The 63,772-nt window shown below is 42.4% G+C and overlaps 8 protein-coding genes across 12 annotated transcripts in view; 4 read left to right on the top strand and 4 right to left on the bottom strand.

Moving 5' to 3' along the window:
• LOC106743726 (tumor necrosis factor alpha-induced protein 8-like protein) overlaps positions 1 to 6,110 on the top strand; it is a 21,719-nt gene extending 15,609 nt beyond the window's left edge. For all 3 annotated transcript variants that reach the window (XM_014617852.1, XM_014617854.1, XM_014617853.1), the window contains exons 3-4: positions 1,586 to 1,866; positions 2,092 to 6,110. In XM_014617852.1, coding sequence (XP_014473338.1) covers positions 1,586 to 1,866; positions 2,092 to 2,445 — 635 coding nt within the window. In that variant the 3' untranslated portion in view covers positions 2,446 to 6,110. The remainder of the gene's footprint in view (positions 1 to 1,585; positions 1,867 to 2,091) is intronic.
• Positions 6,111 to 11,787: 5,677 nt separating this feature from the next.
• LOC106743724 (DDB1- and CUL4-associated factor 12) lies at positions 11,788 to 18,904 on the bottom strand. The gene is made up of 7 exons (XM_014617850.1): positions 18,326 to 18,904; positions 16,197 to 17,340; positions 15,650 to 16,105; positions 14,336 to 14,566; positions 12,912 to 13,196; positions 12,244 to 12,409; positions 11,788 to 12,109 (listed from the first exon to the last, which is right to left on the bottom strand). The coding sequence occupies exons 2-7, from the start codon at positions 16,280 to 16,282 to the stop codon at positions 11,954 to 11,956; spliced, it is 1,380 nt and encodes a 459-aa protein (XP_014473336.1). The 5' UTR covers positions 16,283 to 17,340; positions 18,326 to 18,904; the 3' UTR covers positions 11,788 to 11,953.
• A 135-nt stretch (positions 18,905 to 19,039) lies between these two features.
• On the top strand, positions 19,040 to 23,083 carry LOC106743723 (U3 small nucleolar RNA-associated protein 15 homolog). Its single transcript, XM_014617848.1, has 5 exons — positions 19,040 to 19,281; positions 20,454 to 21,036; positions 21,660 to 21,880; positions 22,143 to 22,617; positions 22,708 to 23,083. The coding sequence occupies exons 1-5, from the start codon at positions 19,195 to 19,197 to the stop codon at positions 22,944 to 22,946; spliced, it is 1,605 nt and encodes a 534-aa protein (XP_014473334.1). The 5' UTR covers positions 19,040 to 19,194; the 3' UTR covers positions 22,947 to 23,083.
• A 136-nt stretch (positions 23,084 to 23,219) lies between these two features.
• Positions 23,220 to 25,021, bottom strand: LOC106743725 (U11/U12 small nuclear ribonucleoprotein 59 kDa protein-like). The gene is made up of 3 exons (XM_014617851.1): positions 24,148 to 25,021; positions 23,519 to 23,726; positions 23,220 to 23,445 (listed from the first exon to the last, which is right to left on the bottom strand). The coding sequence occupies exons 1-3, from the start codon at positions 24,998 to 25,000 to the stop codon at positions 23,322 to 23,324; spliced, it is 1,185 nt and encodes a 394-aa protein (XP_014473337.1). The 5' UTR covers positions 25,001 to 25,021; the 3' UTR covers positions 23,220 to 23,321.
• A 165-nt stretch (positions 25,022 to 25,186) lies between these two features.
• On the bottom strand, positions 25,187 to 26,850 carry LOC106743727 (tubulin-specific chaperone A). The gene is made up of 2 exons (XM_014617855.1): positions 26,113 to 26,850; positions 25,187 to 25,424 (listed from the first exon to the last, which is right to left on the bottom strand). The coding sequence occupies exons 1-2, from the start codon at positions 26,240 to 26,242 to the stop codon at positions 25,198 to 25,200; spliced, it is 357 nt and encodes a 118-aa protein (XP_014473341.1). The 5' UTR covers positions 26,243 to 26,850; the 3' UTR covers positions 25,187 to 25,197.
• An 898-nt stretch (positions 26,851 to 27,748) lies between these two features.
• Positions 27,749 to 38,985, top strand: LOC106743739 (translational activator GCN1). Of its 2 annotated transcripts, XM_014617900.1 has the most exons (14): positions 27,756 to 27,956; positions 28,055 to 28,205; positions 28,288 to 28,390; positions 28,594 to 28,789; positions 28,875 to 29,214; positions 29,324 to 33,137; positions 33,220 to 34,705; positions 34,781 to 35,417; positions 35,980 to 36,324; positions 36,739 to 36,932; positions 37,038 to 37,249; positions 37,330 to 37,583; positions 38,260 to 38,481; positions 38,676 to 38,985. In XM_014617900.1, the coding sequence occupies exons 2-14, from the start codon at positions 28,191 to 28,193 to the stop codon at positions 38,802 to 38,804; spliced, it is 7,947 nt and encodes a 2,648-aa protein (XP_014473386.1). In that variant the 5' UTR covers positions 27,756 to 27,956; positions 28,055 to 28,190; the 3' UTR covers positions 38,805 to 38,985. The 2 variants fall into 2 exon arrangements, with proteins under 2 accessions (XP_014473387.1, XP_014473386.1); XM_014617901.1 differs by lacking the exons at positions 35,980 to 36,324; positions 36,739 to 36,932; positions 37,038 to 37,249; ... (1 more) ...; positions 38,260 to 38,481; positions 38,676 to 38,985 and having other exon boundaries at positions 27,749 to 27,956; positions 34,781 to 35,058; positions 35,120 to 35,272.
• Positions 38,986 to 40,785: 1,800 nt separating this feature from the next.
• On the bottom strand, positions 40,786 to 54,180 carry LOC106743704 (T-box transcription factor TBX3-like). Of its 2 annotated transcripts, none has more exons than XM_014617803.1 (4): positions 54,083 to 54,180; positions 45,425 to 45,731; positions 42,506 to 42,652; positions 40,786 to 41,656 (listed from the first exon to the last, which is right to left on the bottom strand). In XM_014617803.1, the coding sequence occupies exons 1-4, from the start codon at positions 54,103 to 54,105 to the stop codon at positions 40,934 to 40,936; spliced, it is 1,200 nt and encodes a 399-aa protein (XP_014473289.1). In that variant the 5' UTR covers positions 54,106 to 54,180; the 3' UTR covers positions 40,786 to 40,933. The 2 variants fall into 2 exon arrangements, with proteins under 2 accessions (XP_014473289.1, XP_014473288.1); XM_014617802.1 differs by having other exon boundaries at positions 45,425 to 45,709; positions 54,083 to 54,163.
• Positions 54,181 to 62,808: 8,628 nt separating this feature from the next.
• Positions 62,809 to 63,772, top strand: part of LOC106743764 (centromere protein I-like) — a 6,286-nt gene continuing 5,322 nt past the window's right edge. The window contains exons 1-3 of the mRNA XM_014617958.1: positions 62,809 to 63,070; positions 63,485 to 63,607; positions 63,715 to 63,763. Coding sequence (XP_014473444.1) covers positions 63,016 to 63,070; positions 63,485 to 63,607; positions 63,715 to 63,763 — 227 coding nt within the window. The 5' untranslated portion in view covers positions 62,809 to 63,015. The remainder of the gene's footprint in view (positions 63,071 to 63,484; positions 63,608 to 63,714; positions 63,764 to 63,772) is intronic.

Consider the following 63,772-nt stretch of genomic DNA (forward strand, 5'->3'; position numbering starts at 1 on the left):
TCGCTCGAAACACAATAAGTCGAGCGCAGAAAACTACATTGGGTTGGTTTTAAGCATTTTTTTTCTAATATGATTCGGAGTGCAGTCGGTGGTCTAATGAGAAATCATGTGTTTGATCAATTCCTAGAAGTTAAATTCTTTCATTGGATAAATTCTTTCATCGGCTGCGTTCCGAAATTGTATCGGGAAAAAATGTTCAGACCAGGGATTGAAATCGGTATCAGAAATATCGTTTTCACACCGATATTTTTTGGTATTGCACAACAGGAAAAAACTAATTTGCGTGAATAAATATATTATAAAAATTTCAATATATAATACTAATATTAAAGCAACATCAACATATACGGGGTGAGTCATTTAAAGCATTACAAGCTGTTTTCTCTGAAAACGTGCATGATAGGAAAAAATATTTTAGATAAAAGTTGTTTGGGTTGAAGAGGGAAAAAGATAAAGATATTAATTAGATCTTAGGTGGACCTTCCAAGGTCATATCAAGGTCATCGTGAATTTTTTAAATGGAATTATGTGATTTTTTAAACATATATCGATTCCCCTAGTCATGTTGTACACGAAATGTCTAGGAGAATCGATATATGGTAAAAAAGCCGTATGATGCGATGACGACGCGCGAGGCTGCCGAGGCAATCGGCAAAAAGGGCAAAAGCATCCATCGCCAAGCGTAATTGCCCGCAAATACCGCGCGCATAATTTTAGTGGTCGATAAACGACAATAACGATAGACAACAGTTGAAAAACGTTCTCGAAATATCCCCGTGAGTTCCACTTTGAATCCGCATCAGCATTTTCTCTTCGCTTCTGTTTGAAGCTTTATTATTGTCGTGCCGAGTCCAAATTTAAATCTTCGTTGGTATTATTGGCGCGCTATTATTGAGCCTTACGTGGAGAAAATGACGGTAAATAAATATTCGTAGTATCGAACGGCAATAGTCTGTATAGCGTCGCACTTTGAGATTCTCCGCTGGTTCCTTTCAAGTTAGATGAAATTTGCGGAGTTAACGCGGAATGAAAATTTTGACTCCGGTATGTATTTACCGTAACTTCGGTTATTCGAACTTCAGCAAGGGGACGATCATCCGTGGAAATCCGGTCCGCGTGTTAAATTTATATTGTCGATAATTTTCGAATTTCCAGCTCTTATTAGCAGCTTATCTCTCTTTTTATCATTTATTTTCATAAAATTTCGAATATTTTCACGTTTGACGGCCCTGCGGCTGCGCACTTTTTCAAAGTAAGAATGCGATATCTTCACGTGGGAATTACTTGTTGAGCTAACAAATACATTTTGAAATTAAAGATGTAAAATTACCGTCAAATTCCAAGTGACGATTACTTATGGCAAAATTACGGTGAATAAGATGGTAATTTAATTTTGATAAAATTCGTTGTTTTTTATAGTTTCATGCGCAAATAAATTGTATTCATGTTTTCCGACTAATGCATAAAATAAAACAACATTCTTTTGGCTTCACGTGGCTTCGTTGAATCGAAACGACTTCCAATCTCTTCTTCGAGTCGCCCTTTGAATCGCGAGGTCATTTACCGCGTGCGAAAATCATTGCAGTGATGCAGTCGGCGAACGGAATCGGAGGTGGCGGCGGCTCTTACACCGCCGGAGGTGGGACCGGAAGTCGCACTCGCGACTTAGGGCTGCGTGCCCAGAAGAAGTTGCTAGGTCGTATAGTGTCCACCGGGGCCGGCCGGTCGCTCTTCATCGACGACGCCACGGCGTCGTTGCTCGACAACCTGTACAAGCTGATGGAGAGCGTCGCTAAGAGCAACCCGCACTTGGACAAGAAAGAGCCCGAGAAGGTTCTAAAGAACATCGTTAAGTTGTCTATTAAGGTAATTAATTAAAAAAAAAAACGCTAGATTCAAGTAAATAATTACTCCAATATTTCTTAGTAAATTTTTATAGCAATTAAAATTATAAAAATCCTTTTCATGGCAATTTTTATAAAAATATATATATTTATATTGTGTAATTTATATAATATAAATATTATTAATTTATATTATATCAATCATATAATATAAGAATTGACAATACTCGTTTCCGACATTCCCCAGATCGGGCTCGTGCAACGCAGCCACCAATTCCGTCCGAGCGACGCGGAGAAGCTGGAAGAAATCCGGGAGGCCTTGGGAGCGATGGCGATGACCGTCGTCTCGTTCTACGAGGTGGACTACAGTTACGACCAGGAATACCTGTCGGGATCCCTGGAGCGCTGCCGGTCACTGATACAGGAACTGATAAAGCCGCACCTCACCGACAAGTCGTCGCAGCGCTGCGACCAAGTGTTCGACTTCCTGTCGTATCCAAAATTCTTGGACTCGGTGTTCAGATACGATTCCGAGCATAGACCCGTCCTCGGTATGCTAGTCAGTGACCTCAACAAGGCGCTGGATGCCAGGCGGCTTTGATTCATCGAGGATGTCGGGACCACGTCGGCTATGGCGGTGGCGACGAATCGTCGTTCGCGAAGCGGGCGCCTCCATCTCCCTCGGCGACGGCTTCGCGGATCGTGATCGATGACGAGTCATGGGGACGAGAAGTCGCGAGGACGAGGACACGGCAACGAGACCACTGTATACACACATGCATACACGAACACACACATACATACGCGTGAGCTTCGTCGAACGTTGTTTCGTACACGCTGTAGTAAACCGGACGTGCCGCATACTCTCGGTGTGACGACCGGGATTGGGAAGCATCACCGTTAGAGAGTCATATATTACAAATTAAAAGTGACAAGTTGCAAATTACAAGCTACAAATTACAGCCCAGTAAACACAAACGAACGGTAACATTGCAATGTTATAATTTCTCACGTAATAATGTAAGTGCGATGTAACGTGCGTTATATGTAACCGTTACGTTGCCGAGTGGGAAATTATAACATTGTTATTTAATTTTATGGTAATTTTTGTTATAATATTTTCTCCGTGAATGGTGACGCGAGTTACTTCGAAAACGCGACTTCCCCAACCCCGGTGACGACGTGTAGTTTGTCGTAGCGGTAGATTATAAACAAAGGTGTTTTTCTTGCTCGCGACCATCCCCCCTCCGAGCTGGGCACCCGGCCAGCACGTGGCCGGACCACGCTCACTGATTTATCGCAATAATCATCTAATACTCCGCTTACTTTAAGAACATCTCTTACCCGGGGCGTTACCTATCGACTGTACGTACGTACGTATGTATGTATATACGAAGTATATGTGTATTATATTTGCGTCGGGTACACGCACACATACAGACGCACGCGCAGGATACCAATTGCCAATCCATACCAAAAGAGGAAATAACGAGCTTACGCCAGGCGCGGGCCGGCAAGGCGAAATGTCGAGATCGCGCGTATTTGACGACACTCCCCGGTTACTCTCTCGTTTTCGCCTTTTTTAGAACTTTATATACACACGCGAAGAGAGGATACATATTTTTCCTAGAGTCTAAATAAATTCTCACGGTCCAACTGTAGAATTTATTCGAGCACACGTGCGACATATCATTATTCTCTATTCTCATTTTGCGTGCCGAGTCAACTGACTCTCTTAAGCGGCGTCTGCAATAAGTGTAGTAAGCTTCTTGCCACTTCAAGAAATTGACCAATGACGGTCGAATGAGGCAAGAATAATCGATTGTGATCGATCAATTCCTTACGGCCTAAAGCTTACTATCCTTATCGTAGACACTCCGTTCTATACGACGAGTTTTATAACTTTTACTAAGTAAGCAAAAATCGTAAAACGATCGTCATATGTGATTCCGAGAAACGATCGTATTAGAAGTATCATTCACGATGATGCGCGTCACACGCGTTCGAGAAGCTGAGGCGCATTGAACGCACGGCCCTTGCGCACACGATCACGGTGTGAAACTGCAACTAAACTCATAAAAGTCATTCCGCACGGAAAGAACGGCAACGCAAACCCAACACGTTTCGTCGAAGGAAATCGAATTTTCGGTTAAAAGAACTGAAATTGATTCATAAAAACCAGAAATTCTATTTCCCTTTAACGCTAAAACGCGCTCGTTTGGTCATCGTCGAGTAAATTCGACCGAACGTTTTTTGTGTAGATCGTGAAATCGGACAGGTACTCGTTTCGGTATAGTCGGCATATAAAAGCTGCAACACTTCTTTTCTCAACGAGTCTCGTAACACACTTCGTACCCAATAGGAAAATGTATTTCTTGGGAATGATTAAAGAGCGAATTCTCCTATTGGACACCGAAAGCGTTGCCACGGACTCATCGAGAAAGAAAGGTGCTGCAACTTTTATCACGCCGACTGTACATACAATTTTCACTTGTGATCGCGATTGAACATGAAGTTACCTACCTTATCTATTCGTTTTAGATTTAATTATAATTTAATTATTGCCATTTTTGCGAATGACGTTCGCGCGTAGCGCGGCTGGTGCGTCGTGGGGAAACGCGGCAAACGGTGGCGGTGCGGAAAGATGCTGAAGCCGGGCTCGGTCAGACCCGATTGCGTTCGACCAGCGAATATCGACGCGTGCCGTGTAGGACGGATTGTCCTTCGTATTTAAAACCGCCCCCGGTGATAGCGTCGCGTGCAACGCTGGCTATCTTTTTTGCGTCAAACCGCCGGCCGACGGTCACGCGACCGGCTGAGTGCTCCGCGTAATTTCCAATTGCTATTTCGCGTTATGGATTATAACGCGACCGCTAGGGGACGAGATCGAAACTCGGACTCCGATAACGAAGCGGTCTTCTCTACGTTCGATCGATCGTCCGGTCTACGTTCGAGAAACACCAACGCGAAATATTTACGAATAATTCTTCGGTGACTTAAATAATCTCGCGGTTTGAAAAGGTGGACGAATGCAAAGGGTGGGGGAGGGGAATCGTAGGACGTCTCTTTTAGAGCACAAGCGCTCTTCCTCGAGCTTCATCGAAGTCAGGAAAATATTGTGATTAAAACCGAGGAGGATGGGAAGTTTCTCGGAGATTTAAGAGCGAGTTTTGTTGAAAATTCGCATCTCGTGAAGTTTTGCGGTGATTTTCGTGATGTCAGAGTTTCTCGCCGAATTTTCGAGTTTTCCGCGAAAAGAGGGGGGATCGAGATTCAAAATACGGTTATTCTACTTGATGAGCTCGCGGCGCATCCTGCGCAGGTGTGACCGTCCGCCGAATAACGGACACAATATATGAATAAAGACAGCGTATATTCGTGATATATTCGTAGTATATGAATGTACGTTCTCTCTGCAATAATTTGTAATATGCGAATAGGCAGCACCGGCCCGGACAGCGAGCGAAGAACTTACACTTATTGGAAAAATCCCGCGATGCGTCGCGTTCCGATCGACATAATTCACTATTATCACAATCTTTCTCTCTCTCTCTCTCTCTGTCTCTCTTTCTTTCTTTCTCCTCCCTTCTCCCTTCCACTTGCATGCACAAGCACATTTATTTACACGATCGAATACGAAGGAACAATTCCTATATATCCCGATTTACACGCGATCAGATATCCCTCGGACGTGCATACAGGTGAGTCAGTTCAAATGTTACAAATTTATATTTCTCGGAAACAAAGCATTTCAGAGAAAAATGTATCGTATAAAAGTTTCGTGACTTCGTTCCGGTCTGATCTTAGATAGTCATTTGAAGATCACACGAAGGTCAAGGTGCCGATTTCTTAAATGAAAATCCCCACTTTTCACTGCGTATTTTTTGTAGCTTAGAGCTCTTCTAAACACTGTAATGAAGTATTTTTTAATTAAATATTTAAGAAGTCATGAAACCTTTATTCGAAACATAAACCTCTAAAGTGCTTTGTTTCCGAGATATAAATTTGTGACACTTTACCGACTCAGCCTGTGTACACATACATAGAGCGAGAGACATATACATACACACACATTCGTATAAGGGGGAAAAAGAGGGGAGCGGGGGGAACGACTTTGTCGACACACTCTATGCGCATTTTGTACGCGATATACACCCACTTTACACGTTATTTGTGACGATTGTCGATATTAAGAGAAATGTTGTATGGACGAGATATATATACACCACGCCATTAATAATAAATTATTATTAATAAACATATCGATCACACAAAAGTCTTTTTTATCGCTTCTCGGTGTGCCGAGCACAGCGGACTTACGAATGTGTTTCGAAGTTAAAGGAAGGAGAAGGGGGAGTCGTCGGTGAACGACGGTAAACTGCGATCTTTTCAGTCTCAAGAGCTTGGTATATTTATTTACATAGACATACGAAGTCGCACATATAAAGTTTACAACGATACAGTTTCCTCCTCATCCGTTCGTCCGCTTGAATCGTCGTGAGCGTGTGCAAAGGTATTTTCTTTCGCATTCATGGTTAAAATCATCAAATCGCCAGCCTTCAAACCTTGCCACCGCGGTAATTACTGTCTTCCTTTTTTTTTTCTTTCTTTTTCTATTTTCTTTGGTTTTACGTTTATGACTGTCGCCAACTATATTGATAACGCGACGCGACACACGGAACGGTTTGACGGGTCGTAATTGTATGTTTATATCAAATGCGTGTTCTCATGTCAGATATAAAAGTATCGAGTAACCGTTTGTCTATTGTTACGTAAGGTGATCTTTAATGGGAGGTAAGACAGAGTAAAAAAAGTGCCCTCCCGGCAGAAGCGTCGAAAACGCGTATTTAATGAGACAAATGTTACAGCAAATTCGCCAAATTACTACCTTTCTTTCTTACAGACGAATACTTCTCTTTCCTTCCTTTTTTTTCTTCTCGTGCAAAGTGCTAATACATTTGTAATATCACTTGCAATGTCGCTTGCAGCTACGACGGCACTCCACAATTTCTCCCATGGTTCTTGAATATATAAGGATTAATTGCTCCGTTCAAATCACAATTAGAATTGGTTCAAAAATTATCCCGGTAAATTGATAAGAATTACCGGTGCCTTTGGCAGTTTTCCTCCAATGACATTGATCTCATCAAATACATCCGTTTCGACACCATGTTTGCAGGACAATTTTACTGTATTTTACGTCCCTTATCACCGTTTAGAAGAGGCGAGTTTCTTTTTTTTTTTCAGAGACGCCCCGCGATACGAATCGAGATGCGAGGCAAGACGAGGAGTGGCAGCAGCTTGAATTCAGGTTTTTGTACACGTTTGTTATCCTGTGAGGGTGTTGTTCCAAATAATTCGGACATGAAGCGATGCCGGGAGAAGATCTCCGGTAGCTACCCGTTAACTATTGCTCGTTTATAAAAATAGGCTATCAGATGCTGTGAATGTGTGTCTGTTTGCAGATGCTGCAGATGCGAATCTGAAGTATATATCTGTGAGCGTAATACTTAGAGATATTTGTATGTCTATATATGCAATATATTTCAACCGGATGAGAGTATTAAACACCTGTGTGCATCACATGGTTCGGAAAGCACAAAGGTGTGTGTGTGTGTATGTGTGTGTATGTGATTACGCTAATAAACGTCTGTCCTCTGCGGTTATGCTAACAACGACGGATCCTCCCTTCGTTCCTTTCCTTTCTCTTCCCTTTTTGGCGAAACGAATGCCCGTGCGGCTCCAGTGAATCGCGCGTAAAAAGCGCGTTCCAGTGAATCACTTTTTATATATATATATGTATATAGTATTTATATCATATATATATGCTATATTATCGGATGGTTTACATAGAGATGAACGTATGTATTTGTGAGAGGGGGGAGGGGGCTACAGAACTATCGGATACAACGCACACATTTACCTATTACGTGTATAGTATCGTGATTCCCGATAATTATACGTTTTAACAACTCATAATCTCATGGTACGCAGGTAGGAAATATGTCTCGACACACACACACACACACACACACACACACACACACACACACACACACACACACACACACACACACGCATCCACGCACGCATGCATGCAAATTTGTTTATACTGAATTTATTATCGCAAGACGGTATAATAACGATTCAACATCGTCGTCGTCGACTGCGAGTGATTTGCCGATTTGGAGGTCGATTGTGTATGTTAAAACATAGCGAGTATTGCGAAAGTGAGCGGATTTACTAGAATATTTGTAATCTCATTCGTCAACACCTAGTGAATTTGCTCACTTTTGTAGATTCTCGCTACGTTTTGAGATACGCAATCGACTCTCTGTGCATACCTATTATAGAACTGTTCGGAATAGATTCCGATCAAAATAATTCTGTTTTTCCTAGAAAACACGATAGATGTTTAGGGAGTAATTGAGCGATTCCGATCGAAAATGATTCCCCCCGTAACAGTCCCGTAACAGGTAGCGTATAAGTTTCTTTTTTGTGATGTGATGTGAACAGAAGCGCCTCAATTTCGCTAGGATATGCCAGAAGAACGCATCCTGAATAGCCGATATCCTGAACTGATGATTCTCGTGATGAACGATTAATTATATATGTCTCGAAGTACTGACCGTAAACATCGACATATACACACGTATACACACATACACAGGGCACACTGAACCGAGGGAAACTTACTTCCTGAATTGAGCTTGTTCGACTAAAATCGAAAATAGTCGGACTCCCTATATCGATTAATTATTATCGTTAAGAGATACTTGGTAAGAAGAAGACGATGGTCGATGGATTTACATGTATGTATGTATATATTTATGCATGTACGCACGTGTATACACACGTATATACACATACATACATATATACGCGATATACATTACGACATATTGTGATAGAAACAAATGCTTCTCGATTGCACACAACAAACGCGCTTGTACGATCACAGACCGAACATACTGACGTATCCCTCTGCTCCATTTGTTTTTCTTCCTTCATTTCTCCCTTTAAATGCACGCGCTTCGTAATCGGTAATATTCTCGAGCGTGCCGCCGCTGTGGCAAAAAGGCGACGCGCTTGGCAACGAGCTTGGTCAAACTTGAACAGTTAGATTATATTTCGCGTTAAACTCGATACTATATAATTACACAATTTAAAACGCCGGGGAAAGATTCGACTAAACTCGCGGTGGAGGCAAATGAATGTCAAATGTGTTCTTGCGAGGAGAGAGACTCGCCCAGAGATGTTCCTCGTCGTCGAGATCGGCGAGGAGAGCTCCGTGCGTTTTCTCATTAGAGAGATGAAATTACTTCTAAGATTATTGCGCTAGCAATTTAGAATTATCTTTCTTTGCTTAAATTATTGTTACTGGATAGCATTCTCGCTCTCTTTCTCTCTCTCTCTTTCGTTCACTCGTTCGCTCTCTCTCCTCTCTCTCTCTCTCTCTCTCTTTCGCTCTACCACACGTTAATTATAATAAAAAATTGATTCCATTAGTTAGGACTTGCGACGTCGTAATACACACGAGATATAGCAATATGTAGTTAAAAATTTTATTGATACTATTAAGCTAAAGTAAGTTTTTTTTCTTTTTTTACGCACTAAAAGTTCATTGCATATTTGTTGTTTCGAGGCCGGTGTTGCAACTTCAACTCGATAGATTGTATCTTGCGAAAACTTAATATTCATTGCTATAGTTCGTTGATAAATATCTTTTCCGAACGTCCATTTGTACAGTTTTGTAAAATCACACGATAGAGCAAACAAATACGTGAAGTGAAGCAACTTTCGTAACAACGGCGAGAACTTTTGCTGTTTCCTTTTTAGTCAATCCGACTCGTGATATCTTCCGGGAGAGATCCGTGCGCGCGTTATGTATCGCTTTAAAATCATTAAATTAGAAATAAATAAATTTTCGCGACGTAGCGTACCTCGGCTAATTCTACCGTAATATTCCGACGATTGTAATAATAATGCATACAATACGCGCGCAATATTTTTGTAACGCGACGGGGAGAATTTTTATCGTTTATTTTCGGTCAACCTGATTTGCGTCATCTTTCGAGGAAGACCCATGCGCGTAGTGTTTTATTTTGTAAAATTAGAATACGGTTAAATAAATTTCCGCGGTCTATATATATCTAGCATACCTCAGCCAATTCTGTTACAAATAACATTCCGACGGCTGTAACAACGCATACAACACACAATATGCATCATATTCGCACATACAGGCTGTTCGATTTAATCTATCCAGGTTAATTTGTGTGGGAGGCTGTCTCAAACGGAGAAATCAAAACAGGAAAATTGATGAGATAGCTCAATTTCGAGTCACGTAAAATTTACGGAAAGGTTATTGAATTCGTCTTTTCAGGCCCCATCGATTGATATTATTCCTGTAGAAGTTGCCATTAAAAGAATTTGACCACCTTCCCCGACAGGAATTTCCGTAAATTTGCGTGACTCGAAATTGACTACGAGTTACCTCCTTAATTTTCCTGTTTTGACTCTTTCATCTTTTGAGGAGAACTCCACTCTACAAAATTAATTCGGACAAATTGAATCGAACACCCTATATATAGAAGTAATGAATCACAATTTCGCTTGTTTAACAACATAAAAGTTTTACATATCGTCTAATATTTACTCTCTTATCGGACACGGACTAGGTAGGAAAGACCGGATGACAACGAACAATTATTGGACTACAAAGGATCGGGCGACACATGTTACGATTATTTTACAAGTAAATTAAAGAAAAAAAAAAACATGTACAGTGGAACTGAAAAGTCACGTTCTTTTAATCTGCAAAGTTTTTCTTAACAATACACGGGTAGTTTCACGTTTCATCGGTGCTTCATCTATCTAGTTCGTTCCTTGGTTTAATGGAAATTAAACGATAAAATACAGGGTGACAAAAGAAGATGCAAGTTCGAGTGAGTGCGTACGAACAGTTCCGATCTAGTTTTCTTTTTTCTCTTCTTGCGCACATTATATTCCACGACTCGTTTTCTAAATCACCCTGTATCACTTGATGTACATTTCCCTTGTCAACCCTTTCGCCACGGCAAGGTCGGACGGAAAAGCGCTACCGCTGTGTGGGGGGGAGCGAGCCACTAGTGCGCATCTTGTTGCGAAGCAGCTGGGTCAACAGTGTCCCTGTGCAACAATGTAATGCCTCAGGCTGGCTCTTTGTGCGTGCGGTCCACCTAACAAACGTCCACGGTCTGTTGTAGCGAAAGGGTTCACGGATTCGGCATTCCACTATCTTTGCGGAAAGCTGAGGAGAGTAACGCTCAAAAACCGATGAATTATTGTCACATCTTTCAACTGAAACACGAGACTCCTTGGTGCCTCTTCGGTGCCTAACAGCATCGCTAGTTCGAAGAGCATCGTAATTTCGCGCTTTTCCTCTTAATAACAGTCAAATCGTCTCGAAAATTCAAATCAATCAAGACTTAAACATATGTTGTGACAGAAATACTTTTCGCAAAGTAAACGTAACCTTTAGACTTTAGTGGAACGCTGAATCATCACGGTTATGTAATATTAAAAGAACAATGCGGAATTACGCTACGACATTCCGATTGAATTGTTCTTCGAAAAGTCAGAGACAACGGAATAATCTTCTTTTTCCACGGATAGAATGAATATCATCGATAACTAAAATTTCAATCGTGTCACGTAGATTGTCATTTTTTTCCTGGTCAGAAAGTGTAGACAATTAATTACCTTTAACCGTGAACGTTGAGAAAACGTTAAGAAAACATAAAGGACAAAAAATAACAAAAATCGAATGGCGCGAGAGCATGCCCCTTTTTTTCCTTTTTTTCTTTTCGAGAAATTTACTGTATTTTGCTCCTCCCCCATTCGAGAATACATATAGATATATAATATATATATATATATACATATATATATATATATATATGTATATGCATGTGTTAAATTAATAAGAAATATTAAATACATACTGGTAGTATCCGAGTCAAATTCTCGGATAACACGGTCAAGCATTTCACAACGTACAGCGCGCGCATACAAGATAATAAATTTAATTTAGCAATTATCATACTATTTCGTTTAGCGGTGAACCTTCATTGCCATAATCCCGCGTAGTTGCCGTAGAGATTCGCGGGCAATGGGCCACCTGCGGTGAATAGTCGGGTACCCGATGCGTCGTAGCAGTGTGTGTAAATAGCGGGGGTGTATTTTACGTTTTGGAAACCATCTATGTACTCCTCGTCCGGAAACTGTTTCGGGACAAACGAACACATGAATTATATCGTAATGTAATACGACAATAGTAACGATGGTATCTAATATAATACAATCAGCTGAACCTGGACGTTTCGGTATTCTTTCAGAATTCCCTCTTATCACTCACCACGTATCCCTTCGAAGCCTTCAACACAACAGTCCTGTTGGAGTTGATCGAGGACTCCAAGTATTTCTGAGCCCTTACATCGTAAAACATAAGCATCCCCAACCCGGTCCCGATGGTTAAAACAGATCCTTGAAAACTGGCGGACCGGATGCCGCAGCCGCTGTATCTGTAACGAGATTGGGCGCGTTAGTGCGCGATGTCGAGGTGTATCAAAGAGAAAGAGAGAGAGAAAAAAGCCTTTACATTTTTAAAAGTTAGAGCCTAGTTTCAGATGTGAGTCGCATGTGTTTAAGCATGTGTTTAAACGACTCTTTCGCATCAACAGTGATTACAATAAAACGGAACATTTCACAATCTCTGTTTTGGGATTGTTTCCTTTGGGCCACCTTTGACCGTAATTTTACAAAACAATAACGGTCAACTGGCCGAGTTAACAAATCTAATCTAACCAAATTTTATTAACTCTGCCGGATGGCCATTATTGTTTCGTAAAATTAGATCGAAGATGACTTAGAATAGGGATTGGAACGTTCAATTTCATTGTATCCACGTTCATGCAGAAGATTTGCGCGTGTGTAACTTTCAAATACATGCAACCTACATCTGCAATTAGGCCCTAACATTCTTTTTTCATTTTTGCACATTTTGTTTCTTGCTTTTCTTTTTACCTGGATGGTATCTTTTTGATTGGCTGCAAAGTACGTGCGTCCAAAAGGAGAGTGTACGACCGGCACCCAATTGCGTAGACGCCATCGTCCTGTACGGCAAGACAGACATTCTCTTGACAGGCTGGCAGTTTTCTAGATATCTTCTGCTTGAACGATTCGGCCGACCAGATATGTATGTAACTATTGAGCGTCAATGCCGCGATCTCCTTGTACGCCTTGTTGAACGCCAATGCCCGCACTTTCTGAGCGGACTTGCACTCCTTCACGCAGACCGGCCGAATCAACCTGCTCGCAAAGAAGCGAAATACGATGCATATTGTGTATTCTTACATAGCCGTCGGGATGTTATTTACAACTGAATTGGCGAAGTTATGCCAGACGCATAGATCGTGAAAATTTACTTAAGGTAGCAGAGTGCCGAATTTTCAGTTCGGCGATATTAAGGGGCCTTTACAAGTTTACTTATTTATTGCAAAATAAATAACTCTATTTAACTAAGTAAAAAATATTAATTCTGAGCGAAATGAGATAAATTAATACACGCTATTATAAACACGGAGATATTATTTATTGTTTATTATTCTTATCAATACTTTATTTATACGTCAGTTGAGCTAGAAATGCACGTATGACAAAAAGTGGCATATAAACATTTCAAGAGTTATGTCGTGAAAGTGTATCTACTTCCGAATTTAATTATTGAAAAACAAAACCTAACAAGCAAAGTTGATCTCTCTCGGAAAACAATATAAATCAGACCGATTGAAAAGAAACGATAAAAGTTCTCTCCCCCCTTAGGAAATACATGTATTGTGTATTGCACTTGTAACAGATACATACAGTAGATGTATGCACGATCCTCGTGACGGGAGAGTTAACCCTTTCGCTTCGAGCGCCGCTTATAAGCGGCGCGCACAGTATGTCCTGTGGGTACCAGTGCCGCTTATAAGCGGCGCGCATAATATGTCTTGTGCGTACGAGCGCCGCTTATAAGCGGCGGCCGCGCGATGTGTCGTCTGCAGTAAGAATGACAAAAGATCCGACTCACGATACGAGTGTAAAGAGTGTGATGTTGGTTTATGCGTAGATCCGTGCTTCAGAATTTATCATACTAACTTATACTACTAATCACTTTATATTAATATATTAACTTGTTTGCGGACAATAATTAATTAAAATTTAAATCTTACTAGTAACTTTTAAGTTGTAAATATTTTCATACCAAAAATGTAAATAATAATCATTATATAGTAACAAAGATTGTTTTATTTAGCAAAATTGTTACTTAAGACCTAGGAAAACGTATATAAAGCAACAACGCATATTGTGCGTATTCGCGGCGCGCGCGCCCGTACAGAGACAGTACTTCGGCGGACTGGACATCCGAAGCGAAAGGGTTAAAAGTGTGTACTCGATTATCATACCTGTGCGTAGGCACATCCGCTTTGTCGGGAGCCTCGGCGAGGTCGCTGTCGATACGCCACAGAGCCATCTTCGTGTCTCTGGAACCTGATACTAGAAACTCGTCGTCCAACCAACACATGTCGAACACCCAGTCCCTGTGACCGGTCTCGCCGACGCAAACCGGATCCAGCGTCGGTAGTCTGTATATTGCTATTTCGTTACTACTCCTCGCACCGGTGGATAAAAGGGTTCTGCAAAGTGGGGAGCAAATTGGCAATTGATATCAAATTATTCCACAGCTGTGACGCGGCACATCAACATCAGAGATTAAACTATTGCAGATTAGAGATTAGAATTCTATGATGAATCGGCTCACCTTGTGCCGATTGGCTAAATTTTAATCCGCAATCCCAAATGCCCAATCTGACAGGGGCTTAGGTCTCGTGTCAAGTTGGGTTAGACGATATTGCAGATTGAGACTGGATCTGCTAATAGGCGCGATAAGTATGTAATCTTTCGCTCTTATATTGTAGCGCAATTTTTGGCGCAAAAAGCGTGTCTAGCGCTGCCAAACGTCGGCATTCCCAAGATTTAAGCGCCATCACGACTCTTGGCAGCACGGGGAACATTTTTTGTCAGAAATTACGTTACATTTTATTGTTCAAAGTGAAGGGCTAAAGGCTTGTCACACTTATCGTTGATCCGGACTAAAGATTGGAATTCAACGAATCAATTAATTTCGATCTCGCATATTTAGATGGGATCTTACAGTCTCTAGTCTGCATGCCTCAATCTCCACTACCTCTAGTGTGGTGTATAATAAAATCCTTATAATAATAGTCTGGGCACCGTCACCGTGGTCACCGTGTTTGGATTAAAACCGGAAGTTCACAGCCGTAATATGTGAAATATTCAAATATTATTAAAATAGGTGCAAATCAAAGTAAATTAATAATTAGTCACAATATGAAGCGCACAAACTCATTTTTCTTTTAACATACTTCGTAGACTTCATAGATGACAAATCTTAGCTCGTGTCGTCACTAAGCTGATAACTTTGGATGCTTTCCAGCAAAAGACACAAGTCGACATAAGTCTGGCTATATCACCACTCATTGTAATCTTATTCTTATTTTACATTTGACAAAAAAAAGGATAATAAGTGATACAACTAGACTTGTGTCGATTTTTCTCTTTTGCTGGGAAGCAACCTTTGACATCACCCCAATCGAAAGCTTACCCGAACATAGCGGAACCGATGAGAAATCAGACATTCAGTGCCCATACTCTCATTACAGGGACTCTAATGTATAGGTTTCAGCGGTGGTTTCTACCTTGAGGGATTGATTTGAACGGAGTGGATGCCGCATTGCTGCTCAGGAACGACACCGCCGCCCGGGCTGAGCTGCCGGCCGTGGAGCGACGGGATCTGGTCGAGCTTCTGCGTCGCCACGTCGTACACCATGAGCTTGTTGCACTTGGTGCCAAACACCACTTGTCTATCACTCAACCACTGCGAGCAGAATACTTTGTTCATGTTGTTCAGGCTGACCGAGTACTCCTTGAATAGGTCGTGCGTCAAGATATGCCGGGAGCCATATTCCTGATTGATCTTCCGCACTTCGCGCGTGTTAGTTTCGCGGGCGCGCACGTAGTCCACGAAGTTGAAGGAAGTTCTCAGAAACTGCTTGCCCTCAGTCACGGTCTCCGCCTCGTCGTCGCTCGACTCGTAACACACGAAGTCGTCCGGCTTGTCCGGCTTCCGATTTCTCTCGTGCCGCAGCGCCAATCTGCAACGAGCAACGGGGGGCAAACGGGGTCACGACGGCGTTCTGGAATCTGCATTTACGTGAAAATCGACGTTGACTGTGCGGTTTTTACCTCTTGGCGCGGCGCTCCTCCAGCCTGCTGCCACTCGCGCACGGAGGATGCCTCCCGTACACCGTCATTCTCTGCGTCTCGGCCATTCTCAAAGAGCTTATTCAACGACGATCCTACGATATTCAGGCAACTTGCAAGGAACAATGAGTATTTGTCTAACAGAGGAGGGGAGTCGTCCCGTGAACGAACGTAAGAACAACGCTGGATGCGATCACTTAGTCTTAAATTGAGGAGAAACGATCGTATATTGGCAATATATAACTCTTGAACAACGTTCGTTCCGTGCTAAGTAAGCCAGTTTCTCACGAGACGTCGGAACTGCCTTCTTAACGCGCGTCTTCCCTTTCTCTCTCCCTCAAACTTCCAACTGCCTATTTCATCTACTTAAATCATTTACGGAACTTCGGCGAACTATGTAGAAACTGATAAATACGGAACCACTATCATACACCATAACACGCCCCGGGATTACGTCAAACTGAATCGGAACTGGAAACGCGCGAATAATAACTTTAATAATAAACTGCTATACGGTCCAACGACGGTTACAACTAGGCTGAGAATGCTGAGCTCTGCTCTGATGAGTCCACTTCTCTCCACGAGGAAGAGTCAGCTTCGATTAATCAGCAATGATAAAGCCGGGAGGCAGGAAAGAATCCAGCTTCGAGTGCTGATGTGGACTTTTGTCGTGTTTCCCCCTCCCTCCAGATTTTGATTTCTGATATTGCTAATTGCTACACCTACCCGTTCCTGTCGGTGAAATTTCTTCGCGTGTAAGCTAATAAAAACTCCACAGAGTCATTTGACAAGTCACACTTTGACAGGTTCATTCATAGAAACGGGACTTTGTACATGGGTTTACTATTTGTAGGACGAAGACAAATCCGTTAATAAATTCTTGCTTCGTTAATTGATCTACCTACTCCTTTACTCTCTTGTTTCGTGCAAGCTCCTAGTTGCCTTTGGATTGCATTCGATTCAACGGACCGTTGTTGTTCCGTTGCTGTGAAAAGTGTAGTATAAACTCTCTCATCACGGTGGTAATTTGTTATATTACGAAGTAGTGTATTCGAAATGTAGTTAAATGGCTAACAGACGGGCTGGCACATTCACCGAGAAGAGTCTTCAATAAGCCGCTCACAAACTGGAATAATCAATGGGGAGTTTAATTTAATCTCTTTAAATTGCTTTTCGGCATTATTATACATTTCAATGTATACATATGTATGTGCACATACATACATATACATACATACATACAATTATGTATACATATGTATGTGCACATACATACATATACATAATATTATAAACTGATAGACAAGGTGTCCCTGAACAAGGAGAACATCTATATATCTCCTTTGTTTCTAATGATACAAGCAATGTTTAGCATAGTTTGAATGCTTTCGAAGGAGGAAGAAAAATTTGTGCGCAAAAATTAAAAAAAATTGTTCTCCATAGACCCCAAAGATATCTCGGTGTTCTGCTTGTGCTGGGACATCCTGTATAAATTGCATGTGAATTTAATTAACATAGAAAAATGTGAAAAAATATATGTACATATGTATATACGCGCATACTCGAAGAACACGTTCTATATTTAAAAGCTTTCGCAATTTAAATTTCCTTCATATCACCAGGTCGCAAACGGGACGGTATAAACAAAGAAACATAACAAGAGGGCATCAATTATGTCGAGGGAACGTTACTCACGAACGTGCCAGTTCAACTGACGTCTTATCGCGAAAATCTTATCTGAACGCGATCTCAACGGCATACACACATTAAGAATGTCAATTACATTCTCCCGCGACTCGAACACAAAAGTTCGAGGCCCTCGAAAGCCGCTTGAGAAAACTCTCTCCCTCTCTCTCGCTCTTTATTAATTTTTACAAGTAACGTTTTCGAACGTTCCCCGAACATCGTTGCGTTGCTATGTAGGCAACGTCGACTCGGTGACATCTCCGTTGACCGAGGGTCGCCTCGCGAATGGGACTCGTCATTAAAATCCCCGACCGGCCGATATAATCGATCATTAATCGCTGATTATCCGGCTCGATACTGCCCTGTGGGGAGACGCGTGCGGCGCAACGGTAGTGTACGGTATATCGCATCGGTCGCTTAGATACCTGAACGATCGCACAAAGGCAGGCGAATCAGCAGCGGTAGTCGTGCGTGTTCGCTCGCTCGTTCGTTCGACTCGTTGCAGAACACGTCTCTCTCTCTCTCTCTCTTCCTCTCGGAATTGTAACCTCGTTCGGCCGCGAAGCGGACGGACAGACGGACACGGTTTGATCACAGGCGTCGTATTTGCGGAACTGCGAATGCCATGGAGCCGTGGAGACGACGAGATCGCGGATAGCCAGGACGGCGCGACTTAGTCATGATGAGCGGAGAAGCACACGGGCCGAATGCACCGACCGCACCGCCATGTTGAAAGCGGTACCACTCGTGTGTATATATATGTATGTACACGTATAATGTGGCGTTATAGCCGAGAGCGCCTAATAACCCAAGACCGTCCGTGAGAAGCACCACCGCATACCTCCGTATCACTGCATCTCGACGAGCGACGGCGTTGGTCGACCGAACGGCATGACCCGTCCACAGCACGTGCGCGAGATGAATCACGAACGTTTTTCGACCACGCGCCTTCTACTAGCTGTCAACATCAGCTTGACATCCCCACCATCCTCCTCCCCTCACCCCGCAACCGAATCATCTGCTCCTCACCGCACGTCGCCAGACGAATGCGGCGCTCGTAGCGCTGCGAACTCGGCCGCGCTCGGCTTGACTCGGTTCGGTTCGGCCGCAATGTCGCTGAACGCCGACCCCGGGCATTCCTCCTTCGTCTCTCTCGGTCGCCGCATCGCGGTGCTCCTTGTTATCGTGTCAACACCAGTCGGAGCAACGTGTGGAGGAAACGCGTCTCGCGCGTTGCTGTTCGCAGCGGTGTGTTGTAAATACAGTTCAAATAGTTCGGAGTAAATCTTGAAGGATGTTCTACAGAAAGATAAGCACCAAGTTGCTCCCAAGACCGGGGCCGGAATTAACGGAGGATAATATATATTGGAGTAAATACGCGGTACGTATTTTTTTCAATGGTTATAATTTTAACTTTCTACAGAAGAAAATGTTTAAGGCGCGCGCAATTCGTTTGGCGGTCGTGACGTGTCGTACATGTGCTCTCGCTGACTTGGTTCGTCAATGAACCGCACGTATTTTGTTGAAATTATAGTTGCTTCGGCAATAACCCTGTCAGATGCATTAATAATTTGTTGTAGCTGGTCAATCGTCTCAGATCAAATAAATAAATGTAATATGAAAGCTGGACATGTGATGGAATCATCAGTAGTTATTGTGTTGATGTTACGACTCATGTGCTCGAGACATAACCTATAAACGCAATACGAACGCGCGTTTCAGCGCTCTATTTGAACGCAATGGTTGTTTCGAGAAATTTTTGCGCGTTACGCAATTTATGCCAAAAAAGGGAAGAAAAACTTTTAGCTTTTAATATTGTTAATATTTAACGTTAAGATAGTTTTAACGAAAACAATATATATTTTCGAGTCAAGTATTTATAACAGCATATTGTGATGTATCATTCTGAAACATGTTAACACTTTGCGGGCCGCGCATTTATCGAAGCGCCGTTACACTGCCGCCGGCGAGATTCACGCAGGTTCTACTGCTCGCCAACGGTGATATTTACGCAATTTTTCGATACATAAGTAGTTGGTATATAATTATTATTAAAGAAGGAATCTTCTTCTGATAACAGATCAGCATATATTTCCTCATCGAAGAGCATTTTGAGGGATATCTAACGTAAGTTTCCTATATCTGAAGGTAGCGAAAGACAATCTCAAACTGACAAAACAAGCGTCCGCGAAAAAAGATTTTAATAATAGACAGTCTGTTGAATTGGGAGAGGAAAACAGTTGAAAACTATGTTTCCTGGTCGTCAAACCATCACGCCAGCGTGATAGCGGCCGAAAGTCGTTGGCGAGCAAAAGTCACGCCAGCGTGACAGCGGCCGATAACCGTTGGCGAGCAAAAGTCACGTCAGCGTGACAGCGGCCCGCAAAGTGTTAAATGCGACTTGTTTTCGCAGCAATTGCAGGATATAACTATTTTTATGGTGAAATTTCTTGCACTGATACTGTATCAAATTTCTCAACATTATTTAGAATAAAGAGGTTTTCATTTTACATGTGAGAAACGATGCACGTTATTTGTGAAAATTGTTCGCAGCCTCCGGTCTTGGTGAAAGAATTCGGTTCGATCGACTACATCGACTTCTCGCCAGTGGAACCGTATAATTTCGCAGTCACGTGCTCGGTTCGACTGCAAGTGTACAATCCCATCACAAAGCTGGTCATGAAGACTTTTAGCAGGTTCAAGGAGACTGCATACGGTGGCAGCTTTCGCAAAGATGGCACGCTGCTGTGCGCCGGTGGGGACGAATCGGTGGTCAGACTTTTCAATATCAATTCAACCAACACAGTGCGTCTCTTCTCGGGACACGAAGCTGCGGTACACAGGGCCTTTTTCACAGCCGACGACGTACACATTGCCTCATTCTCAGACGACAACACCACGAAACTGTGGGACATATCCAGCGAGCAGCAAGTAATAAGCTTCAAGGATCATATAGATTACGTCAGAGCTGGCGCGGTGAGCCCTGTATCTCCTGATGTAATATTGTCTGGTGGCTATGACAAACACATACACATGTATGATACCAGAATGAACAAGAAAATACTCAGTGTTAATAATGACGCGTCCGTAGAAAGTTTGCTGTTCCTGCCAACTGGAGGAATATTCCTGTCCGCAGGTAAAGTATCGATGATCCCTGATTAATCCATGTAATAATTAACAACTGTGCAAAATTAATTTTTATAGTTTTTAAGGCTCGGAAGAACCGGCTTTTCCAATTTTTTATGGATATTTACAATCTCTTTGCGAAAAAGTAAATGTGACAGGAAATCAAAGGAAATCGGACCATTAAAGGCCAAGCACGGATTAATTAATACTATCAAACGAGAGTTAATATTCTTGTTTAAAAAATCAAGATGTAGTCAAATCTTTCAAACACAAGTATTAATTCTCGTTTAATGGTACTAATTAATGGCCTGATTTTCGTAATTTTATTGAGCCTATTATTCTTTCATGCGACAGGTTTTAATGGAACAAATGTGACTTTCAAATGTGACAGGTTTTAGTGGAACACGTGTTTCTCTAAAAATTTGTCTATTCTTAGACAAAAACTAAAAAAACCCGCGGAAAAATTGGGAATAAATTGGTTTTTCCGAGCTTTCAAGACTATATTAATTTTTAATTAATTTGTATAATTGTGTGCGATGTATAAGATTTCACAAGATTATTTTCTCATCTATCTGTTTGCAACTTTTGTTTCTTCGTGTATAAAAACATTCATTGTTTATTTGTGCGTTTTAGGAGGGACAGATATCAAAGTATTTGATGTTTTTGCGGGTGGCAGATTGCTCGCGAAAATCACGCAACATCACAACACGGTGACGTGTTTACAGATAGCCTCAAACGGCCGCAGGATCATGTCCGGCTCATTGGATGGGCACGTGAAAATCTACGACACCGGAACGTACAACACGCTTCATACTTTAAATTATTCCAACGTGATTCTCAGCCTAGGAATTAGCGTAAGTAGAGCAGCGCAGTTTTCACATTAAGACACGCCAGGCACATTCAACATACTTCTATTCTCTACCATACTTATTTGATACTCAATAGTCACAATGATTTTATCAGACATAATTCAAAGAAGAATTTATAAACATAGATCAAACGTGGCGAGCTGTGGTGGGACTTTCATTCGTCACTCATTGCCGCGTTTGAATTCTTTCAGGAGTGTCATATTTGACATTTATTGGATTAACTCAATCATATAACGTGAAATTGCAGGCGAACGATCAGACAATCGTGGCCGGTATGGCGGACGGCTTGTTGTCCGTCCGAACACGCGAGAACGAGAAGGACACGAAAGACGTGAGAGACGCGAAAGACGCGAGAGAGGAGAGAGACAACGGTCTCGTGGAAGACGAGTTGTACAAAAACGCGAGCGATATTTCTCGCGTGCCCAACGTGAGCGGGAGTAAGCGACAGATCAGCAAGGAGGTCTTGTGTAAGCACGACGTTTACCTGCGCAAGTTCCAGTACAGTAAAGCGCTCGACTGTGTCATGATCCCTTTCACGGTCAACAAAAATCCGCAGATAACGATAGCGCTTATGCAGGAGCTGATCAGGCGACAAGGCCTGAAGCGAGCGTTATCAGGTAGGGACGACAAGTCCTTGGTGACCATCATCAGGTTCCTGAACAAGTACATCGGCAGCGTCCGCTACGGCCGAGTATTGGTGCAAGTGGCCAATGCCTTGCTAGGTAAGTCTTACTCGAAGGTCCGAGGACGAATTCCCAGGAGACGTGTGTCACGTTTCTTCAGTCGATAAGATTTCATCCTGTTCTCGACAGACGTATACGGTGACAGCCTGCATAAGCTCGGCGAAGAGCCGCTCAAGATGTTCACCATAATGGAGAAGAAGTTGCAGGAGGAGTGGCAGCTGATGGTGACGTTGGCGCAGATGGACGGTGCGTTGCAAATGATAATGTCCGCCGGCGAGAATACACCCGCGACCGTGAGGAAGACGCAGAGCATGGAGCCGTCGAACGCTGCTCAGACCGAACGCGACTTTGTACTGAATATAACGTAAAGCAAAACCATCGGGCCAAACATGTCGGCCCGACGTTCGCTGTAAATACATTTCGCGTTAGGGTAAGTGTGACAAAAGCGTCGTCTTTCGTGTAAGTTCTACAAAAGCGTGTGAAAATGCAAATATTTTGAGCGGAAGACGAGGACTACTTTTTCTTTTCTTCTCAAATAGACAATTTTGTTGAAGAATCTGATCAACTTGTAGATACGGAAATTGGTTTCCCCGAATGAGTTTCCTCCTGCGGGGTCGAGTTTAGCAAAGAAAACACCGTCGGGATATTTAATTCGCATGTTTTAATTGTCAAAATGGTCGTAGCAAATCTTCCGTTTCCCTTAAGTAAGTTTATGCGTCGACACACGCCATTCACTCGAGAACTCAAGGATTCTCCTTCGCGAGACACCTTTGCCATGCGGCGGAGGATGGTTTCTCAGGCACTATCCACCCAACCGGAATCGTCGTTGCGTCGTCCCCAGAGCTCACGAATTTGTCCCAGGCAGTACTGAAACACGAACGATCGTCACTCTCATTGCCGGGGTGAGAAACAATTACTGTGCGATACCGAGAGTACACACCGAGTCATGATGAAGTAACCCAAGTCCTCGTAACATCGCTCGGTGGCCGATATATTTCTACCAAACAGCACGTTCTCCCAGTCGTCGAATACGTTCCTGCTCTGCTTTTCGATCCTCTTCTCGTTGTTCGTCTTCAGCATGAGTTTCAGGCCCTGCTCCTCAATAGAATACTCGCGATCCAAGGTGGTCCACTGTTCCGTCAGCTTGTCTGAAAGGAATTCACCGAGAATCGATAAGTCGGTTTCTCTTGGTCGAACTAGGTTGTATTTCTTCGTCATGAACGCGAATCACCGAAATAGATTTTTGTAGGGAACCCTCCTTCACCGACCATTTCGTATTTGTTTTTTACGTAAACTTGTAAAACAGACACGGTTTAATGAAATAAAAAAATATTTTCGTATTTGTAGTGTGTATGTCTCAATCGCTTCGCTTCAACAACACTCATTATTAAAGCAGTGAAATACACAGAAACATAATTTTGCTCGATAAATACTAAATATATGAAACCCCTCGAAGATACTCTATCTTAATATGCGATACAATTATCTTAAGGAGGATAGTCCTGTTATTGTTCGATCGTCGTATCGCGTCATGGAACGCCGATAAAAGTGCGGCCGATAAGATACTACCGATGATATTGCGGAATGCTTCGTCAGCCGCCGAGGACAGGTGCTCGCCTCTCGCCCGGGCGATGTTCATCTTGATCCTTCGCAAATTCTGCAGCTCGAGCAACACCCCCAGATACTTGCGCGCGTCGTTTCTCTTGCCACGCACGTCCGACAGGATCATGTCCGCGTCCTTGCGCAGCTTCTCCTCCTGTTTCTCGCGCTCGATCACCGCCTGCTCCTTCCTGATCCACGAGTCGGCCTTCGCGTGCAATTCGGCCCTCCGCTCCTCCCTCATCACCTTCTCCTCCCGCCACTTATCCCGCTTGAACCGTTCCCTCAATCGTTTCTTCCTGCGCTTCTCCAGGCTCTTCTTCACTTCGCTGAAGAAATCCGCGTCCTCCAAGCTGCGCAAGATCTGACAGATCTCGTGTTTCGCGGCGTCGCAGGCGCTGATCTTCTCCCGCCACTGCGCGTTCGGCAGATCGACGTTACTCTTGAGTTCCGTCCAAACAGCCTCGAGCTCCTTGTTCAATTTCGCCACCAGCACCAGCGCGTTTCTCATCGTCGCGATCTTGCACGGCTTTCTCTTACGGCTGGCCTGCTCGGGGGTTTCCAAGTCGGTCTCCCGGAGGAACTGTTCGATCGCCCGTTCGTTCTCTCGCCTCGTTCTCGCCTCATCGATCGACGTTGTCGAGTTATTAACGATACTGTTATCACATGTTAAATGGCTTGGATAAACACTGTAGCGCATATTCTGGCTGTAATTCGCGTCGTATGCGAATGGCTCTTGAGTCATCGGATAATACATGCTGAAGTGCGGATTTTCGTACGTTCGTTGAACGGCACTCCCCTCGCCGGATCGAACGCCGTACATGTTCGCTTAGTTTATTTTAAGCGTTCGGTTAACTATAAGAAATAGAAATGCAATGCTACGCGTATATATTCTTACTGGTGTAAAATTAATCTGCCTCGTCGGTGTTGTGAGTGATCGTTAATTCAATGTGAGTGAGTACGTAACACCGTCGAATAATACTCAAAGGATAATTTAGCGAGAGTCACCGCAAACACTTCTTAACACATTTGCAGGATGTCCCCTTCTTTCGGCAATTGCGCCTCTGCCTCTTGCAGCACCTTCTCTGCTTCGACGTAGTCCTCGAACTCCTTCAAGTCTTGCTCGGTGTCCAGGATCTTCTTCAGTTCCTCGAATGCTTTAACCAGACGTCGCTGGCAATCCGGTACCATCATAAGGGACTCTTGAAGCACCTCTTCTTGCTTCTTTATGTCGTAGCCATCTTTATCTATAAAATGACAAATAATACACTTATATTATGTTAACATTTCACAAACATATCACAAAGAAGACATTTATAATCAGAGATATAAGGATGCATCTGGCAACAGTACTTCAGAGGTGTAACTTGAAAAACGATGTATAAGCAACTGACTTCCTTTGAATTTCATGATCCAAACTCTTCCTTATTATGAACAATGATAGCAAAAACTATAAAAAAAGCAATTAAAGACTAAAAGAAAAGCTTTCAGGGAATGAAACTCATGTTTACACACCAATTCTCAATAAATATTACCTAATGATTTAAAAGTTCATCTCCAAACATTTGCACTGAGGAAAGATGGTAAGCATAGCCATGCTCATTAAATTTCTTTTATTGTTTCAAACAAAATTCTTACTTTCAACGAATTGCTCACAATATTTAAAAAAAAAAATAAAATGATTTGAAGATATTATTTTACAGAGTACTTATGTGTCTTTAGAAGTCTCTGGTATTTCAATAGACAGTTCCTTTACACGATTGTAATACAGATATTTCAAAAGTTGAACAAGGATTTGTGAATTCTATTGACAACCGAGCTTTTGCATATCTTCAGACTCATCACACAATTACACGAGACGAATCATTTCTCACATTTCGCACTTGAGAATCGTGATACCCTGCCCTTTGCTCCTGCGTGAAAAACGATCCTCACCTTGTTCTTTCAATTTTTGTATCCTTTCTCGCTGCTGCGCCGCCTCCTTCTCGTACGTGACCTTTTCCTTCGCGAGACGTTTTACCACGCCGGTTTTGATCTTGAGCGTTCTCACGCGCGGGTCAGACATTATCCTCTTACGATTGAGCAAGTAATTTTTTCGACTCTGCGAAAAGGAACTGGAGAAGCGAGCGATGTACGTTTAAGGTCGACGATGTTTACTTTTTCGTTTTTTATTGCCTTATCTGGTGAGATGAATCGACAGAAGTGAACCCGAAGATGATACCCCACTTCCTTTGTCTCTTTTTGTGTCGACGTCTTCGATCCTGTATGGTTACTGACCTGCTCAAGGTGATATCACCGCGACGTGTAGATTATGTATTGACTTAGCGCGCGCAATATCACGCAATATACTTGAAAATGAAAAGGTCATTCGATTCTCCGTTGAATCACACCACTTGAAAGTAAAAGAAAGCCCGTTCAATCCGTCACCGAGGCGTACTACGAGCTCGAATTGTCGATAAAGACGGTGGCGTATCGGAGATGTTGGAATTAACAAATGTGTGTTCAAAAACACCACACTGAGGGTCGAGTGGAATTTAATTGACCAAATAGGACCAAAAAAACTAAGATTTCTTTCCTCTTGTCCAATTTTGCCTTAAGATGTGTGCAATAATCAAATTGACCAACCACGGTTATTTATTAGAAGATAATCATGGTTGGCAATTTGCTTACTACTTACGCTTAAAGATTGTGGCGAAAGAGCTACAATAAGTGTAAGCTTTAAGCAGTAAGAAATTGACCAATCACAGTCGAATTGTAGAAAAATAATCAATTGTGATTGGTCAATTTCTTATTGCTTAAAGCTTATACTTTTTGTAAACCCGGATTTCTTGAACGCAGCCGAAAATATGATGGCGAGAAATTGAAGATGAACCCGATTTTATATTTAACATTGTCTTGAAATCATCTTGAGATGCCGCAGGGACCGTTTTATTGGTTATGCAACATCTGAAAGTGTGACTTGAGGCGATCTTGAATGTAAAATAAAGTTTTAAGTTCTGCTCTAGATCTTCCCATCTTCTAGTAATACGACTCAATGACAAGGCAGCTTATGCGCGCGAAACTCAGAAAATCATTTTCCTCGATAGCGAAAAGTAAACGAAATTCAACGGAATGAAACTTTCATGAAAATAACGATAATAAAAGAATTCGGGAAATATTTTATAAGTTGAAAATTCTGCTCTTCAGATAGTTTAAATGCATAATCTTGCTGTTATTTCTGAAATATATTTCTTGATATATTTCTTGAGAGTTGCTTTCCAGCGAGAGACACGAGTCTAGTTATATCATCATTTGCATTTCGCATTTAGTAAAAAAAAGGATAATAGATGATATAACTAGACTTGCGTTGACTTTTACCTCTTGCTGGAAAACAACCATAGAATATAATGGAAAATAGGTCGATCGATTTATTTCCAATCCTAACTTTCAGTCGAGCTTTTACATTGAGAACTTATCTGAGTAGAAAGAACTTATCTATATAAAAAGATGTGCGATGTATATTGAAGATAGAACTTTGACCTTTATTCTAATCTTTTAACGAATGTTGTATACCGATTCTTTCACTGTCTGTGAATAATTAAATCTGAAAAGACGGTTTCTGCTCCAACGTCGAATAACTCGATGATAAAAAATCTTTACCGTGATGTAAGATTTTTTAGCATAGATTAAAAAAAAAGATTCGAAATCAGATTATCAGTATATTCAGAACGAATCACCGGTTCTATAAATTATTCGTTCTGAATACCAATGTTACAGTAATAAGCAGGCAAGCCTATTCGGTAAGTGAAACATACGAGGGACGGATTGATGTTGGAAATTTTTTGTCGAATCGAACAAGTGCGTTTTACATCGTCAAGGTTATGTTTGTAAACGACAGATGAATACGTAGCAACGTACTTTCTGATAGCGAGAGAAATAAAAGGCACACGACGGCCACGGTTCTAATCACATTTGCGCGAAAGACGTGGTCACGAAGAGCGGCGCTTCAGTATCGGTCCGGTTTTTGAAGAAATATGGCGGATGTCGAGGTGAGCGAGTCACGTGGAGCGCGAGAAAATATCGAATCGTCTTCGCCCGGGCGTGTTATAATCGGCGTGTATCTTGTTACAGTTAGCAAAAGCTCTGAAGGATCTACCGAATCGTGTTCAGACCGCCAGCAAGAAGGAGCGGCGTGAGGTTCTGCAAAATGTCGTCAACGTGTTGTCAAATCCCGGTAAGCGGCTCAGGGGGGAACGTTTTAATTTTCGATAAGAGATAAGTAACTCTTGTATCCTCGCCGGCGACACGGAGACGAGGGGAGAGATTCATTTTCGGCATCGATGCCCGGTCCTCCCTTGATTTACGCATAAATTGTGCGCGTATCCGTTGCGTCGATGATCGCGCACATATGTAACCATCGCCTATCGCTCGTTCCAGGCATCAACGAGAAAATTGTCAACGGAGTATGCAAGGTTCTATCACTTACCTTACATAGGTACAAAGACAGTGCTTCGCAATCCTACGTGAGAAACTTGATCGTGGAATTGCTGAAGAAACAACCGGAGGCAACTGTCAAACATATGACAGCTGTGATCACAGAACAAGCCACTTGGCATAAGAATGTGGTCGCCACGTAAGTCTTAGAGGTTGAGAATTGATGATTTCTCCGTCCACACGCACATCCGATGACGCTGCTTTAACAGAATATTTTTCCCTAGTTTGAATACCTCTCTAACTGCATATATTGCATTGAAATGGTCGACTTTAGTTATTCTTCATGGATATAACGAAGAGACGGATACTACCCAGACTTTACCGAAACTTATCGAAGCTCAGGCGAATCTATCCGCCGCAGCTGTGGCGTCCACCGACGAGAGACTCTCGAACAAGGTATACACGTTACTTGCTCATGAATGGACATCCATAAAAAATATAGAGATCATATACATGGAAAACTTAACGAAATTGGAAGTCGGGAATGGCACGATAATTTTGGCCAGCTTGCTCACCAAGTATCTAGTTGCCTCCAAATGGAACGACCTGGTGGAGCGGTTGAAGGTAAGAGAACTGACGAAAAAGTGGCGATAATTAAATCTAAATAATCCCCTCAACGCATGCTGTTTATTATCACCGTGTGAACGTGTGTACTGACTCGCGCAAATTTCAGGTAAACATGATCGACGTGTTTATCAAAGTGGCCATCAGTTGCAAGAAAAAACCAGACTTGTACGTGGTCGACGTGGCCGTGCCGCTTCTTCGACGGTTGACCCACGAGGAATTCAAGAATCAGTTGCTGCCCGCTCTGCAAAAGGCCATGTTGCGGAATCCGGAGATCATCATCGAGTCGGTCGGGCACATATTGAACGGGTTGAGCCTCGACCTGAGTCAATATTGCCAGGAGATCAGCAAAGGGCTGTTCGCCAATCTGCACTCTAAGGAGGACTCGGTCCGCGACAATGCGGTCGGAGCGTGCCGCAAGCTCGCCCTGCAGTGTTCCGACACCACGGCTCTGGAGACGCTGTTGTCATCGGTATTCGCGGTGTTCCACGGGTCCGAGGGCAAGCTTACGGTGGCGACCCACAAGATCTCCGTGCTGCAGGGTGCCGGCAATCTCAGCTACAACGCGGCCTCGGGCAACAGCGTGCAGAAACTGGCGGAGACCGCGTGCGAGCACTTCGTCAAGGTACTGGAGACGGAGGTGCACGAGAAAACGCTGATACACGCCCTGGAGATGATGGCTCTCTGGTCGAAGAAGTTCTCGTCCAACGTGCCCAAGAGCGTGGTGGACGCGTTCAAGAAGGGTATGGCAGCGAAAACGTCCACCGCCGCAGTGCGCACCGCCTACATCAAGCTGTTCTTCTCGACCCCGGCGACCTCTTACGCGGAGGTGATAGCGCCGACCCTGGCCCAGGCGATAAGCCGGGCTATGCAGCAGTGCGCACAGCCGACCGCGGTGACCGAGGGCCTGGTCGCCTCCTACCTCCTGCTGAAGTTCGTGCTGGCCGACCAGGTGGAGAACGACAAGCAGAGCGTGCTATGGAGCGCGATCGACGAACAGATCTTCTTCTCGGAGAAGTTTCTGTCGACCTGCGGCGACGACATCCTCTACCACCTGATGCTGCTCTGCGAACGTCTCGTCGGCGAGTTCTCCGACCGGCTGAACGAGAAGGCGTTGAACGGCGTCCACCGCGCCATCGTGTCCTGCGCGACCGCGCCGAATTCCACCACGAGGCAACGCTGTTACCCGCTGGTGAAGAAAGTCGTGACCGGCCTGAGCACGTACGCGCCGGCTCAGGCTCTGCTGGCGGAGTTCAGCAAGTTCCTGGAGAACGTGAAGATCAAGTCGGAAACGGACAAGGAGAGCAGGGAGGAGTCGTCGATGGGCGAGATCACCGGCCGGTGCCTCGCGGACGGCCTGTTCGCCCTGTGCTCCGGCTCCTTCCTCTTCGACGTCCCCGCCATGCAGATGACCCGAGACGCTCTGCTTCCGTCCCACCACCCGGCCCTGCTCAAGGCCGTGCCGAATCTCTGGTACAAGATAGCCAAGAACTACGGCCTCATGCCCAAGGACTTTCTGCGCAGCTACAGCAGCGAGGTGCGGAAGATGCTGGTGCAGAATTACAGACCGGTGGCGAATTACGAGAACGCGCTGGTCAGGGTGGTCTCCTTGGCGCCGGACGCCTTCCTGCCCGCGTTAGTGTCGAACGTGACCAGCAAGCTGGACGACCCGGAGATCCTGAGGGTCAGCAAGGACGAGTACTTCACGTACCTCACGCCCGAGGGCGAGCTCTACGACAAGAGCGTGTTGCCGGTGAACGACGAGAACGACATTCTCAACTCGATGAACATGAAGAGGGAGAGCAAGGTCTACTCGTTCAAGGAGCAGCAGGAGGAGCTCCAGCTGAGGCGCGAGCTGTACGAGAAGCGGAAGAGGGAGGGCAAAATCAAGGAGCCGAAGCTGACGCCGAAGCAGGAGGAGGTATTGAAGGCGCAGATCGCCAAAGAGAACGGTATTCGCAGGAGATTGACCGAGTTGAAGGCCAAGATCGACACCGCGGTGTCTCTAGTCACGTGCTCGATACGCGGCAATCGGCAGGAGTTGTCCCTCTACCTGAAGGACCTGCTGCCGTCGATCCTGAAGAACCTGGGCTCCCCGTTGGCCGCGCCGGAAATGGCCGAGCTCTTCCTGTCGCTCCGTCAGACGGTGACGATAGACAACAGCGCGATCTTGGGCGACCTGATCGCCCACGTGACACTGCGGCAGCTGCAGCCGCAGTGCGACCTGGACCCGGCCTGGGAGGAAGAGGACCTCGACGTGACGGTGAAGAGAACGTTGAACCTGATCCACACGGTGACGATCAAGAGGAAGGAGCTGTTCACCGCCTCCGCCTTCTGCTACGTGTTCCCGTTCGTGAGGAAGACCCTGTTGACGTACAAGGACGAGGGTATGATCGTGCAGGGGCTGCAACTGATTCAGGAACACGCCAAGCAGAGAGGCAGCACCGGCGAGCTGAAGGACCCGAGGCACCCCAGACTCCTGCCTCGCAAGCAGATGTTCGACCTGCTGATCGAACTGATGGAGAAAACCACCAGCCGGGTGCAGTCTCACGCGGTCGCCACCCTGTTGGACGTCGCGCACTCCGGCAGCGGGCAACCCGGCACCGCGATCGCCACCAGCGAGGACATAGACTCGCTGATAGGCGCGTTGCAGAACTCGCTGTCCACCGTGAGGGACGCCGCGCTGCGGGGCCTGATGGTGATACGACAGGCCTTCCCGTCCCACAAGGAGGATCAGGATCAGCTGGACAGGCTCACCAGGAGGGTGTGGATCGCCCGGTTCGACGTCAGCGACGAGAACAAGATCCTCGCGAACGAGCTGTGGAACGAGGCCGAGTTGGCCGCGCAGGCGGAGGTCCTCTGCGACGAGCTGATCCAGGACATCGCCCATCCGGTGGAGCCGGTGCAGCAGGCGGCCGCGTACGCGTTGGCCCAGTGCCTGGCGACGGTGCCGCACCTCACGCCGTCCGTCTTGGACAATCTGCTGCAGCTCTATCAGGAGAAGCTGGCCATGATACCGCCGAAGCTGAACGACTTCGGCCGCGTGATCGAGCAGCCGATCGACACGTGGGGCCCTCGGCGCGGGGTGGCGCTCGCCTTGGCGCAGGTCGCGCCGCTCCTCACCGCCGACACGATCCACCGGCTGGTGCAGTTCTTCGTCTCGACCGGCTTGGGCGACAGGAACCAGTCGGTGCGCACGGAGATGCTGACCGCCGCGGTCGCCGCGGTCGATCTTCACGGTAAGGTGAACGTGACCTCGCTCTTGCCGGTGTTCGAGGAGTTCATGGACAAGGCGCCGAAGATCGGCAGCTTCGACTCGATCAAGCAATCGGTGGTGATCCTGATGGGCTCCTTGGCGAGGCACTTGGACAAGGACGACCCGCGCATCAAGCCTATCGTGATGCGGCTGATAGCCGCGCTCTCCACTCCGTCGCAGCAGGTGCAAGAGGCCGTGGCGAACTGCTTGCCGCACCTGGTGCCGTCCATCAAGGAGGATGCGCCGAAGATCGTGGATAACCTGATGGACCAGTTGCTCAAGTCGGACAAGTACGGCGAGCGCAAGGGCGCGGCCTACGGGCTGGCGGGTATCATCAAGGGCATGGGGATCCTCGCGCTCAAGCAGCTGGACATCATGACCACGTTGACGAACGCGATCCAGGACAAGAAGAACTACCGGCACCGCGAAGGGGCGCTCTTCGCCTTCGAGATGCTGTGCACGATGCTCGGCAGGCTGTTCGAGCCCTACATCGTTCACGTGCTGCCGCATCTGCTCCTGTGCTTCGGCGATTCCAGTCAGTACGTGAGATCCGCGACCGACGACACCGCGCGGGTGGTCATGAGCAAGCTCTCCGCCCACGGCGTCAAGCTCGTGCTGCCCAGCCTGCTGGCGGCTCTGGAGGAAGACTCGTGGAGGACGAAAACGGGTAAGGAGGGAGAAGAAGGACTGCGAATTTCTATTCCTCTTTTATTCCCTCTCTCCTGCTCTCTTATTGTTCGTACCCTCAGGATCCGTCGAGTTGCTGGGCGCGATGGCGTACTGCGCCCCGAAACAGCTGAGCAGCTGTTTGCCGAGCATCGTGCCGAAGCTGATCGAAGTGCTGAGCGACTCGCACACGAAGGTGCAGGAGGCCGGCGCCGAGGCTCTGAAGGTGATCGGCAGCGTCATCCGCAACCCGGAGATCCAAGCCATCGTGCCGGTGCTGTTGAAGGCGCTGCAGGATCCTTCGCACAAGACCGCGACCTGCCTGCAGACCCTACTGGACACCCAATTCGTCCACTTCATCGACGCGCCCTCGTTAGCTCTGATCATGCCCGTGGTGCAGCGCGCTTTCCTCGACCGCTCGACCGAGACGAGGAAGATGGCCGCGCAGATAATCGGCAACATGTACTCGTTGACAGACCAGAAGGACCTGACCCCGTACTTGCCGACCATAATCCCAGGGCTGAAGACGAGCCTGCTGGACCCCGTGCCCGAGGTGCGCAGCGTGTCGGCGAGAGCGCTGGGCGCGATGGTGCGCGGCATGGGAGAGTCGAGCTTCGAGGACCTGCTGCCTTGGCTGATGCAGACCCTCACCTCGGAGAGCAGCAGCGTCGACAGGTCCGGCGCCGCCCAGGGTCTCTCGGAGGTGGTGCGCGGCCTGGGGGTCGAGAAGCTCCACAAGCTCATGCCCGAGATCATCAGCACCGCGGAGAGGACCGACATCGCGCCTCATGTCAAGGACGGCTACATCATGATGTTCATATACATGCCGAGCGCCTTCACCACGGAGTTCACGCCGTACATCGGCCAGATCATCAATCCCATCCTCAAGGCTCTCGCCGACGAGAACGAGTACGTGCGGGAGACCGCGCTGAGAGCCGGCCAACGCATCGTTACCCTCTACGCGGACTCGGCGATAATGCTGCTCCTGCCGGAGCTGGAGAAGGGCCTCTTCGACGACAACTGGCGTATCCGTTACTCGTCCGTGCAGCTTTTGGGCGACCTGCTCTACAGGATCTCCGGAGTGTCCGGCAAGATGTCGACCGAGACCGCGAGCGAGGACGACAACTTCGGCACCGAGCAGTCGCACTACGCCATCATAAACGCCCTGGGTGCCGAGAGGCGGAATCGTGTGCTGGCAGGCTTATACATGGGTCGCTCGGACGTCGCTCTGATGGTGCGGCAAGCGGCCCTTCACGTCTGGAAGGTTGTGGTGACGAACACGCCGCGGACCCTGCGGGAGATATTGCCCACACTGTTCACGCTCCTGCTGGGGTGTTTGGCGAGCACCAGCTACGACAAGAGACAAGTGGCCGCTAGAACGTTGGGCGACCTGGTGCGCAAGCTGGGAGAGAGAGTCTTGCCGGAGATCATTCCGATCTTGGAGAAGGGTCTGCAGAGCGATCAGGCCGATCAACGGCAGGGAGTGTGCATAGGTCTGTCGGAGATTATGGCCAGCACCAACAAAGATATGGTCTTGACCTTCGTCATCAGTCTCGTGCCGACGGTGAGGTGAGTTGAGACGCCGAAATGGTAACCACGTCCCTTCGTGGCGCGTGAGCTAAATGGCGAATCGTCTCGTTTCAGAAAAGCGCTCTGCGACCCGTTGCCGGAGGTTCGTCAGGCTGCGGCCAAGACCTTCGACGGTTTGCATTCCACGGTAGGCGTACGCGCCCTCGACGATATATTGCCGGCCATGTTAACGCAATTGAACTCGCCGGACCCGGCCGAGGCGGAGAACACGTTGGACGGCTTGCGCCAAGTGATGGCGATCAAGTCGCGCGTCGTGCTGCCGTATCTGGTCCCGCAGTTAGCCTCGCCGCCGGTTAACACGAAAGCACTCTCGATACTGGCCAGCGTGGCAGGTGAAGCATTGACACGGTTCCTTCACAGGATCTTGCCAGCATTACTCACTGCTCTTTCCAGTGCTCAAGGGACCGCGAATGAGCTGCAGGAGCTCGAATACTGTCAAGCGGTCGTGCTTTCCGTTACCGACGAAGTAGGCGTTAGGACCGTGATGGATCAGTTGATGGAGGCCACGAGGGCGGAGGACCTCTCGAAACGGCGCAGCGCCGCTACGTTGCTCTGCGCGTTCTGTCGCGACACTCGCGCGGATTACAGTCAATATGTGCCACAGTTGTTGCGCGGTCTGATCCATTTGTTCACCGACGAGGACAAAGACGTGCTGCAGATGAGCTGGGAGGCGCTCACCGCCGTGACCAAGGTGAGCACACTGCGCTTTGTCGATCCCTCGAACCCTGCTATCACGCTCTGTTAAACCGCCGGGCTCCTTCGCTTTACACGATATGCTGCTGCATATTTTCACCTTGGTTCTAACGATTTGTAAGATAATCTGGAAAAAATAAAATTAGAAAACGGGTTTTATTTTTTGCCTGGGAACTAGGAAAATTATTTATGAAATAATTTGTAAAGACAAAACTAACGAAGAGCTCATTTTTTGACTGGAGATTAGGAAAATGATTTATGAAGTAATCTGTAAAAAATATAAAACTGAAATACTGATTATTTTTCACCTACGAATTAGGACAATGAAATTTATGAGATAATTTGTAAAAAAATAACATTTAAAAAAATGGCATTTTTTATCTGGGAATTAGGGAAACAATTTATAAATTAATTTGTAAAATATATAAAAGTTAAAAAAGAGTATCATTTTTTTTAAATTAAGGACTATTGGGAATTACGGTTCGAAGGATTAAGAGTGGACAAAATGAGAGAATGTCGATGAGATCATCTAGCTTTGTGCTTCTGTCGCTTCCTTGCAGACTCTGTCGTCCGAGCAGCAGATAGCGCACGTACAAGACATCAGGCAAGCTGTCCGATTCGCAGTGTCCGATCTGAAAGGTCAAGAACTGTTACCCGGATTCTGTCTTCCCAAGGGAATCACGCCAATCCTACCGATCTTCCGAGAGGCTATACTGAACGGTTTACCAGATGCGAAGGAACATGCCGCTCAAGGATTGGGAGAAGTCATAAGGTTGTCGAGTGCGTCCGCGTTGCAGCCGAGCGTGGTGCAGATCACCGGTCCGCTCATTCGAATCCTCGGCGATCGTTTCAACTGGAGCGTCAAGGCGGCCGTGCTCGAGACGCTCGCGATATTGCTTGGAAAGGTGTGTACGCATAAAACTAAGCAATCTATGACAATTTTAATGCTCCGACATTAATATTGTTCAGTGATGGTGACGTTATTATAGAAATGGGATAAACATTCAAACGGGGTTTTTAACAAGTCGTGTGATTGCGTAAAAATACTTGAAATTATGTATATTTAATTGATATATAAATATATATACAATGATAAAAATATAATGTAAGTATAGTTTTAAAGGCTCCGAAAAAATTAGGGGTTTTTCTTGTCGCGGATGAATTGAAAAAATTGGGGAGAAACTGGATTTTTCAATTTTCCCACGGACTTTTTCGGTCTCTTGTCGAATAAAAATTGAAATGGCGGTATTTTAAAAACTATATTATACATATAATTGTTGATATATAATTATGGACATTTCTTATTACCTGATTGATAGGTCGGTGTCATGTTGAAACAATTTTTGCCGCAACTGCAAACCACCTTCCTGAGGGCGTTGAACGACAGCAACCGACAAGTCAGACTGAAGGCGGCGTACGCTCTCAGTAACCTGATCGTCATCCACACGCGTGTAGATCCCTTGTTCACCGAACTTCACACCGGTATCAAGACGGGCGATGATCCGGCGATAAGGTAGTCTCGATGTAGAGCTGCCACTCTGCGGTGTATCTCCACCACGTATTTCTACACGCACGAGTCGTGTCTCGAGAATCTCTTATCGGCATACTTCTCTTGCAGGGAAACAATGCTGCAAGCTCTCAGAGGCGTGTTAACACCAGCTGGCGACAAGATGACCGACCCGATGAAGAAGCAGGTATTCGCAACGCTCAGCAGTATGCTGAGTCATCCGGAGGACGTGACAAGGAACGCGGTCGCTGGTTGCTTCGGCGCCCTGCTGCGCTGGTTAAGCCCGGAACAGCTGGCGATTGCGTTCAACGATCATCTCTTATGTGAGTTTCCGAAGGCTGAGTTTAACCGATGGAATCTCAAATTTCCGATCGTTGATTGCATTTGTTAACGCGCGATTTAGGTAACGACGTCAGTGCCGACTGGATGCTCAGACACGGACGTTCGGCCGCGCTCTTCGTAGCGCTGAAGGAATCCCCCGGCACGGTGTACAATCCCAAGGAGAAGGATCGCGTGTGCGCGGTGATACTCTCGTATTTGGCCGCGGACAGAGTGCAGATAGTCATGAACGGTGTGAGAGCGTGCGGGTATCTGTTTCAGTATCTCATGAACGAGGCGCAGCCTGTACCCCAGCAGATCCTGTCGCCCTTCGTCAGGGTAACTCGGTGTTTTACTTTACATACACCCGGTGGACAGTTCATCCTCTCTGGACTCAGTAGAGCAAGTCCAAAATCTTTTTCAGTCCGCAGCTGCTTGTCTTGTTCTACCTAAAAGAATCATCACGTAAATCCCGCATGAGACTAGTATCGGAGACTCGTGAGTTTGAAGGATCGCGAATTAGGAATCAGAATTCGGTGAAACAAATAACTTCGACCTTGGCTCGCGTCAACTCGGTTGGTCCCAATTTTCTATAGTTTGACGGTCTTTGCATGAGTATTCTTCTAGTTAAAACAGACTACACATCTTTTGGACTTGCCTACTTAAATCTAGTGGAATCGTTGTCTGTGTGTGTATTTAATATGACGGACATTCGTTTGAAAATCAACCTCTCAACAATCTCGGAGAAGTGCAGCATGAAAGATGTGTCGAACGGAAATAACGATTGGACGGTAAGTGGCAGAAAAACAGCGACGCTTTTTTTCTCAGTGATTTCCACGATGCGACATTTTTTGTATCAAAGAAGAATTTTTAGCAATTCTCAGGGATTAAATTTTTCTATGGAATACCTCCCCGGAAGTATATACAGATGAAAGTGTCGCGGTCTTCCTGCCACTCGCCGGACAGTGTTGAACAAATGTAACGTAAATAAATTAACAATTACTTCGAATTTCAGTCAATGAACAACAATAGTAACGACGTGAAACAGTTGCTTGCTCGAGTCTGCATTCACCTCGCGCGCAACATACTGCCCGAAAAGATGTCGCCCGAGCTGCTCAGGTCACTCCTACCGATGCTGGTGAACGGAACAAAAGAGAAGAATGGATATGTCAAAGCCAATAGCGAACTCGCGCTTATCGCGGTGCTCCGACTTCGGCAAGGTGAAGAGGAACACCAGGTATGTCGAGTGCACGTTCCGTTGTCTTAGGAAGTGTTCGTTTAATTTTCACAAAATATCCTCCTCGCACAACTCCTCTTTGTGTTTGTCTCCGCAATATGATAATACTGCTAGACAATTTTATCCTCTCGCTATGATTAAAATTATTACGCCTTCACAATATGTTTCATTGTGATGACGTGATCTCATTTCAGCGATGTATGGCTTTCTTGGATGCTGGTGCAAGGGAGTCTCTGTCCGACGTGGTCAGCAAAGTGTTGCGCAAGGTTCTCTCTCAACCGGAAGGCAAAATAGAGGAACTAGATGACACATTACTCACGTGAGAGACGTTGTACTTCCCGAGTCTTACTACGCACTATATCCATCTGAATAACCGTACTACTACTCTATGTCATTATTCACTCGATCCTTACCGAGAGGTGTATCGTTCATGTATTAGTTACATTATGAACAAGCTAGCTCGTTCATTGTATCTCGATAAGCAATTAAAGAACGTGAAACGTAGCCACGGTCGTTCGATCGCATTCGAATTATTTAAGATTAAGGTATCCCGGAGATGAAGCGAGTCGCACGAGGACTCCGTCATGTATGCCTTATCTTGATTTCTAGATCGAAAGTTACACGATTTTCAGCCTTATATATATAAGCACAAATTCGGACATTGCACGCGTAGCTCTAATTGTAACGGTAAGGCGTATGTGATGCAGTGTGTATATATTTCGCAGAAAATATCCCGTGTGATTTATACATGGGTGACCTGACATCAGAGGATTCGAACGTCGACAATTGAATTTGAATCCCGCGTGGATATTTTCCCTTCCGGGAGCAAGAATAATAGTTCATTATTGAAGTTTCCCTAGCTATTCAATAAGATACAAAATTCGTTATTTTAAAATGATTATACATTCATCGTATTAGACTACTTAATTATTTCATTGATTCTTCGTGTACACAAAGTATATTATTATATTACGCATTATATATTATTACGTTATATTTATTAAGAATATTTACGATGTTGTTTTTCAAGCCATTGCAGTATTATGATTTCCTTTTATAGTTTTGCAAAAGATATACTACAAACATTTTAGTTGTCATTCCTCCATATTATATGGATTTTTGCAAATTACGAAAAATATTTACATTTGCCCATGTTTCAACAAATCTTTGAAAAACTCATGATTGACGATTCGTCGGGATTTTCGGCACGTTGGTTCATCGCAGCGACGAAATCCACTATGTCACCGAAATTTCGTCTTCTTGACACGGTGAGACAATTATTGAGGTAACAAATAACCGCCAATTAATGGATAACATATGGACTGTCACGCTGATATCAATTGTATCAAGATCTGAGAGTTGCATTAAAGGTATGTCACACTTTTATCGAAATCAGAGAGAGACGTTTTGCGATTGTTCCTTAGAAGTGGTATTAAATATAATTTATTGCATGATGTTTTACTCTTACAATCATATATATTTATTAAAGATTAGGAAATATGTAATATTCTGATAAGGCACTGAATATTGAAGTTACATAAAAAATATCCAAAAATAGAATACAAATATTTGGATATAAAAGTGCCTTATATATTATCAAACGTTGATTTAAAAGTATTGTCTAATCGAACAATTATATAGACAATATCTTTGGTAATTAACATGTTCCATGTCGAGCAAATTTCCCGCGACTTTCCGCTCAGGTCACGTGTACTATCAGTGGTACATAGCGAACTTGGCAAACCGGTCTGAACGGAAAGTTCTGCGTGAGTCACCGATGATACACATGGCACGGAACATGTTAAGCATCTTAAATATATATACATATACTTACTTAATATATACATATTTATATTTAATATATATACACGCAATGATATTGTACATTATATGATAAGATGTACAAAAGAATCCGTCATCGAATGAATTACTCTTTCATCATACCGTGAAAAATTTCATCGAAAAATTGTTATATATGTTGTTCTTTTGCCTTAAACGCTACGAGAGATCACGTTTTTCTTAATTTCTAAATTTTTTATTTTTTTATTTTCTTCTCCTCCACTCATCATCTATTTTCATTTATAAAATATACTAAAACATATTACGTATAAAAAAAAAATATATATATATATATATATATATATGAGAAAATGAAGAAACAAAATTACATATATATATATATATATAGAATTCTATAATCTTCGTATATAAGAATCAACTTTTAACTCTTAACTTTTAACGTTTAACTCGAAATAACAAGATTACGAAATCTCATTCTATATGAATATTAACGCATTCCAATGGTTTATTAGATCAAAAGTCCGTGTTCATAATATTATTCGTCTTCTGAATCAATCTAATATTCGTCCGTTCACAATGCAAATTCTTCGAATTTCTCAGCTTCATTTATGTCGTTACCTTCACTTTGGTAGAATTTGTTTTAACACCTATACTACGCCAGGAATACGGGATAAGGTATGTTGCGCCACGAGCGCTCACGAGTGTTTGAGTAACGATAAGGGTGATATTGGCGATGTTGACGATGTATCGATATATGGCTATAGGTTGAGGGAACTGCCGTGGGTAAGTTATGTAAGTTATACAAGGTCAGATCGGGCAACGTGGGTGGTAGCAGGGATGGTGATAACAGGGATGATGGTGGTAGCAGGGGCGGCGGTAGCGGGTGCGGCGGCAGCGGGTGCGGCGGTAGCAGATGCGGCGGTAACAGGGGTGGCGGTATCAGGAGCTGCGATACCGGTGGTGCCGGTAATAACTGAGGCTCAGGGAGTTGTTCCGATCGATCCAACCAAGGTCTGTGAAGTTTGTGAGGACGTGGTAACGGCACCGGCAGCCTCGCATCTCGGCTGTTGTTCTGCACTCCGGACGACAAATCTTGAACTGGAGCCATCATCGGTGACAGCAATTTGATTTCGTCGACGGCACCGATGCTTGCATCGTTGTACAAGACATCAGTTCTCGACGGCATCGCTGTTGTTGTCGTTCTGCCAGACGGAGAGCTTGATTCGGACGAAGCGGTGCTGTCCTCGCCGTCTGTTTGACCGGATTGACTAATACTCATATCGGAATACTTGCGCTTGGCCCGCGAATGCCCCGTCTCGCGAAAACCCTTTGCGAATGGGTTGTTGTTGATTTTCAGCTTTGTGATTTGGTCGTTCTGGAAAAAATATAAGTGAGAGGCTTTAAATCACTTAGACAGGATTTTCACGACCGGTAAATTCTTATTTCCCCGAAGATAATTATCTTGGGGGAAGAATGAAAGGACACGTTAGTATGCCTGTTTAATTACCGAGATAACTCCCGTTTTATTTCTATTATCATTCTTTTGTACGTTCAGACTTTTTAATTTTTCCGTTTATTTTATTTTATAATATGTTCATTAAGTTACATATTAAAAAATGTTGTGTTACAAACGGTTCACCTCAATTGTCATGTTACTTTAACAAGATGAATATGTTAAAAAGTAACATATTAACAAGGTGAATATATTAATTTAATATATGTTAATTTAACATATTTGTATATTTTTAAATATATTTCCAATGTTAAAATAACAGAAACATTTAAGTTGTAATATCATATTTTTCATTGAGTAAATCTTGTCACAACACAACTCTCTGTTGCTGCGTTTTTTTACATATTTTTCCTTATTCTTATTTAATATTTTTCTTATGAAATAGCAGTTATCTATATATCAACCGAACATAAGAAGCTATAATAATAATAATAAATTACAGATAATAGATTGTAGATTACTATTGTTTTATAAGAAAAATATTATATAAGGAAAAAATATGCAGAAACACGTGGCAACAGAAATAAAATAATAATAATAATATATATATATATATATATCATTATTATATTGTTTATTATTATGATGTAATGATGATAAGTGGTTTGTGTAATACAAAATCACAAATTCGAAGGAAGATGGTTTTTTCGAAGTTTGCTTTGTTTAAAAAGCTTTTTCCTCGCCGGAATAAAAAGAATTCGATAGGCATACCTGATAAGCGGTCACCGCGATGAATTCGGTTTCCTTGAAGGTGAAGAACGTTTGTGGCCGAGAACACAATTTGCTAAAGCTGTCGAACCTGTCGCTTTGAAATATCCAAATTCTGGGAACGTACTTGTGCATTGACGTTAACAGCACCTGCAACAGAAATTTGTCTCCTTTGTATTCCTTTTGTACGACGAAAGCCATTTCTCGCGTACGACGTATCCTTCACAAATGTGCCAAAGAACACCCGTTATTTCGTCGGGTGCAAACGCGAAAAGTGGGAAAGGAAAGAGGCCTGCTGTTACGCGGTGCAAGCTGCGTCACCGCGACAGACGATCCGACAGTCACGAGGAGAGAAGACCCTCTCTGTTAGCCGCGGCGAGAAACACACAGGGTCGGGGATTTTATTAAATTCGTAATTAGTTTGAGGAACCGAGTAAAAGGGCGCCGCTTTTTCGAGATAAGTTGGCGCCTCGCTAAAGAGGCCGGCGGTAGGCACAGACACGATTCCCGAAAACCAGACTGGCCCTTTTCCCTCTGGCGCCTCGTCCCTCGCCCTTTGTCAGATTTCGCCCCACCCTTCTTGGAATCACGTGTTCCCGTGCTACCGGGAGATCTTGCACCACTCGATGTCCGATTTAGATAGGTAGAGACCGCGCGCCGCCCGCTGCGCCGCGAGGAGGAAGGTGACGAAATCGAAAAATGATAAAATCGCAAGATAACATAGGCAAAAAAAGAAAGAAATTTGTTGAATCAACTTGAATATACTTGACATAACTGAGCGCGTTTTGGTGAAAGGAAACAGAATTTATGATTATTTTGAAGAATTTTTGATTTGTACTCTGAGAAATATCTAAAAATAAAACATTTATTTGATGGTACTAATAACATTTATTTGCATCTAAATTTTTTTACTTAAATAGAATAAACAATTATTCTTCTAAATAGCTATAGTTTTAAGAAATTTGTATATTTTCTCATTTAAAAACGATTTTGTCTCAACGTTTAAAATTTATATATCAGTACAAGTAAATATGTTATTAGTATCCCCCTCCTCTCCTCCCTTTTCCGAATAAATTGTATTATAGTGGCCCTGAGGGCTATCGAATAAATATCTTTTACTTTCTAAATATTTTCTCTCGCAATGTAAGAACCAGAAATTCCGCTTCCTTCCACCAAAATGCGCTTAGTTATGCCATATCACGAATATTAAAACAATCATTTTTTGTTCTACATAGCGATTTGTAACGATTCGAAGTGTATCGTTTCGATTGATTCCTTATTAAGCGATTCCTTATTATCCGGTGTCGGCGCGCGTTTGAAGATCAGCGTAATGCACGCGTTTTACACACGGATCGGCGCGAATGGGAGTGATGAGCCGGCGGTGAAGAGCCGCGTATTGTCGTCGATGCAACAATAGACTGCGGGTGCACCGTTACCCCCGGCTGTAGAGTCCTGTCGGCTCGCAAAACGCTAAACAAACTCGCCTGCGACTCAAGGAGAGAGGGAGCGGTATATCGATTACAGGGTGTCGTGGACCGTGTTAATCTTCGTCCTTCCTCGACGTCACGTCGAAGTAGCCGCAAAGCTGCGGGTGGTTTGATGTTCGTTGGTGCGGCTCACGAAACCGAAGGCGTGTCGAATATTTTTTGCGCGAGTGCTGAACTTCCCTCTCCGTGGAGACTTTGATTCCCGACTCTGGTGGGCTCTCATGGGCTGCGTGCGCGCGAGGTCGCAAGGTTATAGCTAGCGCGCTCGCCGAAATATCGCGACTTTCGGGAGATCTTCGATAACGAATGAACGGGCAAACGGATGTACGTACGTACGAAACACATTCATTCTGTTTCCTTCAACTAAAACGTATTTGCTGTCTATAAATTTAACTACTTTTTTTCGTATATAAAAAATAGTCAACGCGATCGTAAAAGAAAATGCGAGTAAAATGAAAAGTGTGAATTCTAAGATCGATATCTCAATTTGTAATTATACTTTTATATGATATTTATAATGAGAAAATACAGACATTGCTAGTTTCTAGTCTGTAGATCTTTGTATTTATGAAATCCAACTATAGATTTGAAGTCGCCATCAAGGAATTAAAAATTTGGTTGAAAGTTTAATAATAAAAAAATTAAATTCAAATTAGGATAAAAAGAAGGACACATGCGTGCGTGTGTATGTGTGTATGTGTATGTGTGTGTGTGTGTATGTGTATGACCTCCCATGTATAACACGAACGCGAGAAGAAAAGTAATATGAAACCGGGGAGGATAGGTACGGAGGCAGGAAATGAGAATTTCAAGAACAAGCGAGAGAAAAAAGCTGTCAAAACATCGAAGAGCCACATAAGTGTGTGGTAGCTACTACTACTGCTAAATTGCTTGGATCCGTTTCTCTTTCACTTATTAGGACGAACTACAAAATATTATAGCTTTGCAACCCTCTCGTTCTAAACCATCAAATATTCACCCTGAGCAGACGTAAACGGCTGTGCTTCGGCTCTTAAAGATCATTTATATATTCTTTCTTCGATATTCCGAAAACTTTCCTTTTGCTTTAATAATCAATAAATAACCATGAAATCATAATCATAACAGGACATGCAACCTTCCTTTTAGACTTATCTTTTTTCATGACTTGTCATATTAATTTTACAGCTATTTATCGATTCGTTCGAGCAGAGTAAATTCAGAGTATTTTATAAGTTACGCTCTGTGAATCGGTCTCAAATGTCATTTTGCGTGAGTATATCTTTTTATTTAAACGTACACCGCAAGAATTCTGGGCATGGATTTTCTCGCTTCTGACGTCATAAAATACAATTGCAGGAGCAAGTACACAAAAGATAAGTCTTAATCGTCCGGAAAAGCTGCGAAGAGCGCGAATGGGCTAAACGAAATCTCGTGCAAATTTGCGTGTACGTACATTAGAACCACGATCGGCGGCATTGTTGGTGACCTTCAGCTTGTTGAAGTTAATTGTGTGCTGCATCCAATGAGCTCCGGTCGCTGGGCTTTCGGGATGCACGTAGATCCTACGCTCGATATCCGGCTGCGATTCCGCCTGTCCGGCTTTGGTCCAACCTCCGGGCCCGTTCGCGTTTTCGTCGTACGCGTTACTTCCGCAATACTTGTGACGGTGCTGCGAGGCCAGCTCCATTTCTATGACGATGCAGTAAAGCGAATTCTTCTGCAAACCTTCGATATTTAACTGCAAGTGCGGAAACATGCGGCTGTAATCAAACGAAAATAGTCTCATAGAGAAATAATAATCTCCCCCTCTCTTCTCCTCCTTATCCTTTCTCTAATTTCCCGACTTTTTGCCAGAAAAGAAGGCAGGGAGTCGAGAAAAATGCAATTGCTTATTGAATGTATGTAGTCAGTGAAAGAATGGTTGCAATACCTTCATCCGACGAGAAAATCCGTTATCTCAATGATCTTCAAAGAAAATAAAATTGAATAGTAAATAAGATAAACTTTCCCATATTGGATACCCGAAATAAAAGTAACCCTTCTTTTCGCTGTATGTGCATTTATTTATCAAACGATACGAGATACACAAGTTTACAGAGCCTTTGTTTTCGGCGCACTTTGAATAACATCCGGCCTCCAATGGGAACGTTTACTTTCGAGTAATTTTCAAAAGATAAGTTTTCTCCTCGAATATCGGTTGTCGTAACGAGTCAAAGGTAAAATGTAGGGACACACAGATGAGCATAATAGCTCTTTATCTTTAGCATATATCAGCACTTTACGGCTTTCCACGAGAGATACAAAGTGAGACAATAACTATACCAGCTTAAATATCTTCGTATAATAAAAACATTTTATTTACGATTAGATAGAGATAAAAGAAGGTTTACATTTACAGAAGATGTTCGAAGTGATAATCAATGATATCAATGCAATTTCCGTTAAGATAAATTTTCCTCTTCTACCCTCATATTTCGAAGATATTTAAGGCAGTAATAGTTATTGCCTCATCCTGTACATTATACGGTCTAGAGAAGGGCACAACTTGATGCGTCCGAGAAATTTTTTTTATATTTACTATAACAGGATTCCTCTATTTAAGAACATCTTTATTTACTATATAGGCAATATCTAACCGCACTGTGCCCGTAAGACCTTTTTGCCTGTGAAAAAAAGGAAAACGCCATTTCGCAGGTAGTTCGCACTTCCTAAAGAAACGAGGCAATCAACGGCGACTTAGGTCATTAATGTTCTGGCGACGGACAGGCGTCGTTCACGAGACCCTGCCCCGTCGTCGTGCTAAAACAACTCCTCTTACTTTGCGAGAAAAGCCCCTCTCTCAAAGGGGAGGCTAGTTCCCGGCTAGTTTTTCGGGTCGCGCAAACACTTCGAGGCCGTCGAGGCTAATCCGATGGACGTATCCTCAAAAGTCAACGTCAAGTGGTCTCAGGGTTGTACCGCTAGCCTAATCGGAACGGTTTTCTCGGCATTTGTCCACCGTGTGCGTCTCAGCCTAACGGCGCCTTTCGCCAGATCAAGTCGTCCGGTTACAAAAGGAACGAAAGAGTCTGTCCGTCGTCTGAGACGTAGTCCGTGTCATAGAGATTCGACAAATTCCTCCGTGAAAATTGGAAATAAAACTGGACAATGTTACCCATATAACATTCATATCTAAAGGACGTCTTTAAGATATCGTCAGGCGTCTTATTGTTCTCCAAGTGAAACCCGATTGATGCGAAGATAAAACTGATAATTGTTCTAGAATCATCGAGAGCCAAGGATAAGATTTATTACCTGACCCTTAGTGTTAGAAACTTATCGTATTTTTTAGAAGTCTCGGATGCTCCTTTCAACGAAAGTTTCAAATTTCCTACTATTTGATTCTATTCTCTCTTCCTATTTTTCGCTTTTATCAAGGTCGCAGACGGCGACAAGAAAAAAAAAAACAGCCGTATTCCTTGGTTACCGAGGCTACTTCCACAAAATATTCTTGGTTCTCGAAAGTAAGAAGAAATATGATTTACATCTCTGTGTCACCCGATAACTAGTATGGCCTTGGTATAACATATCGACAGTTATCGGACGTTGCTCACTAATCCGGGAAAGTGACAATCACTCGGGTGTTCGTAAAAACCCTTAGAATGTTTAGATACGTTTCCGTTTCCGTGTCAAGACATACACTTGATTTGATAATGAGTGAGTAAGATGGAAAGTCCAGACGAGAATTTATCAGCATATCGTTACAATTTAAATTGTAATTATAGACAGGAGCGATTGCCTGGAGGGATTTTTCGAGGGGTGAAGTCGCGTTCGCACCGTTGCGTCCGCGTCGCCGCGGTGGTGGCTGAGTACTCGTGCCACGACAATCTTGCATCTGGCCTCTCCAAGGAACCTCTTATGATTACATAGCAGCATTAAGATAATGTATGTTGTGGCGTGATATAACACGCATTTCTTGATGGCACGAGCTCTGGCCGTGTCTCATCCTGCGGACTGTGGAGTGTTACATGTCCACGTGACTCTCTCTAAACAAAACTCCACATCGGATTTAAGAACGCATCCATATCTCAAAATAATGAAAACAAATTATGAAAAAATTACAAATTGATTTCCATTGCATTTAAAAGTGGCACCAAAAGTTTGAAATTTGAAATTTCATTTCAAATTAACATTTATTATGTAAATAGTGAAATAAATGTATAGAAATGTAATTTTATGTAATAAGTATTAAAGTTATGAGTGGTTTCCTTCATGTGTCACCGAAAATACGACATTGAGCCATAGAACCTCTTTAATTAATGACGGTAAAAGGGAAATTGAAGTTCAACATTTCATTTCAATCAACGGAGTATCACGTTCGAGATGAGATGAACAATATTAATCAGTTTTTGAACGGTAAATGTTACAATCTAAGTTTCAGTTAATGATTATTGATTATTTCTTAAATATGTCACGAGAAATATTTTGTTTCATTCAGATACATTTCTTCGAGTGGCGACAACTCGAGTGAAGGCGTGCACTATTTTGTTAAATAAGATACAAAATTTTGCAAGTTAATTTTGCAAGTTTTCAGACAGTGAACTTCCAGTCAGTTATATAGCCAGCTCTCAATCAATAATTTGATAGCTATCCGAGTTCTTGTCGATAGTTGTGAAAAACATACAAACCAGAAGTTTGCTACCAACTCTATCCACCAAACTACTGAATAAACTGCCCTGCGGCTACTCATGTTTTTCTTGAAGGTTTGCGGAGATTTCCATTTAATCATTGTCAACATAGTCGCAGGTAAACACGAGAGAATAGCGAGGGAAACTAGAGAGGAAAAAATGCGTAAATATTATCACGTCGAATATCGCGACGATTATTGTCAACTGAAACCGTGTCTCTTGATATCATTAAGATATCACTGTATCTCATCGACTCACATTTAAAATACATACAACAAATTACACTCGAAAGATAGATTATAGGGATATATAATGAGATTTTAATGTAGATGCCGATGAGATGAGGCGCAAGATACACGTGTCTCGAATTATATCGGTCTACTATATCTTTATTGATACAGTTGTCAGGTAAACTTCAATATAATCAACGGAGATCGACGAGGGGAACCAACGCGTAAAAATATCCCGAAAACTGGGCGTTAGAGCGTGCGCGATGCACAAAGGATACGCGAAGGATCCTGCCGTAGATTGATACGGTGAAAGAATTCGCACATGTTCCAAGTGAAAAAGAAGACGCAGACATGTGCTTAACATGTGGTGTGATTATTAAGGTCTACGTGAGATCGAATGAACCAGAAGACTCATGCGTGAAGATGCACGTTTTCAATGCTAATGTCCCACAAATTGATATAGACAATAAGTTGACCAGTTTCTTTGGAAATCATGTTGACTAGATCATTAGTCATCTCGCCTGGTAGCATAGTCCTTTTTCTGGTCCTTTTCCTGTCATTCTTTTGTTTCAGAAGAAACGAAAAACCGCATGAAACTCTGTCTTCTTTGGTTTTGCCTCCGGCAACTCTTGCAGGTCATTTGCCTGAGTAGCTCCCTCCCTACCTAATGCGAAATGAATAGTAAATATATATATAATTGCACGTTATTTATTTGTTGTGACAGAAAAACAGAATTTTTAACGGTTGAGCTAGGTGAATCCTTTCCCTCTATAAATAAAGGGGATAATTCAACAAGTTATTCAGCAAAACAAATATATAACAATTATATAGCAAATATATAGCAATTGCGCGTTAATTATGCATTTTACGTTTAGGCAATTTCGGTTTTTGCGCTGCAACCCTCAAGGGACTTCTCTGTTGACGAGAAAGGCATAAAAACGCTGTAAAAATTCTTTAAAATGAAAGAAATCGTTAAACAATTATGTACAATAATTGTTAATTATATACAGTAAATGTATAATAAATTTACAATTGATGTGCTTTTATATTTATGTAATTTCGTTTCTTGTGCTGCAAGTATTAAGGGGTTTCTCTCTACAGCAATTATATTTCATCTAACATAAGAACGCATAATTAGCGTATAATTGCTACCTATCTATTTTACTAAACAACTAGTCATTTATATGTGGAGGGGAAGGACTGGACTAGCGGTCCACCTAGCCCCCACTAAAAATTCTACTTTCTGTCGTAATAAAAAACTAATAAAGCACACCATTATTGCGTTTTTTTTCGTAGAACGCGTAAAAATAACGCACAATTATATATTTTTACTATTAGCTTTTCATTTTGTATTCATTGTATTTATTTTATATTAAATGAAGGAGGGAGGGGGAGGAGAGCTAATCAGGCTAGACGTCTTGTAGATTTTTGCCAAACGTCATTTTCCTAATGGCATGAAACTCGGCTTTCTGATTACGTTTTTCATCTTATCTTTCGGAAAGATTCGTGGACGAGACGCGAGCACAAGCTCAAACATCAAAGGCTAAGAAACTATCTTTATCATCTACTCAACCCACCTTTCTTCTTTCCTTCCGTTCTCCCGCCATCGTTTTTACGCCCACAAGATACCGATATGAAATCGTAACGCGCGCGAGCATTTAGTTATCTTTCGGAGAGTCACGCGAAATTCTACGTACGCTTTATCTTGTTCGTATCGGAATCGGAGAATCGGCGTTGTCTGATCGGAGAAAGGAAACGATGGCGGCCGGAAGAGTCAGCGATTCGTTGTTCCTCCGTACGTCCGGTTGTAACGCAAGGATCTATCACCGATCGCGATCAACGCCTCTTAAGTTCAAATCTACCTAGTAAACATCAACTAATATCAGCATTACAACAATGTTATAATTTCACTTTCAACAATGTAATTGTCACGTTCAAAGCATGTTACATTACATTTATATTTTGTTGAATGAAAATTATAATATTGATATAATGTCATTGTTAGTTGGTGTTTACTGGGCAATAGGTGTAGCAAGCCTTTTTGCCCTGAGCAATCAAAATATAACGTAATTTCTGGCAAAAAGCATTTCCCACGCTCCCCCAAAAGTTGTAATAACTCTTAAATCCTAGAAATCCTAGAAATTGCAACGTCTGATAGCGCTGGGAATGCTTTTTGCTAGAAATTACGTCATAATTTAGAGCAAAAGCCTAATTGCTTACCACACTTATTGTAAATTCAAATTTATGTTCATAAAATTGCCGCTCCTGCGTTCCCTCCTCTTGAATTCCCTTTATAAAGGTCTACATACACGATTATTTGGGAAAAAGGAGAAGGGGAGGCTTGAACGGCAAAAGGAAGGAGGTGAAGATATAGAACTGTCTAAGATTTCAGGGAACCAGGAAGATTTTTAGCAGCTCTTGTATATTCTGCTAACGAACTCGGATCGAATTCTAGGTATTGTGGACACAAATAAGGATGAAAATGTATTATCACGGTAGCGCAAAGTAAACAGTCGCTACCGTTCTCATCGTTGATCATCGATCTCTTTTGCAAACACTATCTGCGGAACTAATCGCATTATTGTGCATCCCGCTTTATTACCGCTTAACATGTCCATACATAAAGACCACCACTGATTTTCAAGTGACCATTCCTACGGACGACAAAAAATTCAAGGGCCGACAATGAAACGACTAGATACCTGCGCTCTTCGTCTTCGACGTGACAATGGGTAATATCTGACTAAGCACTTTTGACCCTGACACTGATAGTGCAACGGAAATGTGTCCCACAAGCCCTCGTAATGCGAACTTGGTTCGAGAAATTCCAGTTTCCCGTGATACGTAGATCGGATATGTAAATTTTATGCTGAGAGAGAAAAAATATCTTAAAGAATAACAAACCTTTATATTCACACTCAAAAAAATAACTTAGTAATAGCAGTTTTACTACATCTCATTGGCTAATTCGAACTTTGCTGTCACCATTAAAAGTTGGCTATCAGAGGTAAAATGCATTTGTTGCAAGGTATAATTTTATTAATTTGAAATTATTAATATAAATAACTAGGATTAGTTAGCTGTATTCTATTTCCTTCTCTCTCGGGCTATACCGTGTACAGGGTGAGTCACTTAAAATAAGCCACCCTCGATACATAACACTCTCAGTTTTGAAGATAAGAAGGAATGCTTGAAATAAAACTTATTTGAGACATCATGCGGTGACCTTCAAATCTTCTAAGCGCCTCTGCCTGGGAAAAAATGTCTATCATCGCATGATGTTACTTCTTGGTAACAAACAACTTTTATCTCACCTTCTTGTTATCCCTTCCTATTTATCTCTAAAACTGTGAGTGTTATTCGGGTGGTTAGTTTTAAATGATTCATCCTGCATAGAAAAATACGAAACGAATGTTTATATCAGTTGACAAAGTGGTGTAGTATCTAAAGTGACGACTCAGCATGCAAGAGTCTCGAATTCGAGTCCATCAGTGCTCAAGCGTTTTTCATACAATATAGCATTAAATCAAATAAATAACTAAATTTTAGGCAAAATCAACATACGTTAACACTTTAAAAACCAGCTTCTGTTAAAAGAACAAACTTATAGTCAGATCTGATCATCGTCGGCTATTATTGCAGCAAATATGTTAGAAATCTGTCTAAAAGAAGAAAAAAGAGAAAACGGGAAGAGGAAAGGAACGAGAAGAGAAATGTGAAATATCGGTTTTCGCCAGATTATCCATTTGAGTGACGAATTCTTGACAACAATGCGCATAACGGTCTACGTTCCGATCGACGAGATTTAATGAAGGATAGAACGAGGAGCCTACTGTTATGGGGGTTTTTTTTCGCGCAATTCTTGAGCTATTGTTTCCTGAGGAATATTGCGACGATGTAGTTTGAGAGAAACTACGGGTGTCCCGGAACAGACAGATTGGAGTAGTCGCCGCAGCACACCATCGGTCTGGTGGCACCTCTTACGGGCGCCGAGACCAAGAGGTCTCAATGGAAGAAGGCGCTTGTCACGGAAAATATTTCGTCTGACTCGTTCGATCGTCGAAGATACGCAGGCAATCGTCTGCGGGACCTTCCGGTCGGCGCCGCAGCATGTGACGCATCTTGTTTTCCTGTCGTTGCATTTATGCAAAATCTATCGTCGGAGTCAAAAGGATTTCTCTTTATGCCTTATCTTTATACTTTCGGTTTCTTTTTATATATTGCTTTCTACGTTGATTTCACTCGTCTCAATGTTCGACTTCTATTTTCGTAGAAGATATGCGGTAGAATTCACTTGCACTTGACAAATTGTGTGACCTACGAAATTTTCCAGCAAAGTGGGGAAATTGAGGGATGACAGGTTTTTGTTGCGCTTCCGTTTGTTGTTCACAGTAGTCGAGTCGAGAGAAGAGGACGATCCGAAGAAACCGATGCGCTTTTATGTTTAGTATAAAAAAGGGACAAAGGACTAACCAACCTTGTCAACCTGGTCAATGGAATCATTTGTAAATGGTGTAATAAAGTAATCGTGTAACTGCTGTAAATCACGTATTTTTTTTTTATTTCGTGGCTTTTTTCTCAAACAACGTGTCAAAATATCCGAGGTGTGAGGCGTGTCTAATAGAAAATTGTACACACTTGTATTATTATGAATTTGGGGAAACTTATTGTCACTTCCTTTCACACATAGACGTTAAGTATTAAAGTGTGAAAGGATATCATCGTAGACATTAATCGTTTCGTTTATTCTTTGTTCGAAGATAAAAGAGAATTGCTACGTGTTTACGAATCTACATACCTAATTGTACCTGAGTGAAACGTCACTCAACACGAGGGAAAATTCATTCGAAGCGATTGTGGAAATATTGCTGTTTATAATCACAAAAGCGAGGACGTTTGAATTATTCAAACGGATCCATACGAACGAATGTTTTAATCGATTAGAGGGAATTTTTTTAAATTTTCGTTATAATTCTTAATCATAATAAGATTTGTATTTTTAATCCGTACGAATAAATATTTGAATCGACTAGAGTAAATTAATTTTTGTGACAATGGAGTATAAAATTGACTCTTCACGGTTTAGATAAATTCACTCCATATAAAAGAAAAGTCACTCGAAGTCAGCAACACGGCTGTTACTCCACTTTTCGAGCGGAATTTCACTCGAAGACATTTGGAAAATAACTAAAAATATTAATAACGTGTACTCACCGTCCCACTTTCGTAATGATCATCTCCGTTGTCTTCTTATGAAATTGTTTCCAGAGTTCCTGATTATACAGACTCAAGTAGACGTTGGGCAGCGAATCCGAGTGAGCCTCCGCATTTTTATTAGGCAGCCCACCTATTATAACACATAATATATGCGAACCGTGAGATTTTATCTCAGTCGACGAAATATGAAGGAGCAGGTAAAAAAACACAGTCAGATCGCGAATATAAAATCGGATTATGAATACCGCCCATGGAAGTGTGAATTTTCCTTTCGATCATTTGCGGTCAGAGAGTCACCACAGGAAGGGGATATTTTCGGCAGCGCTGGTTGCCCGACCGTTAAGCGGACGGTGTAGAAACTGAACTATTCGATTCTATTTGATGCAGCCGCCGTTCTTCGAAACAATGTTGCCAAGCAATACAATTGCTTGACACAGCGTACTATGGAGGACATACCGATTCGTATTCGACTGGTCGCGTCGGATCGTTCGTCCTGGACCGTTCGCGATTCGGCAAGATTAGGACTGAGTTTCGTACTATCCGTTTAGACAACGGCAGACAAACGCCCGTAAATCCTACGTTTAAAACATTCTTCGATGGCTTTGTATTACGGAATTCACAATACCCACCACGTTAGATCTAACCACCGTTATAGACGGTGACAGACATTCACAAAGGGTTTTTTTTTTGGAGGACGATACTGTGCGTACGCATAGCAGGTCCATCGCGTATGTAATGTGAACAGAAGTCGCCCACCAGCCACCGTAACAAACACTTTATGTATAAAAGGAGGGACCATTAAGAGTCGGAGCACGAATCGCCTAGTGCCATTAAATCAGAATAAATTATGTTATATATAACATTTATTATTTATGGATTATATTACTGTTTATTAACAGAATTTATAGTATAATAAATTTTATATATAACGTAATTAATTAAAATGACCTTGAATTATAGACTATATAATAAAATTAAGGTCACCAATTTATATCCCCCTTCAAATCATACAGTTTTTTCAAATCATTTTCTTGTAAATTGCTTTGTCTGTACGATATTCCATTTTTTTCATATTTTTGGAAAACTCTATCTATTGCTTGTCACATTTTTAGAAAATTTTTAGAACCTATTGTCGGCTTTTCTTTAACAGACGGTGCGCATTGTCGCTGGACGCAGGTAGCTGCCCAGTTGACCGCACGATGATCTGTGAAGATCCCTTTTATTGTTGCCGACCGTTCTCAGGGTTGTTCATTGTCGCGAAAAATTGAGTTTGTTCACGTTATGGTCAAACGATCAATACGATGACAATGAGGTGACGAGACATTATGGAGAATATTTTGATAATTAACAGTGTCCAAGAACATGCGATTACACGGATTACAAAATGAGTCGAGATTTATAAAGATGAGCATTCCTCCTCCGTTCCTGACTTTCTCTCTCTCTCTCTTTCTTAAATGCACACTTTTAAGAAACAATCAGCCCAAGGTGAAACGTAAAATATTTCACTTTGGTGATATTGTAGCGATTTCAAGTGATTCCGCGTAATTCGTGAATCGGAAATACAATAAATTGACAGATCGTTGAATAGTTAATGGGAATCCTTCTCGGTGAAGAGGTCGCCTTTTAAATTTGTATATAAAATTTGTCTGCGTACACCATTCATATTGAACGTCATTCGAATGTACAGATTTCTATATAATACCATTAAACTACTATATTTACGAGTACACAATCAACGAAATGATGTGAGGTGTAAATCATAGGATGCGAGGGTGACAATCATTTTTAATACAAATATCATCGGATATTAAGTATTTTAGCATTGATCATTATGAAAAATCTAACGAATTAATTACATCAATTTTTGGATGTGTGGTGTCAATATAAAAACCACATAAATATATATGTAAGATTTAAAGAAGAGGATTTTCTGAAGATTTTTTTCTTCAAGAATTTGAATGCGTTTCTGATAACTTGGATGACGATTGATTTAAAAACTTTACTTTTACTTTTTGAACTATAATATACAAGAACTGCCAAAACGTAGCAATTTTTAGCTTTTAACATGAACTGTCAAATATACGATAGAAAATATAATTTTTTGAAATAAATATGTTTCTATTATTCGATTCTTTCTTTCTTCGATTAAGTTTCTTTATAAAATCAAAATATATTAGGCAAATTTTATAAATAGACTTAAGTGCGATGATAAGATAAATAAAAGAGTTTGTTTAAGATTTCTTCTCCTAACATAATAGATAAAAATCTAAATAATTTCGAGTTTTATAGCTAGCATACCAACGCGCTAGCTAGCATAGTTTCCATGCAAATTAATACGAGAACAAGCATCGTGTGACGAAAACTTTTACACCTTTTATGCGCACGTGCTACCGTGCGTGGGCTACCGCACGATGCCCCATGCTGAACTTCTCGTTCAGACCTTTCGATATTTCGGCTCTGAAACGAACTATAATCATGAAATACTTGATAAATTAATTATTATGAGAAAGATATTATAATGAGAAAGTTATTTGACAAATAAAATTTGGCTCATAATAGGACAATAGATAGCTCACCCAGTGTGGACAAGTCACGTAAGATTATTCCAGCATGGAACATGCAAACCATTGTCTTATTAGGTTCCGTTCAGATTATAGTTTTGAAGGCTTGGAAAAAACCCGGATTTTTTCGAATTTTTTCCAAGGATTTCTTTCATTTTCATCTTAAAGCCGATATTCATAGTCGGATCTTATATTTAAGACTGTCTTAAATTTATCTTCAGATGCTGGGCAATGAAATGAACCGCAGAGCATCTGAAAATAAACTTAAGATAGTTTTAAATATAAGATCTGACTATGAATACCGACCTAAGGGTAGAAAAATTCGTTTAGAAAAACGCACTGCTATGTGTGCGTGTGTTTGGTCGAAACCTGCCACATTTACTTCTTTCCATAAGAAATCGAAAAAATCCATGGAAAAATGGGGGAAAAAACACCGAAAAGGAAAACATTGCGAACAAAAATATTGTTACCAACAAGTATCAGTTGTGAGATAACTTCCTACTATATTTTACTTTCGTCAAATTTCTCAAAAATAAACAATCATAGCAACGTTCAATCCTTTTATCGTTTACAACATTTTAAATAGTTAACTAAATTCAAAGCCGCTCTCAAAAACTCTATTACCGCGGAAACTATTTTCATTTTTGGTCGAAATTATCGGAATCTCCCTGTCCTCAAGTGCTAAAGAGGTTAATTATCTGACAGCACCAATATATGCGCAAAATTACTTGCATAATTATATGTGTAATATACTTAATACGAACCCAATCGACAAACGAGTCCCATTGAGTCGTAACACCTTTGCATAACAGGCATAACCGGCAAATTCATCTTACGGAAACGACACTATTATTGTTGCTCAACGGTGCGCGAAATCGAAACGTTGCACTTGGAAGTGCCGTGGACAAGGAGCGAGCAAACGTTCAACGCAAAGTTCCGAGTGAAACTAAACAAACCGAACGTGCCGTCAATGCGCTAGAATGCAGACAACGCGACTTTATTTTACGGAAGTAGAGGGGGTATGTGTCAAAGAGGGGTTGCGTACATGTGACACACACACGCGTCGACGCGCCGCCCTGCTGCCCTCACTACGTCTCCGACGCCGTCCCACATACCTGATTGGTTCCTGAGACGAGATCGGGCACGATGGTAAGCAACGCTATCGACAATAGCTGCATTCGGTCTTGAGAATTGGAGACATTGGTTTACTCTTAAAATTATCTTAAGATAATATCTGGCCAATGAAGAGCAAGTCGATGTCTCCGATTTGCGATTTGCAAAACCGAACGCCGCCGATACGTGAAGTTGCCGAAAGTCGAACAGAAGACTGAGGAGTTCCGTGTGAAAGAAAAGGCGAGTCGGGAAGAAAAAGGGAGAACGTGCATGATGTGTCGGAATGCGACGTGACGTATCTAAGTGATTAGCAGATGATTAAGTTGCTATGGCGTCAATCTTTTCCCGAGCTTGTGAAAAATGAAGCATCTAAAAATGTTCACTTTCCACGAGTTCACATTAGAGAAAAATTCTTGATCGCCCCCTGGAGCACTAATCACGTAACTTTTTCCAACGGAAATGCGAAAAGTGAACATTTCCAAATGTTTGTAAATTAGAAAATTATCGATCTTCACGAATTCATTCTAGAGAAAAATATTCACTATCGACCTAAATCATAAATCTTATTCCCTACCTAATCGATCTAAGTCATACATCTTATTCCCTACCATAAATTTGTGAAAAGGAAAAATTTTCTAACTTAAAAACATTTGTGTGCACATAGCAAAGGTGAATAATTTTTACATACAATGTCAAGTATATTTCACCATTTCCTAAATAAAAAATTATACGATTTTCAGTCTTATACATATACACATAAAATAACAATAATAATAATAATAGAGTATTAAATAAAATTATAATACTTCACGAATGTTATTGCGATATTTCAACGAAATGTCGCAATTCTATGTATCTCCAGTGATTTTGTAATATTACACTGCAACTTATAATACTGCAACGCTCCTGCATTGTAATTGCAAACTTTTGCGCTGTATAAGCCTGTATACACAGCAAAACGGACGTACGGTCGCGAAGTTTGCAGCGCAATTGACAAGTACATCACACGAGAGCGTCGAGAAGATCGCTATCGTCAGCTCCATCAATGACACCGACCCTGCACGGATTTGTATCGCGTGTTCTCGGGCCCCGTCGCCACGCTTCCATTTATGAGCGTCGCGCACGAGACGGAACACGGAATTTGTCACCATAAATTACGGAATCCGGCGGCCAGACGACCCTTAATGGTTTGTTCTCGGCTCGAGACGGGACGAGCGAGATAACATCAGCACGGACGTTGCTGGAACTTTTCGCGGAACGTCGCGCGTTGACGGTGACAAAATTTCGTTTGTGAACTCGACACTCTTGGAAGTATTTTGTTATGAGAGGAATCCTTGATAACATAGGTGTAACGTTACGTCTGAAATTTGAAGGTTGAACGTGAGCTCTCTCATTCCCGTGTCTTAAAGAAAAAAAAAGAATTCAAGCAGAAAAAATAATTCAAAACAATTAAAAAAATAATACAAAAATAATTGACGATTCGACAGATCGTGATAAGATAGAGTGATAAGGCGTCAATTGGTGGTGATACTGACAATTTTCTACCCTAAAAGCATTATCGTACAAGCTAATTTTATACAGATACGTCGCGCCCTAGGGTACAGGATATTTATTTTTCTCTTCAATTGACCCCGAGAAACCGGTGGCACTTTTACCAGACTGACACTCGTAGGTAAAGCTTCCTCATAACAGCGCACCAACGGCAACAGCCAGTCGGAGGATTAGAATGTAAACAGGCAAGAAGAAGAGGAAGCACAAGTACACATTGCCCTCTCTTGTGGCGCGAAACGACATAGGCGACTGGAACTTTGTTTCAGAGTGGCCACTTTGTCTCGACTGTTTGTAGTTTTGAAGGGAAGTTTTGTCAAATCACTCGATGTCTCCGCGCTGACTGAAATATGAATCCCAAGCTTGAAATACCACTCTACGGTATGGGTTAAATTCAACCGAAATTCGGCGAAATTTTTCATTCGGAGTTTCACCGGATGTACGGAAGATATACAATGTCAAGGGCCGTAAAGCCGAGGTCAAGATATAGTAACTTTAGAAGGATCTGTATACATCCAACATGTCTGTGTATATGTGTGCGAAATATTCATTTTTATTATTTGTCTGTAACATATATATGTGTGTGTGTGTGTGTGTGTGTGTGAAAAAAAGTTTTTCTTCCGTTTCATAAGCTTTTCATTCATATATGCGAACCGACGTCGACACCTTAACGGTCGGCTCGAGGCAACATTGTATTTTGAGAAGGCGGTACCTTACATATCCTCCAAGAACCTCCGGTTAGTATGTGATAAACAGATGAAAGCGGTGAACGTTATCGCTGTACACGGCCAATAAGGATAGTGTTACTTTAGGGCATTTGACGTTGAATTTGCTATTTGTAGAGATAAGAAACAACACGTCTACCATATGGATACCGCTTTGGGTACTCCCTTTTCTTCTCGTTATCGGAAAAAAAATCTGGTGTGTATAAGGAACAAAATAGAATTATACGGAATTGTTCACGCTTCGGGATCTTACCGATTGGAATACCTTACGCAACGTCGCTCCTCAATGATAAGGACACTGCAACGCGATAATGCGATGCTTGCGCGCTTTCAGGAGGAAAAGCAGCTTGGTAAGCGCTTTATGATTATTGTTTCTGATTGATATATTCTCCTAGATTTATAGGAGATCTAAAAGAACTCTTCAATCATGGGCGATAATCCACAAAATATTTAATAATAAGCTGCTTTTCCTGCTGAACGCGTGCAGGCAATATGGTCTTATGTAATGAGTCCGCTTTTGAGAGTCGAACATGCAGGACGTGAAGAGCCTTCGAGAACCTAGAAAGGTGCTCTTTAATTTCTTCGCGATCACGCAGGGCACATAAAGTGTCGTTTCCGGACGTAGTAAAGTGAATTTTCGCGCGTAGGCGACGGCACTCTTTGAAGTGCGGCGACGGCGACAACGACGACGGTGGCGGCGGCAGCGGAACTGCATAACTGCTCGTGCAGCTGCGCGCCTCGTCCCCTGTATCTTCATGCATCGTATCCTTTCCTATTCTTTTGTTTTTTTCTCACCAACAGTTAAGATAAACTTTCGATATCCCGACGTTGCGCATTGCGTCACCTCGCGTCGCATTTTTTTTTTATTCGCGGCAATCGGCAAACGATTCCCAATTTAAATAAATCAGTTAAAATTACTGATTCGCAATCAATAATACGTAAAGGGCACAATAAGAACCTGTGAATAGCTTTGGTAGATCAAAAGATATTGAACGAAAATATAAATAGAGGATTATAGATATTGAAGAGAACTGTACTTTTACAAACAACATTTTTTTCCTTCAATATTGTAGTCAAGAGTATAGTCTGTTGTAGCATTTGGATTTTTGTATTTTTGTCTTAACTACACCATAGTAGTCAAGATAAAAATACAAAAACCTAGACGTTCCGGTCCTTTTTGAATCCTTATCAAGGGTGAAACTACGCTTTCGGTTTGTTTTATTACTGCTCTGTAAAAACCGTGCAGAGGCTCTTATTAGCTATTTGTTACATTATTGATTCCCAATTTCCATAGAACTTTGTTATGATACATCACGTGTGTATATGTTCGATTGTAAAGATAAGCAAGAATAGGTATTTAGTTTAAAGAGAAAATATTATGTAATTTCGTCAGTGATTGATAATTATATATTGTCTATTTTGATTATTTCATTCTATTATATATTTACTTTATTAAATATAAATTCTGACTACGAATATAGGCCGAAAGCCGCAAATTCATGGGACGCTGAACCAGCGCCGAGCATAGTCACGTGACATCACATTGACTAGCGTCAAAGAAGAAAGGTTAGATCACATCTAACTACTAGCGTCACACACCGATAAGGCAGTACTAAAGACCATCGGCCTTATGGAATTCGGCGAATAAGAAAATTTCGCTGTTCAATAACTTCCAGTCGATAAATTTGTTGGTAAATTTGTGTTATATCAGCGTAAATGATAACTGCAGAAATACAGTTTTACAAAAATATTTAATATGCTTCATTGTAGGTCTGTGTACATATCAATAAAAACATCGCGGAGGGGACAACAGTAATAATAATAATAATAATAACAATAATGCTATATATTTACGTGCTATACCCTTTTCGTGCGTTTTTCGTTATCTAGCGGCAACTTCGATCACGTGACCCGTTTTGATGCTAAAAACGAGCGTCGAGCGTCAATATGAAAAGATATCCTAAAATGGCCCATAAATATAAAGCGGGAAGCACTCACTTCAGCATAGCTCATAAAGCATGATACATAAGAAAGCGAGCCAATCAGGATGTTTCGTTTCCATCGTGAGGATAGAAACATAGAACTCTGGTTTGAATTCTCTTGTTATCTTATGTGTCATGCTAATGCATGCATAAATGCGTTATGCCAAAATATGTGCTTCCCGCTTAAGCTCCGACTATTGATCTGTTCTTTTTAGCTGTGCTGCGAGATGGTACAATAAGTTAGAGTGAGACATGTATATTTTGCCCCTTTAAGTCTATACTTTAACTTATGGCATCAGTTTAGCAGTGTAGCTAAAAAGAACAGACCATATGAATACCGGCCATGAATTCGGTACTTTTTATTTTGACATTGGTAGACCTGAATGCGGAGTTACATCATTTACCGCAAGAGGTCTCCAAAAGCAATTCGAGATTTGTTCGTAATTCCCTCTCGGATAAAGTTGATCGTCAACTAAAATTTAAATATAAATTCGAGTTTTTCCAAAAACTCCAAAGGATCTTCCGGGAACTTCAAAAGTTCTTTTATATCCTTATGACGACTTCGCAAACTTATTTAGTCCACAATTGAGTTTAAAAAATATCGCAAACGTTACATTTCATGGTCGTTATATTCGGTTTAAAAATCGAATATGTAACGTATATTGTAGCCAACTGCATGCTGTGCGTGTTTACATTTTTGAATATAAGCGAGCTAGTAACATACTAGAAATATTGCATTCTTTATGATGTATTTCTAGTAACTTGCTAGTTAGCATGCGGTTCAACGTGAAACAAGCATCGTATACCGTTAACGCCAGTCTTCCATTACATTTCTTTCGCTAATGCAGGATGAATTGTTCGAAACCTGAGTTGTGGAAAAACGCGGCAATTTTTGGCGGTCTTCGACTTTGTCATATCATTTATGCTAAATGACTTGGCCTGCTAAATGCAACTGCTTTCTGCGTTTTCTGTGACGAAATTTGATTAACATATTTACCAGAATGACAGAAAATGAAACAAAACAGGCCTGCTTGAAGTTTATAAAATGTCTTAAGGGTAAGTATAAGTATGCACTTACTGTTTTGGTTTACTCTTACATTGCGTGCAATCTTTTCAATATCTGTGCTTAAAATAAATCCATTGCATGACTATTTTATGTGAAGAAATTGAAGGAATAAATATCAGAAGTTTATCAATAGAGTAGTAAGTTTGCTAATGTTAATAGAATAGCAGGTTTGCTAATAAAATATCAATTACTGCAAAGTTATATTATTGTTCGTATATCCTTTGCATTCATAACTAACTATAAACATTTTTCAAGTATATATATTGAAAAATATATTATTTAAGAAACATATATTAAATGAATATGTGTTACATGCTATAGAGTATCTGATATACAATATATATATATTAACAGTCAATGTTTACATATCAAGAATTTTGCATTTTTTCCTTCTTCTTTTCTAGAAAAAAACACATTTCTCGAATTTGACACACATCTTAACATATTACAAGAAGAAGCTACCAAAAGAGGATTAGATGATGATGTGCTGAATTCTCTTGTAGATATTATTATAAATAAAAGTTTTCGTGAGTACATCATATAACGTGCATAATGAGATTTTAATATTATAAATTTTGGTAAATTCATGAGTGTTTTATAAATATAGGATTTTTAAAATTTTTATATATATTAGGTACTAGCCGACGGATATCTTTAATAAAATGTCTAATCCCAAGATATAAGCTACCTGA

This window comes from Dinoponera quadriceps, unplaced genomic scaffold, assembly GCF_001313825.1.
Source record: "Dinoponera quadriceps isolate SergipeBrazil2010 unplaced genomic scaffold, ASM131382v1 scaffold690, whole genome shotgun sequence".
Classification (NCBI taxonomy): domain Eukaryota; kingdom Metazoa; phylum Arthropoda; class Insecta; order Hymenoptera; family Formicidae; genus Dinoponera; species Dinoponera quadriceps.

Coding starts and splice junctions, on each gene's coding strand:
- LOC106743739 (XM_014617900.1), top strand. Junction 28,391..28,593: donor CAACGTGTTGTCAAATCCCG/GTAAGCGGCTCA, acceptor CGCTCGTTCCAG/GCATCAACGAGAAAATTGTC. Junction 38,482..38,675: donor AAGGTGAAGAGGAACACCAG/GTATGTCGAGTG, acceptor ATCTCATTTCAG/CGATGTATGGCTTTCTTGGA.
- LOC106743704 (XM_014617803.1), bottom strand. CDS start 54,105: ATGATCATTACGAAAGTGGGACG. Junction 45,732..54,082: donor ATCATTACGAAAGTGGGACG/GTGAGTACACGT, acceptor GTTTGATTACAG/CCGCATGTTTCCGCACTTGC. Junction 42,653..45,424: donor CCGCCGATCGTGGTTCTAAT/GTACGTACACGC, acceptor TTTCTGTTGCAG/GTGCTGTTAACGTCAATGCA.
- LOC106743723 (XM_014617848.1), top strand. CDS start 19,195: ATGTTCTACAGAAAGATAAGCACCAAGTTGCTCCCAAGACCGGGGCCG. Junction 19,282..20,453: donor TATATTGGAGTAAATACGCG/GTACGTATTTTT, acceptor AATTGTTCGCAG/CCTCCGGTCTTGGTGAAAGA. Junction 21,037..21,659: donor AGGAATATTCCTGTCCGCAG/GTAAAGTATCGA, acceptor TGTGCGTTTTAG/GAGGGACAGATATCAAAGTA.
- LOC106743725 (XM_014617851.1), bottom strand. CDS start 25,000: ATGTACGGCGTTCGATCCGGCGAGGGGAGTGCCGTTCAACGAACGTAC. Junction 23,727..24,147: donor AGCATTCCGCAATATCATCG/GTAGTATCTTAT, acceptor AATTCCTTTCAG/ACAAGCTGACGGAACAGTGG. Junction 23,446..23,518: donor GGTTACTTCATCATGACTCG/GTGTGTACTCTC, acceptor TTCGTGTTTCAG/TACTGCCTGGGACAAATTCG.
- LOC106743727 (XM_014617855.1), bottom strand. CDS start 26,242: ATGTCTGACCCGCGCGTGAGAACGCTCAAGATCAAAACCGGCGTGGTA. Junction 25,425..26,112: donor ACAAAAATTGAAAGAACAAG/GTGAGGATCGTT, acceptor GTCATTTTATAG/ATAAAGATGGCTACGACATA.
- LOC106743724 (XM_014617850.1), bottom strand. CDS start 16,282: ATGGCCGAGACGCAGAGAATGACGGTGTACGGGAGGCATCCTCCGTGC. Junction 16,106..16,196: donor GAGGAGCGCCGCGCCAAGAG/GTAAAAACCGCA, acceptor TGCTCGTTGCAG/ATTGGCGCTGCGGCACGAGA. Junction 14,567..15,649: donor GTTCAAATCAATCCCTCAAG/GTAGAAACCACC, acceptor CCCACTTTGCAG/AACCCTTTTATCCACCGGTG.